This window comes from Pleurodeles waltl, chromosome 4_1, assembly GCF_031143425.1.
Source record: "Pleurodeles waltl isolate 20211129_DDA chromosome 4_1, aPleWal1.hap1.20221129, whole genome shotgun sequence".
Taxonomy (NCBI): domain Eukaryota; kingdom Metazoa; phylum Chordata; class Amphibia; order Caudata; family Salamandridae; genus Pleurodeles; species Pleurodeles waltl.
This window is the reverse complement of record NC_090442.1, coordinates 873,780,555-873,852,643: the sequence shown is the minus strand read 5'-3', so window position 1 is coordinate 873,852,643 and position 72,089 is coordinate 873,780,555.

Below are 72,089 nucleotides of genomic sequence, written 5' to 3'. Positions count from 1 at the left end.
TCACGGACCACTGGTCAGTCGGACACCCCAGCCCACTCCCAGGTTACCACGGAGCCTCCCCCATCAATATCCAACACCACAGCACCCACGCAACGTCTCCACACCTCTGTCCCCAGGACACGTCAATCATCAGTGTGCCCACCTGTACAGAGACCCCAGTCCACACCTCACACCCAAGACAATCAGGGACCTGGAGTCAGTGGCAGTGGGCACACCATTCAGGGGACAGAGGCACAGGGCTACAGGGACACTGGGAGGACTGCTGTGCGCCAGGGGGAGGACAGGCTCGGGGAACCGACTCTCCAGGAGGTACTCACTAATGTCCTAGGGGCTTACCAACAATCAACAATCCCAGAACAAGATGGGCCAGATCCTTACCAACATGCAGGAGAACAAGCGGCTGCAGGAGGAACATCATCAGGAGGTCGGGGAGGATTTGCAGGCCCTCAATACCACCATGATCTCCATAGCAGGGGTGCTGGCAGACATGGCCAATGTCATGAGGGAATGGACATTACACCAGCGGGCCCCTACCACTAGCCAGTCAGTGACCAGCCCACTACATCTGCTGCAGCTAGTGGACAGGAGGCCCTGCCAGAGGTCCCACAGGCCACCAGCACCCTTCCCCCTGCAGAAGGTCAACAACCCCACAAACGTTCTCAGCGACACAGACAGAAGCCAAAGACACTTGCCAAGACCAAGACCATCACCAGGAAATAAGACCTTCCTGAATATCCCTGGTGTCCCACCTTGTCACATTGTCCACTTTGAACTGCTTTTGCGCCCCTTCATATGGCCATTGAACACCGGACCTGTGCTACAAACAGAATTGAACCATACCCTGGACTTTCCTCTACCATCACCCCATTCCACTGCACTTTCCCATCAATAAGTTGCACTACAATAAACACCCTTAAACACAACTTGACTGATAGTGTTTAATGTGATGACAATGTGCACTTATGGAAACAGTCACATCATGTGCAAATGATCTGAAAACTGTGATAGCATACAATTAATGACCTGTAGCTGTCTGTAGTCATCACATCAGTACACTGCTGTAAAATCACCAGCATCTGCAAAATGAGAAGCCATTGGTGATAGTAAGTAGAGATGCAAAGGAAGTGAATGCCATCCTGCTACAGCCACACTGATTAAATAATAGTCATAGGAATGGTCAGTTCCACTTTCTCACCTGTGTGTCATTGGAAGTATTGACGTATAACTGATATTCTGTTGTCCACATCCTCATCCTCATCCTCATCCTCATCCTCTGCTCCCTCATCCTCTCTGTCCACAGGGTCCACTGCTGCCATAGGGGCATTTCCAGTCTCCTCCTCCTGCAGATAAGGCACATGTTGTCTGAGGGCCAGATTGTGCAACATGCAGCATGCCACTTCTATCTGGCAGACCTTCTGGGGTTAGTAGCACAGGAATCCACCTGTCAGATGCAGGCATCTGAACCTGGCCTTCAGGAGGCCGAAGGTCCTTTCAATGATTCTCCTAGTTTGCCCATGTGCATAATTTTAACGATTCTCAGCCCCTGTCCTGGCATTCCTCACAGGGGTTAGGAGCCACAATACGTTTTGGTAGCCTGAGTTACCTGCAAATATTGAGGGACAAACACTAGCCTTACCCAATGGTATGGGGTTAACAGCAGAAGGCATACACTGACATACATTGGGTGGGCACTCAGGCACAACTATTAGCCACACTCCGTGCCTCTGTAGTTGTGCCATCAGCTGTGGGATGCTGCTATTCCTCAGAACAAAGGCGTCATGCACTGACCCAGGATACTTGGCTGTGACGTGGGAGATGTACTGGTCCACCAGGCACACCATTTGCACATTGAGTGAGTGAAAACTCTTCTGATTCCTGAACACCTGTTCATTCTGGCAGGGGGCACAAACGCAATATGTGTTCCGTCAATCGCCCCAACAATAGTTGCTATATGTCCCATTGCATAGAACCCTGCCTTCACAGTGGCCAAATCTTCTACCTGGGGAAAGCGATGTAGCTGCACATGTATTTGACAAAGGCAGGCAGAACGTTTGCCAGCACGATCAAGATAATTGGCTGTGACATTCCTACTGCCAAGCCCACTATCAATCAATCAATCAATCAGTGCTTGTAAAGTGCAGCTACTCATCGGTTAGGGTTTCAAGGTGCTGGGCGGTGGAGAGTAGCGTAAACCGGTGAGGTGGTTATTTATAAAAGCCATGTCTTCAGTTCCTTAGTGAAGCTGAGGAGGGAGGTGGCTTGTCTGATGTGGAGAGGAAGGGGATTCCAAGCGGTGTCTGCGAGGTCAATTGGAAAGCACCAGTTGCCAGGAAATGGAGCACTGATAGGACTTGCACAACAGGGGGGATCCCAGTGGGATGACAGATAGCTGATATCAGATCAGGCTCCAATTGGGCACACAGCTCTGAGATTGTGGCCCTGTCCAGTCTATAGGCAAGTATTATGTGCCTCTCCTCCAGTGTAGCCAAGTCCACAAGGGGTCTGTACACGGGGGCTTGTCTCCTTCTCCATTTCATCCATAGTGGTAGGTATCTAAGGTACACAAGATTGAGTAGGCTGTCACAATTAGAATAATGGATCCACCAGCTCAGTGTACATAGAGCATTAATGTGATGGGACAGTGGGAATGGCAATGTACGTGCAATCATCAGCAATGACGGTTATGGAAAATCTGAATGTTGTCTACCGCCATTAAATGGCGACCACCTGTCCTGTATGTAGGGACAGATGAAAGTGAGGTAACTCCACGAAGTTGGGCGTTGTGGCGGAAGGCGGTCTCGCACCGTATGCAATTCTTCATTGACTAATATGGAGCTCTATGGAGTACAGTAGCCAATGGGGATCGGCGGTGACGGTGCACACCGCCGTGGATGTGATCACCATTTTCTATCTAAATCCTCACTTGATTCCTCACTTTCCACAGGACAACACCTACACTGCGTGTGCTGCTGTGACCTGTGTCTGGAACCTGTCATGGCCCATGTGACCGGGGAAATGGCCCCTGCCTTCACTACAGAGGAGTTGGAGGGTTTGGTGGAAGGGGTCCTACCCTAATATAGACTGCTGTATGAGCCTCCAGACCAACAGGTAAGTACAATTTGGGCAAAACGCATGTGCCAATGTTGCATGGAGATGTGTGTGTCATTTGGGGGGGGGGTGTTATGTCTCTTGACAGTGTATGTGGTGGACGCCAGGTGAGGTGTGTGCCAATAGAGATGGAAATGGGATATGTGGGCCATATGTGTGACAGGCTGGATTGTATGTGTACTGGTGTCCTTCCGTCTGTATTACCTCTGCATGTCAATGCCCATCAGAAGAAGGGATTCTGGCGTGCCATCGCCAAGGACTTCCGGACCCTGGGGGTCTACAACATCCAGAGAACCCACTGTTGGAAGAGGTGGGAGGACCTGCGACGCTGGGCACAGAAGACCGCGGAGGCCCAGCTGGGGATGGCCTCCCAACGAGGAAGGGGTGTCCGCCGGAACCTGACCCCCCATGATAGTCCCCATACTGGTGGTGGCCTACCCAGAGCTGGATGGGCGCATGAGGGCATCACAGCAGCCGCAAAGGGGTGAGTACCGTGGACGTAACTACAGTCATTGGTAGGTGGCATGGGATCCGGTTGGTGGTTGTGAGTCAGTGGGTGCCCCTTAATGCCAGGTCAGACATTGCAGCATGACCCACCTCAAGGGTAATCTGTGTATAGCAAATTCAGGAAACCTAGCTATGTTGTGTTCCATGTCAGACAGGGCTTAGTGGGTCCAAGGAGGGGTCTAGTTGGCAGTGTTTGGCACTCTTCATGCTGTGGCACGTAGCCAATTGATTGCCAGTGTGGTGCATAGTGCTCCATCCTCAACCCTGTGTGTTACGGTAATGTGTATGCCAACTGTGGTGTTGGTGCTGTAATTGACCCAGTGTTCTCTTTCTCTCCCCCACCCTTTTTTCTTCTGTCATCTTCTCCATGTGTGTATTAGCATCATCTGGTGGAGGAGCAAGGGCACCGGAAACTGAGGGAGCTGCATCCCACAAGACCCAGGAGGCAAAGTCCACCGATGCCGAGGGAACCAGTGGGAGAGAGTGCGAGGAGTGCACCACGGCAGAGACAGGAGGTGACAACACTGGCTCTGATTCCTCCTCCGATTGGAGCTCCCTGGTGGTGTCAGACACCACTGGGACCACCCCAGCTCCAGGTACAGCTGCCATCCCAGTACCAGCACCACCCTCCCAGTAGCCCCTCACCAAGTTGCCCATGCCTGCTCACCCAGGAGGGTGGGCATCTCCTTTGCCCCAGGCACCTCAGGCCCTGCCCCAGTCAGCCCTGCTGCCCTGAGTGAAGAGGCTATTGACCTCCTGAGAACCATCTCTTTAGGGCAGTCATCCATAGTGAATGCCATCCAGGGGCTGGCATCCCAGATGCAGCAAAGCAATGCATTCCTGGAGGGCATCCACTGTGGATTGGCGGCCCAACAGAGATTGTTCCAGGCTCTGGACTCCTCTCTGATGGCAGCCATTGACTCAGTTCCTACCGTCCCCCCTCAAACTACCACTTCCCACCCCCAGTCTCCTCAACCCCAACCCATCCCATGCACACATACACACAAGCATGCACACAAAACATCACACAAGAGTAGCACAGTCTAACACAGGCAGCACACTTCAGGCTACAAGCACTCACACAAACAGCAGACAGTTGCACACACACTATCATCCACTGCCTCCACTGTCTCCCCTCCTCCTCCTCCCTCACAGTCACATCCACTTTACACCTGCATGCACTGCTTGAACAGCCAGCACCGCCGTCACCACACCAGGCAGCACACCTCACTAGCAGACACCTCCACAACATCCACCCATGTGTCCACTGTGCCCTCTCCCATCCTATCTGTCCCCCCCCAAGGGACACAAACGCAGGCACTCAGATCTCCAACAGCCTTCCACCTCCCATCAGCACACTGCCCATGCATGTGCACGCAAGTCCAGCAGACGTACTCCTCCAACAATTACTCCCTCAACCTCCACTCCCATCCCTCCTCCCTCATCTCTCCCCACCATCCCTAAGAAGCTTTTCCTTGCCCAAATTGAACTCTTCAAATCCCCCTACCCCCCATCCTGCCAATAAGAGCAGGGTCACAACGACCCAGTGCAGCACCTCAGCCAAAGAGTCCACGGGGTTAGTGGAGGCACCTCCTAGTCGTGGAGGCAAGAAAGTGAAGGATCACACTGTACCAGCCAGGAATGGGAAGGATCCCACTTCACCAGCCAGGAAAGGGAAGATCAAACTCCACCAGCCAGGAAAGGAAAGGATCCCATGCCACCAGCTAGGAAAGGGAAAGATCCCACTCTACCAGCCAGGAAAGGGAAGGGTCCCGCTCCACCAGCCAGGAAAGAGAAGGACCCCACTCCACCATCCAGGAAAGGAAAGGATCCCACTCAACCACCAATGACAGTAATGGTTCACACTCAATCACCAATGACAGAAGAGGTTCCCACTCAACCACCAATGACTGTAATGGTTCCTCAATCAACCACAAATGACACAAGAGTTTCCCACTCAACCACCAATGACAGTAATGGTTCCCACTCAATCATCAATGACAGAATAGGTTCCCACTCAACCACCAATGAAAGGCAAGACGCCCTCACCTCCACCTGAGACACAGCAGCCCTCACCTCCAGCAGAGGCTGCCCAGGAGACACCTCCCCCAGCAGAGACAATGCAGCCCTCACCTCCAGCAGAGGCTGCCCAGGAGACACCTCCCCAGCTGAGACACAGAAGCCTTCATCTCCAGTAGAGGGAATGTAGGCCACCCTCCAGGAACTGTTGTACAAGGAGCCCCCACAGAGACTGTGACCTTGCACTCCCCAGCATTGGGAAATGGGCATGGAGCCCCCTCCAGAACCTGTGGGCGAGTTCACCACTTCAGAGACTGTGACCTTGCACTCCCCAGAATTGAGAAATGGACATGAAGCCCCCTCCAGAACCAGTGGGCAAGTTCACCACTTCAGCTGAGTTCCTCCACCACCGTCTCCCCCCTGAGGTGCCTGCCCACTTCCAATATGTTGGCCTTGCACAGTTTGGTGCTGTGAATGTCAGGATCAAGTTGGGGCTTGGATTCTGCCTTGTGGCCATGTGGTCCTTTTGTACTTTTGACTGGGCATTGGCCCTTTCTGGACAATGGTTCATGTATATTTGCCACTAATGGTGGTTGTTGTCATGCGAATACACTTTCAATTCTGCCTTATTGTTGTCCTTGCATTATTATGTTGTGTGTCCTGTGACAATGTTTTTCATCTGCAGCTGGTTGTGTGTATGGTGTGTGTGTGAATGGTTTGTGTTGTACGAGTGAGTGTCACTCTCCTTATCCTCCCTCCCTTGTGTGCTAGGTGGCTGTAGTCACCGTCGTCATCTTCGTCAGTGTTGGTGTTCCAGGTGGAGCATGACATAGAAAAGCATCGGGAAGACCTGCAGTTCCGGTTCCATGCCGGCATTGATCTTCTCTGTGTCTCGAATGGTGAGTCTCCAATCTTCTGTGTTGTGTTTCCACCAGGCTTTTGATGGCGTTGGTACCACCCTGGAAATCGTGCTGGTGTGCTGTGTCATAATATGGTGGGTGGTACCTTGTCTTCCACCTGGCTGTTGGTGGCTACCGCTGTAGTCAGTGGTGTTTACACCCTGGCAGTTTGTGTGGTACATTGGCTGTCTATGGGAGCTGTCACTGCCAATGTCATAATTTGGTGGTAATTACCACCTGCGTGTTGACGGTATTACCGCCACTTTATCACTTACCACCAATGTCATAATGACCACCTATATGTTTTGAAATGTATGTATGGGTCTATGTTTAATTTTCTTTATTTTCCTTTCTTCTAAACAGGTACACATGTGTGATTATTTGAAAGTTGTTTTGCATTAAACTATTTTGTTGAACTAAACCTACAAGATCATACTCAAAACATATATGAGCTTGTGATAACATTGAAAAAATCGTAGTACTGTAATACTCCCCACCAAAATATAATTATCTTCTGAATGTTTATAATACAACTAGTAATTGTGCTTTGTTTTGTACTGACATCCACTAGGTTACGTTGAATGTGTCTCTAAGCACACTCTTCACATTTCTCAGAATCTGAAGCTGCAAACTGGGATACCTGTTTATTTGGATCTACCGCTCAATGAAACATGCTACTGTTACCCACAAATATGAAATTTACCATAAAATGACTAACACTGAACAGAGAAAGGTGATACAAATAACACTGAAGTGCACAATATATTGCTGCTCCTACAATTATGTGCTACATATGGTTTAAAATGAAAGTATACATAATTGACAAATACCTCATAAAAATACAGAAAACAGATTAAAAGCCATTTTGAAGCACTTTGCGATGGCAGTTGTTGAAAAGGGCAGTAAGCTAATTCTAAGCATATTTTCTGGTATAAAGAGAGTAAAATGAAGCACAAATGTAGTAATGAGTCCTTTATTGAAAGGAACCATACATCAGTTGCAAGACATGTTTATTCACCACAGTCTTCCAGCTCCACAGTATATAATCGACTAGACCTCCTGGCAGAGCCTAAGGTAAACATTTGAACATAACTTTATGAATACCATGTTTAGACTACATTACAACAAAAATATAAGTCGTCAAATGCAGTCACCATTTTGAAATCATTTAGACTAATATTGCTTGTGTGCTTCAATAAATGTTATACAGCTGTTTAGAAATTAAACCATTTCATAGTCCACGACTAATTCCATTTTGCAGTGAAACTGGTCTGCTGTAAAGGAAGAGATGGTTGGTCCTGCTGTGGGCTGTGACAGTGGCATAACATTAGCCCCTGGTGGGCCCGAGTTCCGGGGACCCCCTCAGCACAGTACACTGTGCAGAGGTCCGCTGGGGGCAGGTTCCTGGCCTGAGAGCTCCTCACTGGTTCAGGATGGTTGGGGGCCCCCCTCCATGTACTTTGCAGGGGGGGGGCTCAAGGTTTGTTACACCACAGGGCTGTAGCTCAGCTCCTACAGTGTGTAAGCAGAAGCACCATAGGTAGCTATTGTTCTGTAAGGAGATACCTAACTCACCTTTTGTAAGTTGGTCTTAGCAAAGAAGTAAACTTGCAGTGAAATGTGAATATGCTATGTGTGCCTGCAATCAAACTAATCACACCATGATGCACTTAAAGATATTTAAAAAAATGTAAAGGTCTTTAAAAGATGCAACTTTTAAAAGCTAAATGCTACAACAGTATAGAAACCAAATAAGGATTTAATAAGTACCAAAATCTATTTATTAAAACTTTAGAAAGGTTGAAATAAAGATGAAAATGTCCCCTCATTGAATTTTAAGAGTGACTAGCATCCACACTAGGCTGAACTGTGAGTGAACAAGGAGTGAAGAAGGTTAAAAAGGTTAAACAGATACTGGTACTTGGCTGGGTCAGAAGGGGAACACAACGGTAAATTATGTTGGACAAGTTTTACATTTTTGAAAGGAGGACGCTGGGTCCCTTTTGTCCTCTCTTTAAATGTAAAACTCGAGATGTTCCAATAAAATCAAAGTTTACAGCACAGTGAAAAAATATGTTTTTCATGGGTGATGCCACTGAATCTGGTTCACCCCAGGAAAGCTGCCAGGGGAATCCCACACATGGAAACACGTCAAGTAAGTCTTAAAGTAATCCACCAGTTAACCTAGTAATTGAGAACACCCTACATGGGTTGTATGCTTTCTGAGGTCAATGATCTCCCAGCTCCAGGCCTGCTGGCCTTTACAAAAGAAAAAGATTCCAATGTTCCAGGAAGTCTCTACACAAGTCTATCTTCTACATTTTTCTTAACATTACGCTTAAGACTGAGATTCAGAATGAATATGACAATTCTCCTAGTATTTCCTCAAGCAAGTAAGGAGTAAACTTCCATCATGCAGCAAGAAGGTATCTTCCTTTTTTTCCCTCTTCCATCCTTTAACTGAGGAGCTTAGGCCTAGCATATGCAGATGAAAAGTGCCAGCAGGGACTAGTGCGGAAACCTAATCAGACATAGTTAGTTTCAATTCTATCTTAATCCCAAGGCTTTCCAGTGCTGTGGAAGCATCAGGGGTGGCCTAGTTTAGAGGGACAGAGGCTTTTGTCAAGTGATTTTAGATACTGGTGGGTAGTATCAAAGAAGATACCTATAAAGAAAGGGCTGCGACAAATTGCATTCTGGCCCCACTACTGTTTGCTATATTTTTGTCCGACTTGCCAAACATATTAAAGGGGGCTAGGGGTTTTTGCCCAAAAATGAATGGGGCCCAATTCTCTTGTTTATTATACGCAAATGACTTGGTGATAGATGATATGAGGGAGCTGGGATTGTAACGAAAATTAGATGCTGTTCATAATTATTGTCAAAGTAAAAAGCTTACTGTAAATTTGGACAAAAAAAAATAATGGTGTTGGGAAAAAGGAATCTGGTATTTTTCTGGTACCTGGGAGGTGACAAAGTAGAAATGGTTAATAAATATAAATACTTAGGTAAGTGATTTGACTCGGAATTAAGATGGAAAGAGCATATTGAGTCACTAAAAGCCACGACATTAACATCAGTTTGGGGATTAAAGCAGTTTATTGGGAAGGATGGAGGACCGTCTCTCCATCCTGTACTTTCCACCTTTAATGCCGTGGTGCATCCCCAATTTCAGTATGGGGTGGAAGTTTTAACTCTCGCTGGGATGTTGAATTGGGAAGCGGAAAAAAGTAAATGTGTGAAACATCTGCTTATGCTTCGCCCCTCAAGTACGAGCCAGGCTATGAGGACGGAATGCCAAATGACGTCATGGAGTTACCAGGGAATGCAAGCCACATTAAAATTTTGTCTGAAGAGGGTATTTCTAAATTGTGCGACTATGTAAAGGGATATAAGGACAAGTGAGAGGTCGACTAGAGAAGATTTGTGCTACCTTAGGTTTAGCAGCTAATCTGTGGTGAAGAGAACAAATTACAAAGCAGGAGCTGCGCGCCCTGGTAGATAAAAGTGCAAAGAAGAAGATTTAGGTTATCTGGAGGGGTAAAATCTACCCAGATTATGGTGCATGGGTGGAGAAATGAGGAAAGCTTTCTCTATATAGGGGCTCTGTCTGACCCCAAGTTAAGGGATGCGTTACTAAAATTTAGTCGGGTTAAACCATTTTATATGGATCCGAAAATAAGAGCCATATTGAGGGAATATTTGGGTTTATGTGCATGTGGTCTCAAACAAAAATGTAGTGCTCAACATATTTTATTGGATTCCTCGTGGTTTTTAGAGGTACAGAAAACGTTTTTAAAGCTAATTTTTAGGGAAAATAATGTTGTAAACCGGATCAAGCACTCAACCTACTGGTAGATATGAGATTTTTTAATGTGACATGTTCTTTAGGCCGATTTTTAAATGAAATAAAAAGGTTCCTTAATGGCGCTCCTTGGTGCTTTGTAAGGGATGAGAAAGTAAGTATGGAAGGTATAATTTATTAAAGATATTTTATAAGGTTTAAAGTATTTTAATAATTGACTATATGATAAGGAATGCATAAATGTAAACTAAAATGCATTTTGGGTTAGATAGGTCTACACCTCCAAGAAATACAATTAGTGGTACCTTGGAGATTTGCGAGAATTGTTGCTATATGATATAATGTTGCCTTGTATGATTTAACAACACTAAGAGATAATGATACTTTTACTTTATATTATGAGGATATTGTATTTTAAGTAGTGATGTAAATGTGAATTTATGCTCAAGATTTTCAGTTAATGTTCTTATTTTCTTAGATTAAAATTTTATATATGTTAAAGCTGCTCTCCATCCGAGGGACATAGAAAAACAAGTTATCCCCACATCATTGGAACTTGGTCTTAAAGTAAAGCACATGTCACTTTATCAAGATCTGCCCCTGATATTTAAAACCTAGATTGATGCTTTAAGCATCTTTACTGGGTCTGGTTGGTTTTGCTCCATGCAAGCCTGCAATGAGGCCTAAAAAGCATTTTGTGAATAGGGATTTGCTAGGTCATTCTGAATTTTATCAGGAGGGCATTACAATCTAGAATCGAAATGAAATAAGAACAACTATGAGGTTGTAAGCAATGTGTCAGATTAGTTTTATGAACAATTATATTATGTATTTATGTATTATGCTTTTATGGCTTTTTATGCTGAATAAAGAATTTATTGACTGACTGATTGACATATAAGGAGGCTTAGCCACCAGGAGAGCTTCCTTATCAGAAGTAAGTTTAAACCATCGAACACTTATCTAACTTTTAATGTCAAGTAGACATTGGTGGAGACCAAGCGAAGAATCGGATGGGTTGATAAGATGAAAAAGAAGCTGTTTCATCTGAGTAAATGTAACATTTCAGGTTTTAAAAATGAATTAGATAGGTTAATAGTTGCATACAGACATTAATTGGAAACATAGTCTGTGGAACCCTTCATGTCATGCTGAACTATTTAGAGCTGAACTGTCTAAGGAACACCATTTAGGAGCAATTAGTTAGAAAAGCTCGAAACCACTGGAGGAATTTCCCTTTGATACCAGCGTGTATGAGCCTTTGCATAACAATTGGATGGTCTAGAATGTTAAATGCTGCTGTTATGTCATTTAAAATCAGAGCACTGGCACTGCCATTATCAGCAGATCTTTTGAGGTTGTCAAGGGCACCAACTAAGTGCCTTCTCTGTGCCACAATATGGGACTTATCCGAAAGGTTTTTCCCAGAATGATTGAAGCAGTCTAATTACGAGTGTGTCCAAAGGTGGTTTCCAATTACAGCTTTTAAAGCTAATATGATTTGTTCCTTCAAGTGAATTACAAAATGATCCCAGTTGCAAGGGGAACAGATACTGTAATCACCACATTTTTGGGTCATTCAGGGGTAATGGCAATAGAATTATGTTTAAAAGTAATTTTATTAATGATGAAAGTATTTATCTTGTTTCAGAACTACTGCGAGGGTATATTTATAGGAGCCAGCTTGGTGGTATTGTTTAGATCCTCATTGACTTTGAATATCTATTTTTGTTTGCTTCATTTTTAAATAGTTTTTTTCTGTAAAATAAGGTAGCATGGACTGTTACATGGTTAGATTTGTATGCAGGCAGTGCAGTTGTATACTAAAGTACAAAACATAAAGGCCCTGATTTATACTTTATGGTGCAAAACTGCACTAACGCAGTTTTGCACCAAAATGTTTACCACCAGTTTGCACCATTTCTGTGCACCAGCCGGGCATCATATTAATGGAATGGTGCAAGCCGGTGCAAAGGGTAGTCTAGCATCAAAAACAAAATGACGTTAGTCAGGTGGGGCCGACGGTATGGAAGAAGGGGGTTTCGCACCAAAAAATTACGTTAGGCAGGTTAGAGTACAAACAAATGACTCTAACCTGCCTAGAGTCATTTTCTGACGCAAAACCATCCATACCACATGATTTCTGTCTTAAAAAAGACAAGAGTCATGCCCTCCACTCCAATGGCCAGCACAGGGTGTCATTTAGGCTCTCATTATTCTAATGAGACTACTGGATTTTGAGCGACAGGATCACCTGCGGTGTGGGAGACTGAGTCTGGCCCACTACAGGTGACACCTGTCACCCCAATCGGGGTTCTACTCCGGCTAACTAGCAGTGCCTCATCTCTACCCAAAGGCAGGGATGACTGGGCAGCTGAGCGCATTACATAATTGATTTCTCAGGGAAACTGTGGTCACTCAGGCCCCATCCGTTTCTCTCAGTTACATTAGTCTCACATACACAATGACAAAAAGAGGCAGTATATGTTTCAATAAGGTTTTAATAAAGCAACTGCACCTTAGATAGCAAAGTATGTACTGCAATAACCAGGAAGATACAGCATGACAAGATTAAAATTGTGATATGGAGAGCAAAGCATAGAAATAACTCTACCATATTGTCACAAGAACCAATAGACTAATTCCTACCTAGGCTATAATAGAGCACACCATGTCAAGCTCTAATTCTGCCCTTCAGGTTCCCCTGGGAAGAAATCATCCCCCATACTTGAGCAAAGGCCTGAAGTCTGCATAAGCAGCTGTAGCGAAGTGGATCAGCAATCAGTATACAGTTGTGGTTCTCTGACTGGAATCTCCCTCTAACAAGTAAGGGACAAGGACGTGTTTATACAATAAAACAGTTGATGTTCTGAGAAAATGTCCCTAAGTAGGGATGTGTGTTTTTCTATGAATGTCAGAGACAAAACTTGTACCACGTTCACCGGCAACCTATCTTACTGCAGCCTTGAAAGAAGCACAGAGTGAACAAGAATGCCTTTTTTGAGAACTGAGTGCTGGCCTGTTGCAATTCCTGTAAGACAGTGACATGTTCATTTATGTTAAAGGGTGTTTCTGCCGCCTCCACGCCAGGACCATCCAGATCTGGAACATACATTTGAGTTCCGAACAAGCACTCATATGAAGTACGATCCCCTAGGGACCTTCTAGGTAGATTGTTAAGTGCTCTCTGGAATCCATACAGGTGATTAAGCCAACTACGACCCGTACCTAAGACTCTGGCCGTTAAGGACTGCTTTAAATCATGGTTTAATCACTCCACAATACTATTTACCTCTGGATGAAATGGAGACGAGTACTGGATTCGGACCCCCATCAAAGCCATGGCATCCATGAATGCCCTTGAGGCGAAAGCAGGGTCCTGGTCCTAGTGTTAAGCCACAACTGCATATGAAACCGATAAAGACTCGCAAATCTTTATTAACAGTCCGAGCTTCAGCCGAGCGTTGTGGCCACACCCATAGAAATCTGGAGCAGGAGTCAACAGCGACTAAGATGTATTTGTATGCACTGTCCGGTGTTAGGGGACCACAATGGTCCAGGTAAACACATTGTAAATGTTTGTTGGAAATTAAGAGGGGTGACTGCGGTGAGCGCTTAGCAGTGGAAACTCTAATTTGTTGGCCGATGTCACAACAAAGGACCTACTGCTTGGCCTCTTTGTATAGGCTTTGCCACCAATAACGGGCTTGTAGGAATGATATTGTAGCCGTCACACAAGCATGGGCAGATGTTGCCCCCTCATGCGCTGCTTTAATCAACTCTGGTCTTATATCATTGTTGGGAATATCTCGAACCCTTATGTCTGGTATCTTAACCTCAGCGTTTAGGCAACCTCCCATTCGGTAGGAATATTTAGCAGGAAATGCTTTTGGGTAGGGTGTACCTTCAGTCGTAGCTTTCACAGCAGCCCATATGTCCTCGTCTGGTTTCGCACCTAAGCGGGTTACTGCAGCAACAGTGGCTGTAGCTACTGCTGACTTTGTGGCTTCATCAGCCAGTGTATTCCCAGCGACGTGTATTCCAACGTGCTGGTGTCCAAGTGTGTGTGTACAATATGGGAATTTGGTAGCGTTTCCTTCAGATCCGCTACTTTCCCCCACAGAAGTCTGTGTTTAATGGTGTTGCCTTTAGAATCTCTGAACCCATTCTGGCGCCAGTAATGCAAGTATTCATTGAAGGACTGGACACAGTAGTACAAATCACAAACAAGCAGTGTTAACTGTGCAGGATCCGTATATTCCAGTGCCATCACCAGAGCCTTTAGCTCTGCTAATTATGCTGTGAAATCCCCTAGGGTTTGCGTGAATGTATGCTGGGTACAGCATTTTTTATCATCCATGTAGCCACTTATGACTGCCCAATTGCAGGCTGCGCTGAGCCATCGGTGTACATGACTCTTTGATACTTATCAATAGGCAATGTGCTTGCTGGAACTAGGTATTCTAGTTCATATTGCAAAAATTCTTGAGTTTTTAATTTTGGGTAAAAAATGTAGTCTACATCAGTGGCTGTCAAAGACATGGCCCATTGTATCCAACGTGGATGCAATGCTTTAGCATTTGGAACGCTGGCTTTGGTGACAGCCTCAAGGACTGGAATTGGAGAGACGAGAAAATTGCGGTTGCCCTGGGCTAGAGGTCTTTCTTTAATGACAGCCATCTGAACAGCAGTGAGAATTTTCTCAGAGGAGCAAAGCGTTGTTCTGCTGCTGAGTACAAATGTGATTTGTATGCAATTGGGACTGTCTCACCCTCATTGAAAGTTACATAGGTGAAACCAATGGCACCAGCAATTACTCTGATAACCAAAAGTATTTTGTTGTCCCTTGTGTGTGAATGTTGTGCTGCAAGCCTGTCTGATTGCAGGTCTCTGAGAATGCGTGTATATTCGACTGTCCGAAATTTACTTGAAACGTCAGGACGTATTAAGTCATAAAAAGGTTTTATGCATGTTGCATAATCAGGAATGTAAGTTCTGCCAAAATGTTGGAATCCCAATAGAGATTAGAATGTTTTAATGGTATTTGGAGGTTGTAAGTGTGCACAGTTTTCCAAGAATTGTGGTGCAAGCTCTTTCCTTCACTCAATAGCTCATATTCCAGAAACAGGACGCTGAGGAAGGCTATTTTTGTTTTTTTTAAATTAAATTTGTAGCCAAATTCAGCAAATCCCACAATAATGCGGGCTACCCGTCTTAAATGTTGCAGCAATTCATCATCCGTGAGATAGATATCATCTACATAGGACAATGCTTCAGGGTCAATGTCTTGCAAAATTGAAGTCACACGAGCTGCGAACAATCCTGGACTGTTCTAGTACCCCTTGGTAAATGACAGAATTTTTTCTGGGAGCCTAGTGCGCTGAAACTTTTTAAGTCTCTACTCTCAGGCTCTATATTTTGGCAGAAGAAACAATTGGAAATGTCCAGTGTTGTTTTGTATTTTTTACGCACTATGTTGTTCATCAGTGCTGTGCTTCGTAAGTTTTGTATAGCATATGTGTGTATATGACTATTTAAATGTCTGTAGTCAAAGACTATTCTGTATGAATGGCCTGGTTTAGCTACTGGAAATAAATGATTATTCATTGGGGAGATGCAGGGTTCAATTACATCCCGGTACTCCAGTTGTGTGAGCATTTCTTTCACGGGTGCTTTAGCATCATGTTTTATTGGATATTGTAGTTGAGGTTGGGGTTGATTTTTAATAGGAATTACATGGTAGGGGGAATCCTTGCCCCATCCTACGTGGTTGCGATATAACGCAGGTGCCTGTGCTAATGCCCAATCAATGGCTTAGGATTCTGTGAGCCCTTCGGGAACAAGAGGCGAGAAAGAAGGTTTGATAACGTCTTCACCATATGGGCAGGTACGGACAAATTCAGGTGGCCAGTCTTGTTCGGCCAACAAGATATCATAAATGTTTACTATGCGATCTCAAAAGATTGCGTCTTTTGTGCATTCAATGTCTTCTTCTAACTGTAGCATTAGTTTGTACACCCTATCAGGCGTGGAAACACGTATGTCCGCAGTTTCTACTGTTCAGTTGCTTTCACCTCCAGATGCTTAAGAAGACTCCGGCAAACTATTGTGACCTCTGCCGCGCTGTCTAGCAGTGCTAGTGCTCACTTCCTGTTCTTCAATAGAGCCCTCTTCTTGAGTGGCTTGTTGAACTGCAACTGCTGCCACTTTTTTCTTTTTAAATTGGGGTTTTTGTTGGGGAGGTTTCTATTCCTTTTTAATAGAAACCTCTGTTCAGCGTTGTGATTCCTGTCTCAGTTTCACGTATTCTGTTCTTTACTCTGACTGCCCATCTCTCTCACTGCTTTTTTCCGATGAGTCCTGAAAGGAACAAGATTGGCGTGTATCAGTATATTGATATCTGTCAGGCGTTTTTATATTATCTCTATTTCTGATATTATATCTATTCTGTGGGGTCTCCGTGCACGGAGATTCTCCCCTTTCTTTTTTAGGAGTTTGTTGTTTTTTATCCCAGCGTTTCTTATTACCCTCAGGAGCTTGCTTGGTAAAATCTTCATTAGATTTACCCTGAAGTTATTGTTTTGTTGGTCTGGCCCCCAGACTATCTCAACCAATACTTTTGATACACACAAGCTTTATTCGGCCAACAGACCATCAAAGCAATACAATACAAAGTAGAAAATCATCATAAATAGAACAATAAAAATCAACCATAAACAAAATTTACGAAACCAGAAAAGTCCATTCTGCCCGAGCTAAAACCAGTTAAAATCATTATAGATAAAGGTTACGTATACGCCATGCCTCTACAAAAAATTTGCTTACAGCATAAATTAACACACTTGAATTATGACTTTTTAGAATCCTCAAAGCTAAAGCACATTTTCTTAACTTCATTTCCCAACAGATGTCACGGATCCATTTAGACCTTGGAGTAAAATAAGCGGGACAGAAAAACATAAAATGCTCTACAGTTTCCGGGAAATTACCACACACAGGACATATATCAGACATTAAATCGGATCCCCATCTACTCATCAGGGCCATTAATGGTAATGTTCTGAAATGGAATCTGGCATACAGTCCTTTACCTAATAGGTCAGGTATTATATCTAGATATAATTCAAATTCCGGATACCATTTAAAATCAATAAAAAGGTTAGTTAGATGACCACTAGATTTGCGGGCAATATAATTGTTCCGTACATAGGACCAGTAGGCTCCCTTCAATACTTTAACATGGGATTTCTCAAGTTGATAAGGGTTCTCCCATAAGTCTCTCAGTCCCAATGTACAGAGCCAACTGGATACATGTTTGATCCATGGGATGGAGGTAGAATTAGTACATTTTAGCAATTCTAAAAGTGAGGACTTATATACAATCAATTCAGGGACTATCCAAAGCCTCACCCAATACAACAAGGGTCGTAAAATAATTAGATCAGCCATTCGTGTTAACCCTAAGTCTAAAAATAATGGGATTAATGGAGTGCTAATGGGGCATGCACATAGAGCCCGAGCAAAGCTATTCTCAATTTTAGTCAATCTACTGCTGTCTGACATGCCCCAAATCTCTGCACCATAGATAGCAGCGTCCTGCGCCTTAGCCACATAAATCTTTAATGCTGTGGATAAAGCTTTGGCAATCGTGCTCCTATAGAGGTGCAATATGGATGCTGCCCGGTGTTGTAAATGCCCGACACTCTTGCTAACCTGTTCCTCCCAGTGAAGTAAATCTGTGAGCTCACACCCAGGTAATCAATGGAGCTAACCTGGTCCAAAATAACACCATCTAGCCTTATGGTGCATTTCTTCCGAGGTCCGGAACGGAGCACCATCAATTTGGTCTTCTTCAAGTTCAGCTCTAGGCCAGAATTCCAGCAAAATGAATTAAATTTGTTCACAAGAGTTTGTACACCCATAGGAGTTTTTGAAATAAGTAAAGAATCGTCAGCAAAAAGAAGAATAGGAATTTTCTGATTGACTAAAGTGGGAGCATCATTCAGACATGCCCTAAGTTCTTGTACTACCTCATTAATAAATAGGGAGAACAAGAGTGGTGCCAACACACATCCCTGTCGGACACCTCTATTAATAGGGAATTTATTAGTCAACTCCCCTTGTTTGCCAAACCTCACTTGAGCATATGTGTCTTCATGCATGCGTTTCAATAGGAATATTATCTGAACTGGTATCCCTATTTTATATAACACTTCCCAAAGCTTTTCCCTTGGAACCAAATCAAAGGCAGAACACAAGTCAATGAAGGCAACATATAAGGGTTGCTTTGCCAGGGCTACATATTTCCAATGTAACACAGCCAGCCTAACGGCCTGATCTACCGTACTCACTTTAGGCCGGAACCCCGCCTGTAGCGGAGAAAGAATCTGTTGCTCCGTAACCCACCTCAATAGTCTACCTAGAAGCTGTTTGTCAAAGGTTTTTGCAGATTGTCAATTAAACTAACCGGTCTATAGTTGGATGGAAGATTTGGGATACCCTTTTTGTAAATGGGGATGATTTCGGCACCCTTCCATGTCTCGGGAATCTGCCCTCCTTTTATAATTTTATTTGACTATAAGTTGATGTACCAGGTCCATATAAGTGGCTCAGATTTATATAGATTGCCTGGGATTTTATCTGGTCCTGGGGCTTTACCAGATTTCAAGGAATTAATACCATCAGCAGTTTCCTCCAAAGAGAAACAAATATAACTCTCAGGGTCATTTGGAGAAGTGTGGGAGTCTAAGCACACGTTGTCACAATCAGAGGCCACAAAGGAGGTAGTTTCTTCATAGAGAAGAGAGAAATGTTCCACCCAACATTCAGGTTGAATATGATTCCTTACATTAGATCTACCCCCTCTCTCATGTTTGGTTAACAGTTCCCAAAAAAGTTTGTTATTATTTGTTTTTGAAGCAACCAACAACTCCTTCCAAATTGAGTCTTCCCAAGATTTCTTTGAATGTTAAATTGTCTTTTTGTACATACATCTTGCTTGTTTAATCACCCCCGGAGTCCCAACCCTAATGGCCTTTTTTAAACTAGACTTAGCCCTCATACATGTGTCATTAAACCATCTACTTTTGTTCAGAGCCCTGCCTCTCGAGCTTGCCATAACCTTTTTGTAAAAAATACTTTGAAGTTTAACCGTCATGTCTGCATGAATGCCAAGGAGTGGGATATCCTTAGGGTCAGAATCTTCATAAGCTGACAAGTTGTCAGAAAACATTAGGTAGATCTTGCGTAACAAGTAAGGGTTCGACATCACTTTTGGCCACCCTACCTTTGAAGAAGCATTGTTAAAAATAGGGGGAGGGACCGTTGTAAATTGCATGTTCGAGGTTCTACCAAAGATATTCCCAGTGAGGGTGAGTAGCAGGGGATTGTGATCACTCTCACACCTGGAATCCACCCTGATATCCTGCAATAGCGGCCAAAGTCGCACATCCACTAGGAAATAATCGATAATACTAGTCAGAGAACCTCGTTGGAATGTAGGGGCAAGGTTTAAATCAGAAGGGGTTAGCCCATTACAAGCCCTAAGGCCAAATTATAAACATAGAGTGGCTAGCTGATTTGCAACACGAGAACGTGGACAGGGACTATCACCATTCAATTGTGCAATCCCCCATAATTCATCCTCCTCCATGGTTAAATCACTAAAAAAACTCAGAGGGTTCAAAGGTACAATTTAAATCCCCAGCAATAATTAAATAGGAGATAGTTTGTATAGTATCTAAAAAATCTGTAAGTAGAGTTAAAATATGTGATTCTGATCCACGTGAGACTGATCGTGCATATACATTAATAAAAATTATATTAAAATTCTGCTGAAAGGAAATTTGTAAGCCCATCAGGTCAGGACAATTGAATTTTAAAACCTTGTAATCACATTGCAGTTTTGAATTTAGAAGAATTAAAAGTCCCCCTTTTGCTCGACCTGTTGCTTTCTCAGATGGTTGAGCAGGGACATTAAAAGAAAGGAACCCATCTATACTAGTTCGACCCTCAACCCATTTTCTTGAAAAAGACACACATCTTGGGACTTTATGTAAGTAACCCAATCAATATCGTCCAGTTTCCTGGCAAGGCCAGCAAGATTCCAAGTCATTATGGATAAACCAGTAGTGTCTGTTTTAGTGTCAACGATTGTAGGAAAAACATCCTTGTAGCTCAGCTCATCAATGGTCTTATCCTATCTGATTATTTGAGCTTCCTCTAAAGTGTCCCTATTAAGGGCTTCCTGGGCGGATGACAGTCATACAGAACCATGAAGCATAAGATCGCTTTCCTCCTGGGGGTCTCTCCTATTAGTATGGGTGTTATGACCAGTTACATGAGTCTGTTTTAAATCCACCAATTTGGGAACTAACATAATGCCTTCTCCTTTTGGCCCCTTGAACTGACGCATGCGTGCAACAAAATCGATAAGTTGGTCTGCCATGATTTTGTCCAAGAACACAATTGCAATTACATCGAAGCTTGACCCAGAGGGACTCCATCTTTCAGTTTTTAGGATGTCTGAGCGTATAACTGAAAGGCATTCCTGTTGATGTCGCAACCAGTGGATCACCTTATTAAGCCTAGACTCTTGGTCCTCAGCAGACCTGTATGACAGCTTTGGAACATTAGTTAAAAAAAGAGTATTGCCTCCATACCTAGAGCCTATGCTTGCTAAAGGCATGTCTAATGCACTATGAGCTCTTTGGGAGGGAATAATACAGGTTGAGCCCTTAGTCAGAGAGTTGGTAGGATGTCTATCAATATTAGGAAGAGGGCAGTCCATAGTCTCTAAAACACTGGTGGTGGCATAATGCCTCGTGGTAAGATGATGATTCAGTGGAGCAAGGGAGCTGCCGACAGTGTCAACATCGCTCACCGCCATAGTACCACCAGAAATGGAACCCTTGCACCCTGTATATTTGTTTTTGTGATTGACTATATAGGGATTTAAATTAGGCTCTGTGGCACCCAGAAAGAACCCAGAGCTTTGAGAATAGTCGGCAGGGCCCTTGCTCGCATTAATATTGGATGAAACTAATTTGGGTGCCACAATTCCATCTTCCTCAACTATCTCTAACTTTTGGCACTTACATCTCGGTTGCTGGACCATTTTCCCCTGTAGGAGTTTAGTTAACTGTAGTACTAGATTCCTGACCTCTTCTACTCTATGTAGAATTAGAGGCAAGTTAACTTTACTAGGAGATGGTTCAGAGCACATAACAGTAATAGGGGAGGAGATGGCAGCCTCGATATCTGTCTTGACCGAGGGGAGGTCATGGATCTCAGTCAGATCGCCCTCCTCGGTCAAGAACTCAAAGCGATTTCTGCATGGTATATTAGGGACAATCCTTATCTCGGGACTCAAGGGTAGGGGAATATGTTCAATTTCCTCTACTTGAGATGCCCCCTGGATGTGTGTAGGATTGGGGATACTACTATAGGCCACCAAACCCTGCTGCATAGAGGGTATAGTGGCATTAACAATGGGCATTTCCCCTGCGCCATCAGTTGATTCCCCAGAGAAAACTATTTGACTCTTCTTCTTCTTTTTAAAGAACTCCTGGATCTTTTTGGGATGGAGTGATGGCTTCCTCTGAGGCAAAGTTGCGCGGGTACCTAATTCACTATTAAGTATAGCCTCCACCTCCTCAAATAATAGGTCAATCTCGTCCAGTGATTTCGAGCCACCATATACAGACTTGTTAGTTAGTTTCCTGGGACGCTTTTTCTGTTTTTTTATATCATCCAGTAGTGCTGGCGGGTCAACAGCTTTCCTTTTCCCCATAGTTTAAACTACCGAAAGGCCAAAAAGGGAAAATAATAGTCTTTCTTGAGTGCTCCCGTTGAGAAGTCAGTCCTGTCCCAGTCTCGATCAGGCAATGACGGGCGAGGGCTGGTCCGTTTCCTGAAAAACAGAGCCGCTCAGATTAAGCTGAGCAGTATGCTTTAATTATCAACTTGACTCTTTACCGCAGATGAAAGAGGGGGGGCCCAGCCCAGCCTCCTCCGGTCTCCGAGGGGCACAGGACGGGGCCTCCCTTGGCCCGAGCTTTGCCCGGGCGCCGCCGGCGATCAGTAAATTTAAAGGGCTCCTGCCCTGGACTCTAGTTCTGGCTCCTTCTGTGGCCCCCGGCAGTCTTTAGTGCGCGTCCCGCGAGCGGGAGCACAATCAGTAAATTTAAAGGGATCCTGCCCTGGACTCTGGTGCTGGCTCCTCCCGCGGCCCCCGGCAGTCTTTAGTGCACGTCCCGCGAGCGGGAGCGCAATCAGTAAATTTAAAGGGCTCCTGCCCTGGACTCTAGTGCTGGCTCCTCCTGCGGTCCCCGGCAGTCTTTAGTGCGCGTCCCCCAATACTAGAGTAGGTCTTCGCGATAATCTTTGGCAGCTCACGTTCTTGATCCTGTTGATGCACACCGGTAATGCAACCGCTTCCCCTTTAAGGTTACTCAAAAAAATTGAGGATACTGTGATAAATTTGCCCATTAATTGCATCCTCAAATCTAGGGCTGGGGCAGCCCCATATTCCTCTTGAATCTGTTTCAACACTTCCGGTAAGTTGGCAAGTGTGGGTGTACCATGTGTGGGAGTATAGAGGGTAGCAAATACCGTGCCTTATGTATTACAGTTATCTATTGTGGGAACCATCCCAAATGGCAAGTACATTGTTATATTCTATGATAATCCTGATGTCCTGTATGTATGTAAATCAATATATAAGCGACGGACTTCAGCTACTGTTAGGTTTGCTACAGCAGAGTGAGGTGTATAAGTGGCCAATAAAGGCCAGGTGGGACCATCATTACTTAGAGGACCTAACCTAACAGGTAGAATTGTGTGGGGTACGGCACCATCAAGCCAATTATTACGTTCTTGATAAGATAAAGGTATTTCTAAATATGAGTATGCTCTGTACAGTCCAAGTATGTTTGCAGGTGTATAGTGATGTATTTGTGTTCCCATCAACTGCTGGACATGTGACCCAAGAATAGAAGAGTTCTGTTCTATAAGCTGCATGTGCGTCCACCACAAATGTGACTGGACCCCCCTGGGCCGCTAGACCATTTGCCAATAAATGTGCAGTCAGGGGTTGTCTCATATTAACTGCAACTGCTACCTGTTGCAGGTTTGCCATGTTGAATGGTCAGTTTGTTCAGAGATAAGCACACCAAATGGGGATTTTCCTTTTAGAGTTCAAGCTTGAAAAACCTCCAGCATCAGATAGGTGTTCTCTACTTAGCTGAGGAGGAAATCTTCAATACCAGGGACGTCTCTGTATATAGTACTGAGGTGTCTTTGTATATAGTGAGACAGAGATTCTCAGGAGTACCCGAAAATTAGAGCCTGACCAAAAGTTGGTGATGCCATGTCGCGTAGGCTCTCATTATTCTAATGAGACTACTGGATTTTGAGTGGCAGAATCGCCTGCGGTGTGGGAGACTGAGTCTGGCCTACTACAGGTGACACCTGTCTCCCCAAACTGGGTTCTACTCTGGCTAACTAGCAGTGCCTCATCTCTACCCAAAGGCTGGGATGACTGGGCAGCCGAGCTCATGATATGATTGATTGTTCAGTTAAACCGTGGTCACTCAGGTCCCATCCATTTCTCTCATTTACATTAGTCTCGCATAATGACAAACAGAGGCAGTTTATGTTTCAATAAGGTTCTAATGAAGCAACTGCATCTTAGATAGCAAAACATGTACTGCAATAACCAGGACGATACAGCATGACAAGATTAAAATTGTGACAAGGAGAGTAAAGCATAGAAATAATGCTACCATATTGTCACTAGAACCAATAGACTAATTCGAACCTAGGCTATAATAGAGCACAGCATGTTAAGCTCTAATTCTGGCCTTCAGGGTTCCCTGGGAAGACATCATTCCCCATACCTGAGCAAAGGCCTGAAGTCTGCATGAGCAGCTGTGGTGAAGCATTACAGCAATCAGCATACAGTGAGTGGTTCTCTGGCTGGAATGTCCCTCTAACGTGTAAGGGACAAGGAAGTGTTTATATAATAAAGCAGCTGATGTTCTGAGACAATGTCCCTATGTAAGGATGTGTGTCTTTCTATGAATGTCAGAGACAAAACTTGTACCACATTCACCGCCAACCTTTCTCACTGCAGCCTTGAAAGAAGTACAGAGTGAACAAGAATGTCTTGCTTGAGAACATTATGCTGGCCTAGGCAAAAACAGCTAGATAGAAATAAATAAAACAAGACCGCAAAAGTGGCCATTGTAAAATTAATAAAATAAAGTTGAATAAAATATATCTAGGTTAAAGTGCACAGCAGCTGGCCTAATATGCTAAAATAGCGTGCATGGAGCTATAAGTAAAATGGCTACACAAAAAGGGAATCAGGGTCCCCTGGGCATGGCCATTGCACCCAGTGCCATGTTGGGAGGCCATTTCAGGGCCCTCAATGGCACTCTAAAAACAAAAAAAATACTTTCCTCTACTTTACTGTACTTAACTGGGATGGGGTCCCCCATCCTCCGCTGTCCCTCTAGTGTGGGTGGGGGTGTCCCTGGGGCCTGGGGAGGGCACCTGTGGGCTTATTCCATGGAGTTCCACAATGGAAATAGCCCCACAGGTCCCCTAATGCCTGCCCTGACCCAGGCATTAAAAAATGGTGCAAAGTGAGCTTTGCACCATTTTCGACCCCTCCCCCCCCCGTGCGTATGATTTTTTCATGGGAGGATAAATAAGGCGTTAGCGCCTTAGAGTTATTTGTTGCCCGAGAACACCTACCTTGCATCGCATTGACATGTCTAGCGCCAAAATATAAATATGGAGCTAAGTTTGCGCTGGATCTACAAAAAAAATATGATGCAAATCCGGCGCAAACAGAGTATACATATGCCCCAAAATCTCTTACAACTTCAAAATAGTACGGGATTGTCAAAATTGACCCAAATTACATAAACCAGTGGAATATTATCTTAATTAATTGGGAGTAGGTGACTACCATTTCTTTAATCTATGGAAAGCAGACGTATAACTTCAAGCAACTGCACCCATTTCAGCTGGTTTTACATCTGCCTGCCTGGAATTTAAAAAGAAGCCAAAATGCAGGTAGAATGCTAAAGAGTTCCTTGTTCTATGCAGTGAGGAATGCATGGAACAAGGAATTCTGGTGCTGTCTAACTCTGTCAGAATGTGGACAAAGAATTTACCTTATTAGTAACTGCATTGAGGTAATTACATTGCCCCTTTCTTGACAATTCGTCAAAGCAAACTTTGAACAGGGAACCTATGAATTGCACCTGCCTTGTAAAGTGCCAGTAGGACCATGCAGACATGCACTGCATGCAGGCTTTTTTGCTGGAGTAGTTGTTTTTAAGGTTGCTGTTAGAGGTCTTGGAAATGTAATGACTTTGATGCAATTTTCAATAAGGCAAATGCAGTACCCAGCCCCTTGCAGTGTTCCTAAAAGCAACTGCATTGGGTGGAACAACCCTTGTTTTAATGTCTAGGCAGAAAAAAACAGCCACCTTCTGTACACCCCAAATGTTTGCTGAAATAGCTTGTCTAACCCTAGTAGACCCACAATAGTAGGTTCATCAGTCTGAGCGAGGAGTGGGAGCATTTTAATCAGGGCATATGTGACAGAGACTTGATCAGCAGATTCTAGACCACAGCAGTTATAAATCCAAAGGTTCAGAAAGTAAAAGAAATAAAGGTAGATCAGAGACATTTAAAATTATTTGATACTTTGTCCAAGAAAACCTAAGTAGACATGCAAGTTTTAAGTTGTATGCATATTATATATATATATTTCTTGGTAGACTAATTTGAGTATTTGTAATAATATTGAAATCCAACAATGTCTTTGGGATTTTCGCATTGGTGTGAATCTCCTGAGGGTACTAGACATTCATTTTTTGCAAGTTATCTTGGTCGACTGGATGATACTATATCATGATTTCCTGTGAGATGAAGATTAGTGTCTGCAGTAATATTAAAGTCTAACAATGTCTTTGGGATTCTCCCAGGGGGCTGGACCTCTTAAAGGGACTAGACTATCACTTCTTGTAAGATCCGTAATGTGGCTACAGGAATGTTGAATTGGAATGAAACAGCTCAAAGTAAAAATAAAATGTGTATTATCTTTGCATTAGCCGGTCTAACAAAATACTGATACTAGAAAAGAGGATTATTGACTTTAAGCAAGAAAAGGTCAAGCAACATAAAATATTGTGGTTGTATTTTTTGTTTTAATTTTGTTTTTGTGTTAAAAGGCATTTTGTGAGGTATTGTGCTTTAATTCACTATTTGGTGGAATATTTATGAGGTTTGGACTACATATCCCATAATGCCCCATTAAGGTTTGAGATGGGCGAGAGTATATACTGCGGGTAAATGGATCACTCATTTGCCGAGATCAAGACCTTGTTGGTTGAAACGTGTTGGTGTTGGGGAATTCATCATTGAATAAACAAAGAAATTTAAGAAACTCAAGAATCCTGAGTGCTGGGTTTGACTTTTGTCAATTTGTGGAAAATATTATACATGGATTGGCCCTTCCCTAAACACGAGCACCGACTTTATGGAGCGTGCTGAGAGAGGGCTATTTGGAAAACATTGGATTATACTAGGCAGCGCCGTGAAAACGTGTGGTGAGGTCGTTCATGCCGAGAGGAATACAATGAACTGTATGCCGAAGAACAGAAGCTGTAGTAATAACATTTAAAAAGCTGAGTGTGGAAGACAACGGCCGAATACAAAGAGGGGACCTTTAGTGAAATGTGGAATTATGACTCAGTAGAAGGGAGAAAAACCACAGTGTAAGGAGAAACAGCTGATTTACACTGTGTAAAGTAATGCGGGAAAGTTAACACTCGCCGCAAGCGATGTGCGGCAACTTTAAAGAGCACGCTGGAATGTGGAAAAAGTTCTAGTGTTGCATTCAAAACAACGAGCGGCTTGAGAGTAATGAAAAAGACACACCAATAACCCAGTATATAGAATAGATACACTGGGAATATAAAAGTTGACAAGTGTGATGTACGCTAACAGAGACATGCGTGTAGCTTGACAACAACATCGCTTGTTTCTACGGAATATTTTGGAGCAACGGCGGATCACTGTTGGTAAAAGTAAAAACGAGAAAATAAGTATTCGGCGACGGCCTCTGGCCTTACATCTTAAGTACGAACTTTTTGGGAAAAAGAAGTCACAGTGTCATACCGAAAGGAAGCACCGAACTTGTGGGGTCGGAGGACACCATAATGGATGGATGGATTTCTTTTCAGGTAAAGGACACAACTAGCTTATGAATTATTATGATTATGTTATTTATTATAAACCCAGGATTCTTTAACTTTCTAAGTACAGAGTTAAAATAACTAATGATTTAAAATACCCACTAGAGTGATTTAAAGGAAACAACTGTGGATTGGTGCTTTTTTTTAACCTTTTTTGCAGATTTTTTTTTTTTGTCACTTTAAGTCAAGTGCAATTTATCTGTGAACATGAAAGAAAGGACTGCAAGGAGAATACAGCAAGCTGAATTAACTTTCTGTAAGACAAATGGACTACAAAATGAGAATGTGTCCGGAGGAGATGCAACAATATTACCAAAAGACTATGCCAAACAATTGTATATACAGTTAGAACACTTAATGAAAAAGGAGATTTCTAAAAGTTGGGAAATTATTACATTGGAGAAATATATACAAATGGGAAGAGTACCAAGGGGACTAAGAATATTTACTCTTCCAAATCATCCAGATACATGTCCTGAATTGCTAGAAAAGTGGGGAGCAAACAGTATAGAATGTTCCAAACACATGATGGAGATTATCATCAAGTATGCTAAAAAGGATAATGATAAGATAAGAGTGAGTATTAAAGAGTTAGAGGTGAGGATTCAGTTGTTAGATCAAGGAGAGGAACATGAAAAGTATAAGAAGGCAATGAATAAGTCTCTAGATAAAATTGAGAATCAAATAGAAGATCAGAAGGGGAGCAAATTCTTAAGGGATAAGAAGGATTATGAAGCAGGTTGTAGCCTGACCTTTGACAAAAGATTTGATATCCTCAAACAACAATTACATACACGGGCAATAAATTTGAAAGAAATTGAAGTTACGGAAAACAGTGGATCAGAGACAGATCAGAGTGAAGGGGAAGGGGCAAATGTCAGTGTAAAGAAAGCTACCTTTTTAGACAAAATGAAGTTAGTGTACCTAGATCAAGCCACACCGAGACACAGAGGAAGGGGCAGAGGCCGAGGATGGGAAAGAATAAAAGAAAAAAGAGATGCAGGAAAATGAGAAAAGGAACAAGGAAGAGGAAAGGATTACATGTTACACAGCAGGAAAAAATAAAGGATATAATGGGAAATTCTGAAAAGATTGAAAATTTGATTGTATAATTTGTCAGGTTATCAACTAACTAGTGTGGAAGAAAGTGTTCTGCAGAAAGGTCTTATGTTTTGCCCAGAAAAACATAAGATTTCATACAAACGAGAATTGATTTATATATATTTGTGCGCAAGCTAAAATTGGCAAAACATTTTTCGAAAGTAGAAAATATTAGAACAACTAGGGGAATGAAAACTAGTTGGGAGTTAAACTTGACAATAGATCAAAAATCGGATTTAAAGACAGTATATGATCTAACACATGATTTGGATGATGATACAGTGACAGAAACACAAATATTATCATCATTAAGAATTGAAACTGAACAGCGAGAGCATACTAAATTTAAACCAAAATCGAAGTCCTGTCCAATACTTACACCAGGGAATAAGATTGATATATTTAATGATCTGGTTGTTACTGATTTGGAGAAAATACAGTCTCAAGTGGATAAAAAGGGGAAAGAAAATTTAACAAAAGATCAATGTAAAGCACTCAAAAAATTAATGGACAATCAAAATATAGAGATAAAACCTTCAGATAAAGGAGGAAATATTGTGATTTGGGAGAAAAGTGATTACCTGGCTGAGGTCTATAGACAATTGGAGGTGAAGTCAAATTATTGTAAACTAAATAGGAATCCAATGAATGATCTGGTACAAGATTTAAAAAACAAATTGGGAAAGTGGTATTCGGATAGTTTGATTAATATGGATGAACTGAAATTCATGACAAATGACAATCTAATTTTGCCTACCCTGTATTTTTTACCACAGATTCATACGGCTTTAAAAAAGCCTCCTGGTAGACCTAGTATTTCCAGATGTGTATCTCTATATGAAAAGGTATCCCACTATGTGGATTCTTTCTTGGCACCTATGGTGAAAGTTCTTAATTCGCAAATTAAAGACTCAGGAGACTTTTTGAGACTTCTAGAAGGGGTTACATGGCAGTCAGATTATATATTGATCACTATAGATGTGGTTTTCCTGTATACATCAATCTCTCATGATTTGGGAATGAAAACGGTTAAATATTTCCTACAGCAGAGGAGTATCCATTTTCTGAAACATTCAGAAATGTTGTTAAAAATGACAGAATTATGCTTAAGGAATAATGTATTCATCTTCAATCATCAGATTTCCAAACAAGTCTGTGGTACTGCCATGGGAGATTCATTTTCTCAAAGCTATGCGAATCTGAACATGGGTTGGTGGGAGAATCACATAGCTTGGGGAGAAGAGAATGATTACTATATGGAGAAAGTAATGGTTTGCCTAAGAGACATTGATGATCTATTTATAATTTGGAATGGTACTGAGAGGATGTTTGAGGACTTCTTTAAGAAATTGAATGTCAATGATGTAGGCCTTCAAATTACATATAAAATGAGTATGATCTCTATCGAGTTTTTGGATGTGATTGCATTACAAATGACACTATATCGGAAACCAACATCCACTAATAGTATCCTACATGGATCAAGCTTTCATCTGAAATCTCTTCTAAAAAGTATTCCTTATGGAGAATTCATTAAGATCAGAAGAAATTGTTCAAATGAGGAAGAGATGAACAGGAAATTTGAAGGGATGGAACAAAGATTTTTGATGAGAGGATATAAAGCTAGAGATGTAAAACAAGGTGAACAAAAAGCAAGATAAAAAACTTGAACACAGATTTTGGCTAAAGTGGCAGAACATAGACCAGTGGGAGAAGATGATAAGATATGATTGATTTTGAATTACAGTAAGGAAAATTCACAAACATTGAATATTCTTAATGGACATTGGCATTTGATTAAAAAAGATATGAATGTTGGACCACGAGTGGCCGTACGACCATATGTAACATACAAAAAAGTACCATCTCTGAAAGACATGTTAGTAAGGAGCCATTTTGAATTACTAACAATTTCTAATTGGCTAACAGATTCAAAAAAAGATTTCTTCTGTTGTAATAAATGCAAAGCATGTAATATAGGGTGCAATAAGAAAAATATAGTAGACTCCTACGGGAGAGATATTTTGATTGTAGAGAGGATCACATGTGAAACTACTTTTGTAGTATATGTTATAGAATGTCTCTGTGGTCTAAAATATACAGGCAGTACTATCTGTCCATTGAAAAAAAGAATATTAGAACACATTAGTGCAGTACAAAATGGTGACATGAATTATGCAATGACAAAAAAAATTGAAAAATCAGGATAAAGCCGACTGGTTACATATGAGGTTTTATGGTGTGGCCACAATTAAAAGACAGGAAAAAGGGGGATAGAGTTCAACTGTTGAGACATTTAGAATCCAGATTCATCATTAGATTGAAAACTAAGATCCCGTATGGGATCAATGGGGATGAAGAACTATATTGCCATCTTTGAATATCTATCTCCCGTAGTTGCAGTGGACACATGCATGTCTGTCCTTGAGAGTGATGGTTCTTGTTCAACTGAATGATACTTTATCATTATTTCTTGGTAGACTAAGATGAGTATTTGCAATAATATTGAAATCGAACAATGTCTTTGGGATTTTCGCATGGGTGTGAATCTCCTAAGGGTACTAGACCTTCATTCTTTTCAAAATATCTTGGTCAACTGAATGATACTATATCATGATTTCCTGTGAGATGAAGATTAGTGTTTGCAATAATATTAAAGTCTAACAACGTCTCTGGGATTCTCCCGGGGGGGGTGAACCTCTCAAAGGGACTAGACCATCACTTCTTGTAAGATCTGTAAAGTGGCTACAGGAAGGTTGAATTGGAATGAAACAGCTCAAAGTAAAAATAAAATGTGTATTATCTTTGCGTTAGCCAGTCTAACAAAATATTGATACTTAAAAAGAGGATTATTGATTTTAAGCAAGAAAAGGTCAAGCAACATAATATGTTGTGGTTGTATTTTTTGTTTTAATTTTGTTTTTGTGTTAAAAGGCATTTTGTGGGGTATTGTGTTTTAATTCACTATTTGGTGGAATATTTATGAGGTTTGGGCTACATATCCCATAATGCCCCATTAAGGTTTGAGAAGGGAGAGAGTATATATTGCGGGTAAATGGATCACTCATTTCCCGTGATCAAGACCTTGTTGGTTGAAACGCGTTAGTGTTGGGGAATTCATCACTGAATAAACAAGACATTTAAGAAACTCTAGAATCCTGTGAGTGCTGTGTTTGACTTTTGTCAATTTGTGGAAAATATAAATGCAGGGATTGGCCCTTCCCTAAACATGTATACCGACTTTATGGTGTGTGCCGAGAGAGGGCTATTTGAGAAATATATATATATATATATATATATATATATATATATATATATATATATATAAAAAATAATATATTAATTAGAGTTAGGACCATCTTTCCATAAAAAAAGTGTTTTTTCACTTGCCTATATCTTTGCCACCATTTGATGAATCTTCAAGACATTTAAAAAAAAAAAAAGTGCCCCAGTGATTCTTGTTGCGCACAGAAAGTTTCAGGTTGATTCGTCAAGCGGGGGCTGAGAAAAAGGGGGTCAAAAAAGTTGCATTTCCCATGTTAATTTCCAATGGACCCACTGTATGGAATTACACCAAATTTGACAGAAAGCTAGGTTTCGGTACGCAGATTGTGCTTTCGCTTATTTGGTGTAGATCCATTTGGTAGTTTTTAAGATATTAAAGGGAAAACAAATTTGTATATCTGAGGTGACTTCATGCTGCCACTTCACAGCCCTGGGGACCACCACCTCCCCAGGTCAAACTGTAAAAAAAATAGGAAGGGGTCCATTTCGGCCCCTGCAGCTCCAGGGACCACCACTTCCCCGGAGCTATTCTATGATGTGGGGGGCTGTGCGACCCCCCCCCTGAAAAGCCTATGATGGCCCTGGGTACAGCCATCACCCAGGACCTGGTCCTGCAATGTCCCAGGTTTCCCACTCCGAGACATAAATGTTTGCTCTGGCTTGGTGGCAACTTTGAAGATGCCTCCAAGCCACAGCAAACACTCAGGTGCAATATAGGGAGAGCTGTCAAACAGCTCTACCTTCTTTGGATCAGAGGTTTCCTCTGTCTGCCTGCCCACAGAGATACAGACAGGCAGACAGAGGAAATTGTTCTTTAGTAGCTCCCTCTCTGTGACAGCAATGCTGGCTCTTGTAGGATGTGGGGAACCAGCTGGAACTGGGGGGGCCTTCAGGCTCCCCCCACGGTCCCCGACATTGTGACTGGGTGGTCTGGGGGCACCCAGGTCACATGACCGTGGGAGCAGTCCCAAAGACAAGAGCAGCCCTGGGGAGAGGGGCATACGGCCCCCTCCCCAAAATAAAAAAATAATTAGGCTGGGCATCGGAGGATGGGGATCCCGGAGCTTAGATCAGCCTGGGGAGGGGGGAAGCATGGTCCCCCCTGACTTCCAAATAACATAAAATAATTAGGCAACACCCAGGAACATAGTGTCCCCGGGCTGAAATTGGCCTGGGAGAGGGGAAGCCCAGCCCCTCCCCACCAAAAAAATTATAATATTTACACTGTGCCCCTATAGATGGGGTCCCAGGGGCCGATATCAGCCTGAGGAGGGGGCCATGTGGGGTTGAGTTATTATAGGGTTTGGCTGCAGGGACTGGCCACAAGGTCTCTGCTCACTGCTTCTTACCCCACAAGTTACAGCACTCATGATATCATTGATAACATCACTGATTTATCAATCTAATATCTGCACTAAAAGTATTTATGAAAAATCTGTGGATGGCGGAGTCGTGACTTATAGTTACCTTAGGACCACAGTTAGAGTTACTTTACATAATTCTAACTATAACAGGTGAATGTCTATGGTTTGTATGTTTGGAATGGGAGTCTACCTATACTGTGCCTACAACCATTGTAATATATCTATTCACGCCCCGCCATGCATAGTTTTCTCTTGAATAATTTGACTGCTAAATTTTCTGTGACATTTTAAATGATGTTATAAAACTTGTCATGAGTGCTGTAATATCTCGGGTAATTAGCAGTCCATGGCAAGAGCTTGAGTTATAGTTACCTTATCACACGAGTTATAGTTTCTTGAAATAACTCTAACTATAACTGCTGAGTTACTATAGTATTGTGCGAGTAAATACAGAACCTAACTATAACGTCCCTGTAACCTTTGTTTTTTTCAGTTAATTTCTAAGACTTGTTTAATGTAAAGTAATTTTAATTGCAATACACCTCCGCTGTGCATGGCAGAGGTTGGCCACAGGGTCTGGCCTGTGGCCAGGACCTCCAAACAATGCCCTATAACCACCCAACATCACACCATGCATAGATTTTGGCCTATAACCACCCAACCCTGAGCCACACACTGCCTTCAGCCCTGTGTGGGAAAGGTTGGCCACACAGGCTCTGGCCTGCGGCCAGGCCAAGCAGCCAACCTCCAATAACCACCCAACCCCGCGCCAATTAGAATGGGAAATGTTCTGACAAATTGAAAAAAAAATGTATTTGAGAAGTACCTTTCTGTACCTACCTTGAGTATTTGAAGTTCAAAATAATTTAAAGCTGAGAAATGACAACTGACACACCTAGACTGAATCCCTCAACCTTCTGGTTGAGAGTCTGAGAATTTTATGGTGCAGTGTCCAGACATCTCTATCACATTCAATCCAAAGATGGTGATGTGAAAAATACGTAACTGTTCCATCACAAGGAATGTTTAACATTCAAAATACAAGCTTATAAACAGACACACTGTCATGAGATACCAGGATTTGAACATTCAGCTTACTTAGTGGCAGTCTAAGAGCTTTTCCAGTAGGCCGGAGGTGACTCTATTTTGCTGTGCATTAAAATGTGATGATAACATTTGTAGCAAACATCTTGCTAGTGTAGTGCATTGTAGTCATTGTATGGAAAGAGCGTTGAAATAGCAATCTCTCTCTCTCCTCTCAGTCCTGCCATTTTCTGTCTCTCTATCTCTTCCATCCCACAATGGGATGGAAGAGATAGAGACATAGAAAGTGGCAGGACTATGGGGGGAGCCTCAAGGACCTCGCAGTCCTAGCTGGCTCCACACATCCAGCGGAAGCCAGCATTGCTCCCACACACAGGGAGCTGCTGCAAACAGCAATACCATACGTGTGTGAGCAATGTTTTCATCTCTCTCCCTAAATGCATGTTAGCATGCATTGAAAGAGATGAAAACTCTGTTTTCAGCAAGCAGGAGCCATTTGACAGCTCCTGCTTGCTCAAAGTGGAGTTATATTTGCTTTTGCTTGGCGGCACCATGGGAGGTAGCAGGAGCCGGCCCTGGGGGGAATGGCGTGGCAGTCCCCAGGGCCATCTATGGCTCCAAGAGGGGGGCCACGTGGCCCCTCCATATTTTAAAATTTACCCTGGGGAGGTGGTGCTCCCCGGGACTGGGGATCTATGACCGACCCCCTCTTTATCTCATTTTGTAGCCCTGGGGAGGTGGCAATTTCCAGGGCACGGGGAGGTGCTCTGGGTACCCCATATATTTGTATTCTATGTTTCCCCAGGGAGGTAGCAGTCCCCAGGGCATGTGGGGGGCTGCACAGCTTCCTCTGTATACTGTCTAAAGATAGGCCCCGGGGTGGTGATCCCCAGGGCACAAGGTGTTCATAGGACCCCCCCCTTATATTTTTATTATATGTTGCCCTAGAGAAGTGGTCATCCCCAGAGCACAGGGCACTGCATTGTCTCACCGCATACTTTCTAAAAGTAGTCCCGGGGAGGTGGATGTCTCCTGGGTGCAGGAAGTCCACAGGTCCCCCCTTATGTATTGTATTGCATGTTGCCCAAGGGAAGTGATGGTCATGGGATAGGGGGGCCACAGGATCTCACCACATACTTTTTCAAAAAAGCCCCAGGGAGGTGGTCCCTGGGCTTGTAAAAGCCTTTGGAGGGAGGCCCCGTGTGCCCCCCTGCTTTTTTTAATCGCATAATGCCCCTCTAACCTGCCTACTTGGGGGCCAAACCATTTTTAAATGAAGGAGACCTTTTTCTCTAAATTCAGTTTCATTTTCAAATTTGCTGTGAATTTTAGAAAAACAATGCATTTTTCCCATGGTGGGGTACCAGGGACTATCCCTGCCCCAAGCCTAGGGTTTAGGGTAAAGGTACACTTGCCCTTTTCTTTTTTTCAGATTTTTGTTATACTCGGCTGAAGCCGAGTCTCAAGATGGCTCCCAACACTACCTAGTTGAAGTGTTGGCAGCCAATCAGATCTCTGCAAGTGATCAAGAGGATTCACGAAGCCCTTGTGCCTCTAGATATAGACATTTGTGTTTCCTTTAATTTCTTTTAAACTACTGAACAGATTTAGACCACATAACAAAAATCGTACTCTATGTACCTAATGCTACCTTTCTGCCAAAGCTGGTGTGATTCCATCCAGCAGTTCGGGCTTTTTTTTTTTACCCTCCCCCCTTTTTCTCGGCCTCCATTTGATGGATCACCCTGAAACTTCCCATGCAGAGCAAAATTCTGGGGAACACTATTTTAGGAAAATTTTGTAAAGATTTGCCAAGCAGTGCCAAAGATATAAGCAAGTCAAAAACACTTTTTCTATGGAAACTAGGTCTTAACTATATGTGATATATGTGTGTGTGTATGTGAATATATATATATATATATATATATAAATATAGGGGTTGACACTAGGTAGTTATAGTTAGGACCTAGTTTCCATAGGAAGAGCGTTCTTTGTTTTGCCTCTAACTTTGGTGACGCTTGACGAATTTTCACAAAATTGTTGAAACTTATACTTTGCTTAGTTCAGCTTCTGTCTTGAAAATTTCAGGGTGATCTGTGAAGTGGGGGCTGATAAAAAGGGGGGTCCCAAAATGTGTTTTCCCTATTCATTTTTCCATAGGACCTTTAGACAGGCCTACTGCCCGAACCACTGAACAGAATTACACCAAAACTGCCCTAGGCCCTGTCTTCTACCTGAGGCTTTAATATAATATAATGCAGGGAGCTGCCCTTTCCACTGCAGCCTCGGGAACTGCCAACTCCCAGGGCACTAATAAAGTAATAAAGTAGAAAGGGGGGCAGCATGTTCCCCCCACAGCCCTGGGTACTGCAACCGCCCCAGGCTTCGATAAAATAGAATAGGGAGACACCTACCCTCTCCTCGCAGCCCTGGGGACCTCCCCCTCCCCGTGGTTTGAAGTAAACAAAATGTGGTGTAGCCAATGGCCTCCTTTCAGCTCAGGGGACCGCCACCTCCCCGGGTCATTATTAAAATTAAATGGGGGGGCTGTTTCCCACCCCCACATGCCCAGGGACCGGCACCTCCCCAGGGCTATTATATAAAGAACCGGGACCGCAACCTCCCCGGGGGCTTAAAGAAAACAAAATGTGGTGAAGCGGCCTGATCACCTACAGCTCCGGGGACGGCCACCTCCCTGGGGAATTATTAAAATAGAATGCGGGGGCGTGTAACCGCCCGACAGACCCGGGGATCACCACATCCCAGGGCTTCAATAAAAGAATTAAGGGGTTTCATTGCAGTTTGTTTTTTATTTGAATTTCTATGTTTTTTTTATTTCTATTTCCTAACTATAATGTCCCTGCAACCTTTGGTTTTATATATATATATATATATATATATATATATATATATATATATATATATACCGACACACACAAGTAAGTCCTGTGTCACATCCAACACAAGGAAAGCCCTCATTCCAAGATGTCTAATTTATATAACTGCCTGATGCTTTTTGACCCAGCGGTCTTTGTCAAAGCCACATAACAAAGTGAAAGTCCCCAAACCCCCTGAAAGAACAAACATCATAATAAACATAATGAAAGGACTGCAAGAAGAAGTCACCCACCACATTGAGTACCAATAACTATTGCCAGTTTGCTCATATATAAACACAAATAAAGACAGAACATCGGTCACATTCACACAAGACTTGTTATGATCTCTTCAAACAAATGTAATTACAACAAATAATACATATTTCTTTTATTACCAATATCCAAAATCAACATATATATGCCATGCATCTGCCTAGTGGCTAAACTCACACATAGCAATAACAGCAAGATAAAGAAAAATAGTTAGCACATCATAAATGCAACGGCAATACCATAATCAATCATGGCCCACTAAATCACTACCAAGTGGCTAATGCAAATCGGAACATGTCAAAGCCTAGTGGCATTGTCCAGCGCAAATATTCAAGTGACAAATACAATATTGTAGTGACTATGCTGTGAACATATCCGTTCTACCTGAAAACATATAAATATAAATATTTAAAAAAGCAAAGCACACATATATATTGAATATGGGCACTTTCTGTAGCAAGTATATCCCTCTTCATTTAGCATAAACATATTTGCATAATCAATATATACGGTTGTGCTACTACATATTTACTTCTCATGAGATCCCTGTTGGCTTATTAGATTTTAAATCAACAGTGAAAAAAACTTGTACCCACACTGCCATAAGTCAGTCAAAACCTTCTGCGTGTGTGTGTGCACAATTATGCTAAAAGACCCTAATAGTCTTATTACTGAAAAATATTTCAAAAGATTAAAACAATATATATATAATCAAAATTTTAGCCAATATGTACATGAAGCTCTTCATCCTGATTCAAGCCACCTGGGTGTCTGCTATTGAACATTATAGTATATTCTTTTTTTTTTATTTATGAATGCTTTATTATATGAAAGTATGAGCAAAAAGGAAAAATAACATATAATTAAAAAAAATGATCAGACTTATTCCAAAAATCAATACACAAAAATGTAATATATACAGACTTTAAGAATAAAGCATGAATATAGAACTGGCTGTAAGTACTGAATTCTGAGCTAAAAGAAAAGAATGAACCACTTCAATTTATGTTTTTTTGTTTCAGAAAAGAAAAGAGAGGATATAATATAGATACAGCAAAGAGAAGAAGCAGGAAAAAGATATAGAAAGAAGAAAAGGAAAAAGAGAGAAATGAAAAGATAATAAAATGAAAATATATGACCAGAACCAGTAATTATCATAAAACATCAAACAATAAGAACAGTCATTAAATAGTATCTTAAACATGTATTGAAACTATAATTTCATGCATGCTGGAATACGAAAGTGTTATTACGAAATTGAGATGGTGGGAGACATAAATAAGTCGTAAGAGGTGACCAAAATGAGCCTTTTTGAAGAAGTTGTTTTGTAGAGATAGCAGATGCTCTGTCTAATCTGTGATGATGACGAAGCAAGTTCCACCACCCCTTAAAAGTGATCCTAGTAGCATCCTTCCAGTTTGACATTATAACTTGTAATGCTAGGGCAATGAGCAAATCCACAAAACCGCCCACATTACGGGCACCAATCCAAATAGGAGAGGAACTTCCCAAAAAGATGTTGACAATGTAAAAAGGAAAATTAACATTGCATATCTGTGCGATTTTATTACAAATGTTTAGCCAAAAAGAAGCAATAGCTGGGTATTGGAAGAAAGAGAGTAGGTAGGTGCCTGGTGTATCAGAGCAGGTCCAACAAAAATCCAGAATGCTTGGGTTATACTTAGAGAGAGAGAGAGGAGTTAAAAAAAGTCTATGATAAAAATAATAAATGGTCTGTGTAGTACTAGCATTACAGGATGTATGATGGATTTTTGACCAAATGCAATTCCATGTTTGAACAGAGAGAGAGCAATTGAGTTCTGATTCCAAAATAAGCTCTATTTTATTTTTAACATGGCTTGGGAAGTGATAATATAAGTATTTATATATGTGAGAGGCTTTGGTAGGGGTGCAGGGAGAAAGCTGCATAGGAACTAAAGTTGGAGTGGGGGTTGGATCTAGCAATAAGATATTTAGTTGTTGTGCCAGAAGGGTTATTAACCTTTGATATTTTGGCATGTGGGTGGCTGATAAATGAAATTAAATTTGGAGTTCAGAAAAAGAGAGAGGTAGCATATGCTCAAACAATTGTTTGACATGTAAAATACCTTAAATTACCCACTCTCTCCAAAAGAGAGTACAATTAAGTAACTTGATATTTCTATTATGTCAAATAGAGGAGTCCAGGAATGTTTATAAGGATGATAATGGTTTAATAAAGAGTGGATAAACAATCAAAATGGATTGCTTAAGACAAGTAGATGAGAACCCTCTAGAAGAGTACGAAAAATATGATATTGATTAAAATGGGAAAGGAAAAATTATTGCCTCCTCCAATTTATACCAAATCGATGGAGACATTTCTTGAGGAGAATAGATATAAAGTAAAACTTGTTTCAATATAAAGGAGTAATGATATTGACGAAGATTCAGAAAATTAACTCCACCTACATCCTTAAGTATGCACAGTGAGGAAAGAGATATGCGTGCTTTGCGTCCATTCCATAGAAATGTATCAAATTGCATAAAAGCAATTAAAATAATTTCAAAGGTATTTTGACCAGTAACATAGATAAAAACTGATCACTGGGAGCATCATAATTTAGATGGATTCCAACCTACCCCACCAGGATAAATACTGAAGAGACCACTTATCCGACATGCTACAAATGTTTTGAACAAGATCTGCCAAATTAAGCTGAATAGTAGCCAGAATTGAAGGAGTGTACTTAATTCCTAGACATTTTACATGTTTGGGGGTTCATTTAAAATCCGTTTCTTCAAAAATATGTTTTAAACAAAATTTATTTAAAGGAAGAACTTCAGATTTATTTAAGTTTAATTTATATCCTAAGGGGCTAGAGTTCAGTAGTTCAATAAATACAGGTAACGATATCTACGGATTAGAAACATACAAGGTAACATCATCAGCATAAGCAGTAAATTTGATTTGCAAATGTTTATGCACAAACCCGGTAAACAAATTAGATTGCTTCAAGGAATATAAGAAAGGTTCCAAAGATAAAATGAATAGCAAGGGGGATTATGTACACCCTTGCCTAGTACCTCGATAAAGGGAAAAATAAGAAGATTGAACTCCATTTAAAAAGATAGATGTGGATGGGGAAGAATATAATATATTAATATATTTTAAAAATACAGGTCCAAAACTGTGCCATTTCAGGGCTCGCATCATAGAAAGCCAATTAATACAATCAAAAGCTTTCTCTGCATCCAAAATAATGGCAGCCATTAGAATAGTACTTGTAGAAGCAAGATGTAAGATATCTAATAAGGCTCTGGTCTTATCAGTTATATATTTGCCTTTAACAAAGCCAGTTTGTTCAAAACCAATTAAATACTGTATAATCTGATTTACATGAAGAGCTAATATATTAGCAAATATCTTACAGTCTAAATTAATGAGAGAAATTGGCTGATAATTAGCACACAGAGAAAGGTCCTTATTTTTCTTAGGGATGAGTCAAAGCATTGCTTGAGAAAACATACCTTGAGCCCTGTCATTCTGAATAAATTGATAATAAAGAGAATGCAAATGCAGAAGAAGAACGTGTGAAAAACAAAGGTCACATTTTAGCTGTAAAGCCATCCAGGCCCGAGGCTTTATCGTTTAGTAATTTTGCTAAAGCGGTCTTATTATCCTGCACAGATATTTCTTTATCCAGGGAAGAAAGGTCTTGAGACTGATTTGGTCGGGATGGGAGGGATTTAAAAAAGGATTCAAGATCTGCCTCAGAGGGGGATGAATCAGGCGTATAGAGATTTTGATAAAAATCTGAAAAAGATTGCAAAATATCCTCATTTCTAAAATTATTATTCCCCTTGTCATATATGATATGTGAGATCTTGGATTTTTGGGATTAACTTTAAGATAATTTGCAAGCATCTTTCCAGCGTTATTACTCCCACCATAAAATTGAGAATGAATTTTTAAAAGCGTGCCTGAGGCTTGTTCAGTGGACTTCTCATTAAAATCCAGTTTTGATCGAATAAGGAGTTTAAGAGTATCATTATCATTTGATGTAAAGTATTTATGCTCCAGAGTTTTAATAAATGATAATAGAGAGCCAACTCTGTGAGAAACGTTTTCTTCTTTCTAGCCACATAGTCAATAATGAAGCCTCTGGCCGAGGCTTTAAAAGGGTCCCAGACAGTATGGAATTGCAAGGAAGGCATCAGATTGAGATAAAAAATGTCCTCAAGAAATACTTCAAATTTATCTACAAAGACCTGATCCTTCAGCATATAGTTATTAAAGCGCCATCTCCTTGACCTACAAGATTCAGTTGTTATGTCAATATCTATAAACATAGGTGCATGATCCGATATTAGTATAGCTCCTATTTCAGCGTGCACTTGACCAGTAAGCAAGTGAGGTGTCAAAAAAATATAATCAATTCTAGATTTTGAATGGTGCATGGAAGAATGAAAGGTGAATTTTAAACTATCTGGATTGTATATCCTCCAAGCATCTTTCAAGCCTCTGGAATGAATGGCATTCTTGAATGTTTTTTGCATTGTATTAGGGATATATCTGGAAAGGGAGTGCCTGTCGTAAAGGGGTACATAACTTGATTACAGTCTCCGCCCAATATAACATTATCATTCGGACAGGAGCGTAAAACCTGTGAAATATTTTCCCAAAATTTTAGATCAATGCCTGTAGGGCCATACATGTTGAGTAAGGTGTAAGGGACATTATTGATAGTGAGGTGAAGAAGAAGCCACCTCCCTTCATCATCTCTCTCCTCTCTCTCTATCTGTATGGAAAGTGATTTATGATATAAATTAAGAACCCCATTTTTATTATGGAGTGCCGGAGAACAACAAATATGACCCACCCACTGCCGCCTCAAAGAATTAATATCCATATCAGAGGTATGGGTTTCTTGCACCATGGCAACCTTGCAATTTAACTTGGAAAGATGTGAAAGGACTCTGTGCTTCTTAATGGGATTATGTAAACCTTTCACATTCCAAGAAACAACACGCATGACTTTAACCATTTTACAGAACAACAAAAAGATATATCTGTAGCAACATTAACAACATAAAATAATTTATATAACAGTAAGTTAGAAACCACTGGATATTATGATACCAAAAGGTATGTAGAATGAACAACCAAATCTCAGTCGAATAAGAAAGAAGGAAGGAAGAAAAGAGGAAAGAAAGAAGAAAAAGAGAGCAAAAGGTGATAAAAACAGAGTATATGGCAAGGAGCCTAATGACATGAGCCATAGCAAGACAAAGTAAAAACAATTCAGTGTCAATAAATTGGGAGAGTGGGGAAGCACAGAAAAAGCTAAGATGGTCCACAACCGGAACTACACACAAGAGGAGACAGAAGGCCACAAAGACAATATTATCAGAAGAAATAAATAATACGGCATAAATATGAACAATAATGACTTATACAAAACACTTATTGACAACTGAGAACAAAAGAAGCCAATGGGTCTGGAACATGACACAGGAAAGGGACACATATCAGATTTAGGGAAACAAATGAAGCGTGAGGTATCTGTAAAAAGAATAAAAATAATAAACAAAAAATAAATAAAAATAAAAGTGATCAGTAACGTAGGACAACCAACAATGAGTAATCAAGATTTGACACATTCCATTTCTTCACCCTTGCATTGGCTAATAAACTTTTTCAGAACAGCAGGAGAGGCAAATGAAAAAGTGTAATCTTTGTTAAAAAAGGAAGGATGAACCAGTCCATAACGAGCGTTTAGTGATCTCAACCCTGGACGCAGTGCAAGAAACTCTTTGCGACGAGCAGCCGTAGCACGTGCCACATCCTGGGAGAGGAACATCTTATGACCAGAGCACAGAATCCATTTCCTTTGCTTGGCTGCTTCCAAAACCATGAGTAACTCAGTATACTGCAAAAAAAGAACAATTATGCCTCTCGGACGATCAGGTGATGAGGCACCGGAAGATCTGGGCCCCACATGATGTGCTCGTTGTATATTAAGAGCAGTACCATCCTTGAGCAAAATTATTGGTGGAATATTAGTTTTCAGGAAAAGAGATTATGTCATTGCCTTCCGCCTCCTCAGGAATGCCATAAATTCTAAGATTGTTACGCTGGTTACGATTTTCCAAGTCCTCAGTTTGCTGCTTCAGGAGCAAAATTTATTGAAACATGGCATCAATGTTAGTAACCTCATCTTGCATATTACTGATCCTTTGGTCAGCCTCTGAAACCCTGGATTCCAGATTTGACTTTTCTTCAGTCCTTTGAAGGGTAGCATTAGTTTCCATCACAAAGGGCTTCAAGTGTTGTATTTCGTCCATAAGGTCTTCCAGGGTTAGAGGAAAAGGAGGATTTGTCGGAGAGGAAGGATCCTTCTTTTGTCGTTTAGAGGTATTATTATAGTCCTTCCGTGACGAGGACATGGTTCCAGAATCCGCTGCAACCATTGAAGAAGAAGAGGAGGGAGGATCCATAGAAAATAAGTATGCAGAGAATAAATTCAGAGTGGATAGATAGTGTAAAAATTATCTTAAATGCAGCACTGCAGTCTGAAAAAGGCGCATTACATAAAATCTCTTGACCGGCAAAATTATTAATGACACAAATAGCCCCTGATGCTGTAGATGCTGACCATATCCCAATTGTAGAGAAAAATGGCTAGATAAGAGTAATCCAATTTTAAAGAAGAAAAAATAAGCTTTATAGAGTACCTGCGTTTTACAACAATAAAGTATGCAGTCGTATTTTTCTTTTTTCCCTTCCCTAAAAAAATTCAAAAAATCAAAATGGCAGCCACCAAAGCTGAGGAGGGGCCAAAAAAGCCAAAAAAACACTCAATACACGCTCCAAAATTATTCCAGCAGTAATATGCCTGTTGCCCTCATGTTCCCATCTCTGTGTCTCAGATGCTTTGCCCACCTTTCGGTCTCATCTGTCCAGATGTACTGTGCCTCCCACAACCCCATAAAGACATCTGGGTAAATGGGAGCAAAGCAGCTTCCCATCACCATCCCAGTCAATTGCTTAAACTATTGATCTTCAAATAGGAAAAAGTTATGTTCCAAGCAGAATTGAAAGATGTCATATATACATGTACCTGTTCATCCCTCTTTTGCGTTGATCAGAAGTGTTTCGCGTTGGTGTTAAAAAATGTTTGATTGTCAGTTTCCCCCAATGCGTGTTGGGTGAAACGCTTTGCAGGAGCTGGTGTTTGTGCCAATAAAACACCATTAATTTTCCTTCTGAGTGTGTGTACCTCCTTTATATATGTTTTGGACTAAGATGGTTGGAAAACATGCCCAACACTAGGCACCACCCCCTCCTGGAAGCACGGAATGCAGCGGACTCGCTAACTCATTATTGATTGGCTTCTTGCAAGCCTACTCTCTTCAGGACGTTTCCAATACGTGAAGGACTCGGTTTTGGCTGTGAACAACAGTGAGCCCGGTGGATGCGCTCTATCACCATGGGAGCAGCAGTGTGGTGCCAATGCAAGGATTGAGTCGGAGGATGCAATGCAAGCGCTGATGCAGTAAGTCTTCTTGTGGTATGGGATGCACGTTTCATGGACCAGCTCTTCATGGTGATTGATCTAAAACCTGAAGTGAACTGTTTAAGAGAGAGCAGGGGGAACCTGTGGTTTACACATATGAAAGACAGTGATATTTATAGATTGTTCTGGCTATCTATTTGCACCTAGAATCTTACCAGTACAGGGGATAGCATCTGAGAGAGACGCACAGAGAATCTTGCCAACAAAAGTGCTGTTCTTTGCAGCTGTAATTAACCCAAACTCATGCAATGATGGGGGAGCCATTAGGATGACCTTGCCCAGTCAACTTGGGAGATTAAAGAAGCTATCCAAATTGGAACTCACCAAATGGTGGGAAGTCACCCCCTCCAAAACTATTTGGACAATGATATGGGCCCTCATTACAACCCTGGCAGTCGGTGTTAAAGCAGAAGTAACACCTCCAACAGGCCGGCAGAAAAAAAATTGGAATCACGACCACGGTGGAAACCGCTAACATAGACCGCCACGGCGGTACAAACAAACAGCGCAGCGGTAACCGGCAACAAACAGGCGGAAGACAATGTACCGCCTATCCTATCACAACCCGGCAATCCACCAACTTTTCCGGAGCAGAACCAACGCGAATAAATACAGAGTGGAAACAGTACACAGAAGGGAAAATCACTCACCTCTCCACACCCCACGAGGAACCAGGACACCATGGAGCCAGAACTGCAGATCCTTCCGGCGATGGTCTTCCTGCTCCTCTATCAGGAGCTCCAAAGACGGCGGCAGTGACCACGGTGAGTACTGCACCTACAGCACAGGGGAGGGGGGAGAGAAAAGATAGTGACACACACACGCAACACGCAACACCCCCACCCCCACCCTCACCCACAACACCATACACACAAATACATGCTGCAACATTACATTTACACCCCCCCTAGAAGAACGCAAGGACAAAAGGAAATGATTTGAGCAATTGTAATCAATAAAAATCCATTAGTCAAATCTCCAAATCCAGTATACACAATTATGTACACCAACTACACAAGTCCGGATAGTGCACCACTACAGACACAGCAGCCCTCTGCACTACGCCATGCACTTAATGTTCACATGCCCATGGGGTACAAGGCCTAAGCCCGATTGTGCACACATAGAAGTCACAGGAGCCTGACTAGGTGTAGATTGCTCTAACCGCTAGTGGGATTGGGGTTCCACTGAACCTGCCCCCCAAGAGACCTTGCCTACTAAGCTCGCCCTGGCCTAGGGGAACCCACTGCCCACCTCCCCCACCCAGCCACATCGTAATGCGCTCAGAGTCAGATGAATGTGACTGTACTCACCCCCTTGTGGCTGCTGAGATGCCCTCAAGTGCCCATCCAACTCCGGATACGCCACCGCCAGGATCCGGAACATCAGGGGGTCATGGTGTGACAGGCACACCTCCCACATTGGGAAGCCATCCCCAGCTGGGACTCTGCCGTCTTCCTGCTCCAGCATCGAATGTCCTCCCATCTTTTCCGGCAGTGGGTGCTCTGCCTGTGGTGGACCCCCAGGGTCCGGACGTCCTTGGCGATCGCACGCCAAATATCCTTCTTCTGGTGGGCACTGACCTAGAGGAATAGTACAAGGGAAAAGGAAGATCTTTACCCGTCCAGACCGTCATACTCATTGGCCCACGTTCCCACCCTTGCCCTGAAGCACATACACTCACCGTCCGCTCATGCAGGCCTCAGTCCCCCCCCATGTATTTTCCATCCACACCACTCCAAACAGGCATTGCCCATGCAGCATGGTCACAGTGTTCTCACCTGTTTGTCTGGAGCCAACGCCATCATGCCCTCACAAGACTTCTGCAACTCCCTCGCCACCTTCTTCCATCGTAAGATCACCGACCTACACGACAGCTTCAGACACCAGACCCAGCCAACCACCACAGAACCTACAACCCCAGCCAACACCCTCAACGCCTGGACTCACATGAGCATGGAAGAGACCAAAGCTACCATGAACTCAATCCACTCCGGTGCCCCCTCGGACCCCTGCCCACACTTCATCTTCAACAAAGCCGACAACATCATCGCCCTGCATCTCCAGACCATCATCAACAGCTCGTTTGCTTCTGCCACCTTCCCCGAGAGCTGGAAACACACAGAAGTCAACGCCCTACTGAAGAAACCTACGCCCCATCTCGCTCCTCCCCTTCCCTGCCAAAGTCATAGAGAAGACCGTAAACAAGCAACTTACCAACTTCCTTGAAGACAACAACCTATTCGACCCCTCTCAGTCCGGATTCCGAGCCAATCACAGCACAGAAACCGCCCTCATCTCAGTCACAGACGACATCAGAACTCTGATGGACAACGGAGAAACAGTCACCCTCATCCTCCTCGACCTCTCGGCTGCCTTCGACACCGTCTGCCACTGAACCCTAATATCCCGCCTCCGCTCCACCGGTATCCAAGGACAGGCCCTGGACTGGATCACCTCCTTCCTCTCCAACCGCTCCCAACGAGTCTACCTCCCACTGTTCCGCTCAGACCCCACCGAGATCATCTGCGGCGTCCCACAAGGCTCCTCGCTCAGCCCGACTCTCTTCAATGTCTACATGAGCCCCCTCGCCGGCATCGTACGCAAACACAACATCAACATCACCTCCTACGCCAATGACACTCAGCTGATACTTTCCCTCACCAAGGACCCCCACCAGCACCAAGACCAACCTGCAAGATGGAATGAAAGACGCCGCAGAATGGATGAAACTCAGCCGTCTGAAACTGAACTCAGACAAAATGGAAGTCCTCATCCTCGGAAACACCCCGTCCGCCTGGGACGACTCCTGGTGGCCCACGGCCCTTGGCACCGCACCAACCCCCTCAGACCACGCACGCAACCTCGGATTCATCCTGGACCCACTTCTCACCATGACCAAACAAGTCAACGCTGTTTCATCTTCCTGCTTCCTCACCCTCCACATGCTCCGAAAGATCTTCTGTTGGATCCCCGCCAACACCAGAAAGACTGTGACCCACGCCCTCGTCACGAGCCGCCTGGACTACGGTAACTCCCTATACGCAGGAACCACCGCTAAACTCCAGAAACGTCTGCAGCAAATACAAAACGGCTCTGCCTGCATCGTCCTCGACATACCCTGCAACAGCCACACCTCTGCCCACCTGAGACACCTGCACTGGCTTCCCGTCAACAAAAGGATCACCTTTCGGCTCCTCACCCACGCACACAAAGCCCTCCACAACAAGGGACCCGAATACCTCAACCGTCGCCTCAGTTTCTACACGCCCACCCGTCATCTTCGCTCTGCCAACCTCGCACTCACCGTCGTCCCTCGCATCCGCTGCACCACGGCAGGTGGGAAATCCTTCTCCTACCTGGCGGCCAAGACATGGAATTCCCTCCCCACCAACCTCAGGACCACCAGGACCACCTCGCATTCCGGAGGCAACTCAAGACCTGGCTCTTCGAGCAGCAATAACCCCCTCCCCCTAGCGCCTTGAGACCCTCACGGGTGAGTAGCGCGCTTTATAAATGTTTTTGATTTGATTTGATTTGATTTGGAGGACTGTACAGTTGTGTGTACTGGGGGAGGACCCCATCCACTAATTTCTCCAACTCCACAGAAGTGAAGGCAGGGGCCCCAGACACATGAGCCATCGTCGCTTCCAGACTGAGGTCACAGCAACACTTGCAGTGTAGGTGCTCTTCTGTTGAAGGTCAGGTATCAAGTGAGTGAACAGGCAGAAAAATAGCAGTCACGTCGGTGGCGGTGCGTACCGTCACCGCCGGCGTACATCGTCATTGGCTCCTGGGGCCCATAGGGTCCAATGTTAAGCAATGCAGGATTGCGCCGCGGTCTGTGACCGCCTACCGCGATGGTGTACAACGCCAGTGCAGTTACCTCATATCCCCTTGTTCCACCTTACAGGTCAGGCAGCTGCCATTTCAGGGGGCCACATCGCATTAATAATAACGGCGTCACACCTATCTAGGCCTTGCATACACACAGTAACAGGCACATTGCGGATAAATAAATGTGTGAAAATTACATTTTGTGATACCTCACTGTATGCTGACTCTCTGCTCGCTGTTCCCCTCCATAGGGCACGTCCGCTGGGGCAGGTGATGAGATGGCGGCATCCTCAGGTTTACAGACCGCTGGTAGACCTGTCGACAATGGAAGAGAGACACGTAACAGTCATCTACAGACTTGATCGTGCAACAATCCATGAACTGTGTGCCCAGTTGGAACCAGACCTCATGTCAGCTAACCTCGATCCCACAGGGATATCCCCTCTAATGCAGGTCCTGTCAGTACTCCATTTCATGGCAAGTGGGTCTTTTCAAACAACAGTGGCCATTGCATCAGGGATGTGCCAGGCAATGTTCTCTAATGTGCTGTCCAGAGTGTTGTCTGCCCTGCTGAAACACATGAGCAGCTACATCGTTTTCCCTCAGGGTGGAGTATTTGCCCATAGTGAAAGGTGACTTTTATGCCCTGGGACATATCCCCAACATCATAGGTGCCATTGATGGGACACATGTGGCCTTGGTACCCCCCCACAGGAATGTGCAGATGGTGTGTTTGGCTGACCAGTACATCTCCAGTGTGAATGCCAAATTTCCTGGCTCAGTGCATGGCGCTTACATTCTGAGGAATAGCAGCATCCCTTATGTGATGGGGCAACTCCAGAGGCACCGTGTGTGGCTAATAGGTGAGGACAAGGACCCTATACAGTGTGAATAGGCGTCTGGGTGTGGGGTTGTCCCTACGGGTTAGTGTGTGCCTAACAGTTGTCCCTCAAAATTTTCAGGTGACTCTGGTTACCCCAACCTCTCATGGCTACTGACCCCATGAGGCACATGGGCGAACAAGAAGAATCATATAGAGGACATTCGGCCTCCTGAAGGCCAGGTTTCGTTGCCTCCCTCTAACAGGTGGATCCCTGTACTACTCACCCAAGAAGGTCTGCCAGATCATCATGGCATGCTGTATGTTGCACAACCTTGCCTTACGTCGCCAGGTGCCTTTTCTGCAGGAGGATGAGGCTGGAGATGAGCGTGTGGCAGCTGTGGACCCTGGGGACAGTAAAGATGAGGAGGCAGAGGATGAGGATGAGGACAACAGAAGTGCAATAATACGACAATACTTCCAATGACACACAGGTAAGATACTGTAACTTCACTTTTCATTGACAGTTTTGTGTTTGACATTGTTACTGGCAGGATGATTTTCCCACTTCTATGGCCAGTTACTATAATCTTTGGCATCTCTATTTTCAGATATTTGTGCCGCACTATCGCTCCTGGTGTGTTGACTTCCGCCAACTACAGGTGATTCCAATCTATACATTACTGTACAGTTGTATTGCAGTGTTTAAAGCTTATTAAACAAATACATTGTTCAATCATTTGACAGACTCCATACTTGTATTTATTCAAATGGTGTTTATTTAAGTGCCAATAAGTAGAGGGGATGTGGAGTTGGCTGGGATGATGATGGAGGAATGTCCAGGATACAGTCCAGTCTATGTTGATCACAGGTGCATTGTCCAAGGGGGCAGAGGAAGTGGAGCAATGGCAGTTTAAGGTGGACAGGGTGACTGAGTGGGACACAAGGGTGACAATCAGGAGAGTCTTATTTCCTGGCGGGGGTCTTGGCAATAGTCTCTGGCTTCTGCCTGGATCACAGGGACCCTTTGTGGGGTGGTTCTCCTTCTGCAGGGGGTGGGGTGCAGGTGTCCTGTTGGTCCTGTGGCGGGCCTCCTGTCCACTAGCGGCAGCAGAGGTGGAAGGCTGTTCAGTGGTTTGGCTAGTGTCAGGGGCCCGCTGGTGTGCCACTGCCTCCCTCATGGTGTTGGCTATGTCTGCCAGCACGCCTGCAATGGTGACCAGGGTGGTGTTTATGTCCTTCAAGTCCTCCCTGATCCCCAGGTACTGCCCCTCCTGCAGCTGCTTTGTCTCCTGCAACTTGTCCAGTATCTGGCCCATCGTCTCTTGGGAATGGTGGTATGCTCCCAGGATGTTGGTGAGTGCCTCCTGGAGAGTCGGTTCCCTGGGCCTGTCCTCCCCCTGTCGCACAGCAGTCCTCCCAGCTTCCCTGTTGTCCTGTGGCTCTGTCCCCTGAACCGTGTGCCCACTGCCACTGACCCCAGGTCCCTGATCGTCCTATGTTTGTGGGATTGCCTGGGGTCCCTGTAGTGGTGGACACACTGCTGACTGACGTGTCCTGGGGACAGAGGTATTGACCCGCTGGGTGGGTACTGTGGTGGTATTTCCTGATGGGGAGGTTCTGTGGCGGTATGCAACTGTGCCTCGGTAACCAACTGTCCGGAGGTCCCTGATGGGCCAGGTTGGCCACCCAGATCCAGGCATCCAGAGGTGATGTCATCACTGTGGGCCTCTTCTGGGGGGGACTGAATGTTGCTGGCACCTCCTCTCTGGTGACATTGGGTGTGGGACATGTGGGGATGTAAATGCAGTATTATTATTTCTGCGTGTGAGATCTTGTGCATGGTGTGTTTTTCTGTATGGTTGTTATTGCCCTGGCAGCCTTGCCTTGTGTGAGTGGTTATTTGGTGGGCTAGGTGATTCCCTCTAGTGTGCATTCTTTAGTGATGGCTGTCCATGCAGGTCTATGATGGGGACCCATGCATTGGTGTTACATGTGGGGCTTGGTATTGGGAGGGGTGGGTTATAATGGTGGGGTTTGTGTGAGGTGGTGGAGAGATTGGAGTGAGGGTGGGGGGTTAGGGTGCTGGTGGGGGGTGATAGTAATAGAGATTTGACTTACCAGAGACCAGTCCTCTTCCTACTCCTGGCATGCCCTCAGGATGCATGATTGCCAAGACTTGCTCCTCCCATGTTGTTAGTTGTGGGGGATGAGGTGGGGGTCCACCGCCAGTCCTCTGTACAGCGAGTTGGTGTCTTGCTGCTGTGGAATGCACCTTCCCCCGTAGGTCGTTCCACCTTTTCCTGATGTCCGCAGAACTACAAACGGCAGTAGATCATTTTCACACCTCACCGCCAAAAACGTGGAACACTCTTCCCACCCAACTGCGCCAGACCTAAGACCTCCTTACCTTCAGGAAACTTCTCAAGACCTGGCTGTTTGAGCAGTAGCAGGCCCTCCCCCCACCTTCTCCCTCTCCCCTCCTCAGCGCCCTGAGACACTCACGGGTGAGTAGTGCACTTTACAAATCCCCGATTGATCCCTTGTTCTGTGGTGCTGTCCCACGGCGTTGACCCTGTCCACGATTCTCCACCATAGCTCCATCTTCCTTGCAATGGATGTCTGCTGCACCTGTGATCCAAATAGCCGGATGATTTCCTCCACCATGACCCTTAGCTCCTCCTCTGATAATCTGGGGTGTTGTTGTGGTGCCATGGGTGTAGTGTGAGTGATGTGGGTGAGGGTGTGCGGGGTGATGTGTTGGGTTGTGTGATGTAAGGTGCGTGGATGTTTATAGGTGATGGTGGTGTGTGGCTGTGGTCTTGTCTGTGGTCTTGCTATCTCTCTTGTGGCGATTGTTTTTAGTCGTAAAGGGTTGTAGGTAATGTGGGTGTGTGTTTTATAGTGGTGTGGGTGTGGGGTGTGTATGAGTGTCAGGTGTCCAATTTAGTGTTGTTTTGTTAATGTTTGTGTATTTTGAGCGCAGCGGTATGTAGCGCCAATGGTTTACCCCCATTGAATGTTCGCCATGGTGATTCGTGGGTCATAATGTTGTGGGCGTAGTTCTGTTGGCGTAACGGTGAGGGTTTTGCTACTGCCAGTTTATCACCGACCTCTTGGCTGGTAGACTTGTGTGTTTGGCTGTATAGTGACGGATTGCTATGTATGTGTCATAATATGGGTAGCGGAAATCCTCTGCGGCGGCGGTATGTTGGTGGCAGTCAGCATGGGGGTAAGCGGTACTTACCGCCAATGTCATAATGACGGCCCATGTTTGTTAAATATTGGGAGGTTTGGAAGTTGGATTCTCTCTGAGAAGCGATCTCCTTACTGTCCAAGAGATATAGGCACAGATTTAAAAGGATTTTCCACCACCGTTGCGCCACATTTTTTGGCGCAATGGTGGCAATATTGCAGTGCCATATTTACAAAGTGGCACTAGACCTGACTAGTGCCACTTTTCCCATGCTTGCGCCATTTTAGGAGTGCCGCCTAACCCTGCACCATCTAACGATTATGATATGCAGGGTAGGCATTCCCTCCTAAAAAATTATACTAGCTGGCTAATTCCATATTAACAAGCCTGCCGAAAAAAGACATGTGCATTGCAAAAACTGCAAATTCCAAATAGTGGCAAAATCTTAATGCCTGATCAGAACAGACGTTAAAATGATGCTCAGGCATAGGTATATAAGGAAAACAGACATAAAGCACTTTGGCAACCACCAGGGCAACATGGACCTGCTACTGCTCCACCTTGACTATCATAGATGGTGACAGCAATGACCCCAAACACCACCAGCACCACCGCAGCACCCTCAATCACTACAACACCAACTAAAAAGGCAGTGCAGGAGGAAAGAGTGGATATATCATCAATAGACATCCATCCTTGGGCAAAGAGAGGAGACCATCATCGTATTTTAGCATCTGAAGCCAAAGTCAATTGACCAGTTGCTCCACAACATTGTACCAGCAATCACACCCAGAGTTGACAGGTCAACAAACATTCCACCCATAATCAAGCTCCTAGATTTGCTGCACATGCTGGCCTCTGGATCATTTCAGTCAACTGTGGCACAAATGGGTGGAATTTTCCAGAAAACCCTCTCTACCTTACTGCTTACTGTCTTGGATGCCATCATCTACTTCACTCCTCACCATATCCTGTTCCCCAACATCCAGCAACTGCAGCAGGAGAACAAACAAGGATTTTATGCAGCTTTTGGGTTCCCACATGTGCTGGGTGCCATGGACTATACGTAAGTGTTACTTGCCCAACCAGCTAAAACTGAACATCTATATAGGAACAGGAACCACACGCATTCCATCAATGTGCAGGCCATTGAGAACCATGAGGGAATATTCACCAATGTGCTAGGTAAATATCCTGGAAGCGTGCATGATGCCTCTATCCATCATTCAACCATCAACCAACGCTTCCAGGATGGACAATATAGCAATGGCCTACTTGTAGGTAAGCATGCAGCAAGTAGGTAACACATTCAACACACAAGACACATGGCAAACAATACACATACCGCAGACATGGATAGGGACACATGGCTGAATAATGAGCAACACTTATGCAAAATTTAATGCTGCTCCGGTAGAGCAGTGCCTGCTCCGCATTCACAAAGTGGTGTTTGGCAAATTTTTGTGTCTTAATTGTCAATACTGTAATTCGCATGCATCATTTAGTGTGGAAGGAGTTATGTTGTGTTATGATGTGTGTGTGCCACCGTAAACCACAATGCATTTTGCATTTTGGTATTGCCCTACATGTACAGTAATATGTACACCTGAGACATCATGAAAAAATAAGGCCACCCTAGGGGTACCATCACATTGGTGCAACAAGGAGAAATATTCCTAACTCTCATTGTTTTTGCTCTTGCAGTCTACAGCACAGATAGAAAGAGCAAACTGTCATCACTGATTTGTCATATGTAGGAAAGGACACGGTCCTGAACACAATCAATCACCTCTGTAAATCAGGTGTCATTGCACCATGGTGCTAGGGTGCCTATGTTGGAGCTTGGCAGCTGAGTAAGGGTCAGTGCACAGGGTGAGGACAGAAACTCACTGTATCTAGTAGATACTGCACATTGCTGGCTTTTCCAAGTGATGCAGGGTGATGCAAGAAGAGAATTACTGCCCCATCCTGTGCCACAGGGGCTTGTAAATTATCCACATACATGACAATACAACCTAAGATACAATGCCAAACTTTGAATGATGCCTACACATACACACACATTCATGCAAGTCATGAAATATGGGAAACAGTACTGTGTGCAAGGAAGGAGTATCATGACCAAGGAAGCGGGGGTTACAGGCAGCACACAGGACACAAGACCTGTCTCATGGCACAGAACACACAAAAAAGGTTCAACAACATGGCTCATTGGCAGGTCATATGTAACAAGAAAAATCCTCCACAACATCACACAGTTTCCACACAAGTGAACTGTAATGTCATTCAAATCACACAATCACCATGCTCGTGAGGCTGCACACTTGACTGAAATGTGCGCCACAACAGACTTATATAATCATGTATGCAAACAGGAACCCACACAACACAAAATGAAAGCCTGATTCCCTATTTCATAGACAAATACTGTGCCAGGCCAGTTGAAAAGACACACAAGGGCAAGTCTAACACTGCCCCTCCTCTTCCACTGCAGTGAACCAAGGATATGGCATCCAGTAGTGGGTGATGACACCAATTAAGAACCCACAGACTGTCGCCAAGAAGACGTATGTGGCACTGAAAAGGACAAGGAATGTGGTCTAGAGGACATTCGGAATACTCAAGGTCTGTTTCCAATGCCTTGATGCATCAGGGGGAAAACATCTCTACTCCCTACCCCTTGTATGCAAATGTGTACTGGTCTTTGCAATGTTGCATAACATTTGTGTTAGGACTAATGTCCCCTTGGATGAACAGGTGCAGAAGCCCAGGGAGGAGGATGAGGAGAATGATGCCCGACCACATGACAGAGGACTGATAAATACTGCTGCTGGTGCATGCTGAAGGGCAAATATTGTAAAATGTTTTCCATGAACCTTGTATTGTATTCCCCACTGTGCACCATTTTAGAAAATAAATCACTTGATCACACATCTGTCTTGGAGTATTTGTCACATTCCAGTGTAACAGCAAATCACCCAAATCTCTGAAAACATGACTAAGCCACAGCAGTTGGAAAACAAGTATTTATACATTCTAGAAGTCTAAACAACTACACACAATGCACTGATGAAGGAATGTGCTGGTCAAATGTATGTATTGCCAATTGCATATACATCTCACATAGCAACACTTATATCACACAAGTCTGTCTAATTGAAATTTGACAGCATACAAAATAAATATTCATATTATGAATGCTGTCCATATGTAAGGCAGAGGAAGGACAAACGGAGGCAGTGGCATCAACATTGGGTCAGTGTGAGCTATGTGACAAGTCAATGTCTGAATGTCACAATCCCAGGTGAAAACATCCAACATACCCCTCAGTAGCACTCATATGTATGACTAATAGTGAGTGAAATACACAGGGCACTGCATCTTCCTGTCTAGGCCTTCCTCACTCAAATCACTTGCCATCTAGCATATATGTCAAACAATGACATAGCATCTCTCAAAGCCTTGGAAAAATGAATGTGCAATCAAGACACAGACATATTACCACAGGCATGTTGTACTCATAGCTGTTAAGACTAATTATACAATCCACCCACACTCATTGTGCATCTGAAAAAGAATGTTGGCTACAGCTGTGAGTACTCATGTGAAACACATGTTTTGAAGGACAGCTGAGACACTCCTGTACTTAACTGGTCTATCCACTTTGTCTAGGTGACTCACAGACTACACCGGTGATGTGGCTGGAGTCTGTAAATGTGTGGGTGTCAGTCACTCATTCTGCATACAATGGATATGATACAGCAAATAGGTATAGTCCGGTAAATGAATCAAATTATATATGCAATTAACATATGGACCAAATACTGTAATGTGCATGAAGGACTGGACAGTGAGGATGAGGAAGATGTGGAGAAGGACCAAAGGGGCCAAATAGCTCTAGCAGTGTGACACTTGAAGCCTACAGTACACAAGCTGGCTTCAAGGTGTGGAAATCACTACACAGTGTAAACAAACTTGTTTACAATGCAACACTGTATCTATGTTAGGCCACACACATTAGTACACACATTGTGTAGGCTACTTTACATCCCAGTCACATTGTCAGCAAGTCCCCCTGTGTGCTTGCCCAGGACAAACAAGTATGAGTGAAGCATGTGGGAACTGACACTCTCTGCAACTCAGGTGTGCATACTTGTGCAGACTTGTCCCTGTCTCAATATTTACACATGAAGAATCAATGCACTAAATTCACAAATTTCTCCCAAAATCACAGTCTCATGTAAATCCCCAGTAGATAATAGGGCAAGGCTAACATGAACGACCTGTAAGTTCCTAGTAATAATAGGGCAAGGTTGGCATAAATGATCTGCAAGCTCCTTGTAGATGATAGAGCAAGGCTGGCATAAATGACCTGTAAGTCCCTAATCGATTAAAGGGCAAGACTGACATAAATTACCTGTAAGTACCTAGTAGATAATAGAGCAGGGGAGGTTTTCAACAGTCAAAGTGTATGTGCAAGGAACATTGTCACAATTGTCAACCTTAATGTCCCCCCAGGTGTCCCCTGCATTGTGTGGTCCATAGCTTTGAACATGGACAAATAATAAGATGCATCATAGGGCCTGGTGTGTGGGGAAACCACCTCTGCACACTTAGGTACAGGAGAGATGTATCAACAGAGGACAACATGCCATTTACCAGTATGAGAAAAGATAGTGCTCTGAAGGAGTGCTATAACCCATGCATGAGTACAAGGACTGTAGAAGTGATATCCAAGGACACACCACTTTAGTTGGCAAAAGATATGACACACGGAGAGCACATACCACTCACTTGCCATGTTAAAAAATAACAATTACAAATGTCTGTCCACCACAGTACCTAAATTTGTCTGCACCACAAAATGACCCACCCAAACTTGCATGACAGCCTGCTCTGTGTATTTTGGTATGTAGCACATATTGGACAACATGTGTGCAGTCCTCTTAGAAATGGGGTCTCTTGTTGACAGTCAGGTTACCCCCTGTCCAAGCAAGGACCCTCACTGTAGTCAGGGCAAAAGAGGATCACCCTCAGCTAACCCCTGCTTACCCCTTTGGTAGCGTGGCACGAGCAGTAGGCTTAACTTCAGAGTGCTAGGTGTAAAGTATTTGTACTAACACACACAGTAACTTAATGAAAACACTACAAAATGACACAACACTGGTTTAAGAAAATGGAGAATATTTATCTAAACAAAGCAAGACCTAAATGACAAAAATCCACAATACACAAGCCATCAATCAATTATCAATTAAAAAGCAAAAAGAGTCTTTATGTAGTTTAAAACACACACTAATACTGTTAGTGTGAAATTGTACCTTGGGTGCATCAAAAATAACCCCGCAAGGGCGAGTGTGCGTCAAAAAGGGCTTGCGATGTGTCCTTTTCACTCACGACCGAGACCTTGCGTTGTTTCCCGTTTCATTGAGTCGTAGCGCATCATTTCTTCTCTCTGCAGGAGAGCGATGCGTCGATCTGGTCAGCACTCTCGGGTCAGGGCAGGCCTTGTGTTGTTTTTACACGCCCAGCGGTATTTGCGTTGGAAATCCAGCTGCACGATGATCCCAAAACCACGCAGCGCGGGTTGCGATCTCACCAGCCACCGTCAGCAATGCTGCAAGTCATTTCTCCAGCTCCGTGCGTTGATTCTTCAGTCGCGTTGCAGGTGAGCATCGATTTTCAGCTGTGAAGCTAGCAGTGTGTCGATTTTACAGCCGCAGATCAGAGTTACGTCGATCTTTTCCCAGCATGGCGCTCAGTGCGTGGATTTCCTCCTCTTAGGCTGCCAGCTTCTCCTTTCAGGGTCCCCAGGAACTGGATGGGCACCACAGGGCAGAGTAGGAGTCTCTCCAGAGACTCCAGGTGCTGGGGGAGAGAGAAGTCTTTGCTGTCCCTGAGACTTGAAACAACAGGAGGCAAGCTCTAAATCAAGCTCTTGGAGATCTTCACAAGATGGAAGGCACACCAAGGCCAGTCTTTGCCCTCTTACTCTGGCAGAAGCAGCAACTGCAGGATACCTCCACAAAGCACAGTCACAGGCAGGGCAGCTCTTCTTCCTCAGATCTTCAGCTCTTCTCTCTCCAGGCAGAGGTTCCTGATGGTTTCCAGAAGTTTTCTAAAGTCTGTGGTTTTGGGTGCCCTTCTTATACCCAATTTCTCCTTTGAAGTAGGCCTACTTTAAAGCAAAGTCTCTCTTGATTGTGAAATCCTGCCTTGCCCAGGCCAGACCCCAGACACTCACCAGGGGTTTGGAGACTGCATTGTGTGAGGGCAGGCACAGCTCTTTCAGGTGTGAGTGACCACTCCTCCCCTCCCTTCTAGCACAGATGGCTCATCGGGAAATGCAGACTACACCCAACTCCCTTTGTGTCACTGTCTACTGTGAGGTGCAACCATCCTAACTGTCAAACTGACCCAGACAGGGAATCCACAAATAGGCAGAGTCATAGAAATGGTATAAGCATGAAAATGCTCACTTTCTAAAAGTGGCATTTTCAAACACACAATCTTAAAATCAACTTTACTAAAATATGTATTTTTAAATTATGAGTTCAGAGACCCCAAACTTCAAATGTCTATCCACTCCCAAAGGGAATCTACTCTTTAATCATATTTAAAGGTAGCCCCCATGATAACCTATGAGAGGGGCAGGCCTTGCAACAGTGAAAAATGAATTAAGCAATATTTCACAGTCAGGAAATATAAAACACATTACTATACACTGCACCCTGCCCTTGGGGATACGTAGGGCCTACCTTAGGGGTGCCTTACATGTAAGAAAAGGGAAAGTTTAGCCTGGCAAGTGGGTACACTTGCCAAGTCGAATTTACAGTTAACAACTGCACACACAGGCACTGCAGTGGCTGGTCTGAGACATGATTACAGAGCCACTTATGTAGGTGGCACAACCAGTGCTGCAGGCCCACTAGTAGCATTTGATTCACAGGCACTGGCACCTCTGGTGCACTTTACTAGGGACTTACTAATAAATCAAATATGCCAATTATGGATAAGCCAATTACATACACATTTTGTAAAGGAGCACTTGAACTTTAGCACTGGTTAGCAGCGGTAAAGTGCCCAGAGTAACAAAAACAGCAAAATCAGTGTCCATCACACATCAACAACCTGGGAAACATAGGCAAAAAGTCAGCGGTGACCACGCCAAGGATGAAAAGTTGAACAAGTCCTACATGTGGACCTACAGGCCACATTCCATGTCAAGTCCATGGCATCCCTGGGGTTAATATGGACATTGTAATGAGCTGCCAACACAAAATTGGCACATGAGAAAAACCTCTGAAGTTGTCATGTCTATGAATAATTTAAAATGTGGCCTTTGCATTGTCAAATCCTTGTAAGGCATGTACCATCACCCCTGTAAACTTAAAACACATTCATTGGACACATGTATAGAGAACAGTATGTGCCACACAAATATTCATAAGCAAAACAACAATCCACATACCTGTCAAAATGTGAAAATGTTTAGAACATGACACCATACATCTTCAAACACACATTACAGTCTTTGCTTTAAAAAAAGAATCATAGTAAAAAAAGATGCATTTCCACGTAGCGTAAAAAACAACGACACATTGTGAAACACGTGCCACATTTGCACAGTAGGTGAGGTAATGGATCTGTTATGCTGCAAACCAGGAACTACAAAGTTAGTTTCACTTTCTTCCTCACTCACATTCTTTTTGTCTGTCTTGGAGGGAGGTTGCGTAGGTGTTGAGCTGTGATTTAGAGTGCTGGTGGAGTGGTGTTTTGAGCTGTCTTGTGTTTTCTGTACTGTCCACTGTGTCTATTTTGTGTTGTGTATTTGTTCATTGAACTGTTTTGTAATTGTATTGTGAGGTATCTGTCATTGGAGTAGTTTGTTAGTTGGGTTAGTTGAAAGTAGTTCTCAGTGTTAATTTTCTTGGGTAGGGTGCAGTGGGTTCGGGTCTTATGATGTTGTGGAAGGAAAGGGCCAGTTGCCTTGGTCCAAAGGAGGTTTAGTGCTTCATCTGGTTAGTAATGCATTACCTCCCCCACATGGTGGTGATGCGTGACAGAGTCATCCAAGGCTACTGGACAGAGGCAAGGAAGCTGCTCTGGGGCAAGGTACTGTCCCATATGAACCGTGTGTACCAGGGAGACGACCGTCCAGCAACTGAAGCATCACTGGGCAGACCTGATGGCATGGGAGAGAGGCCGGTTGGATTTCCTCAGCATTGAGGTCGGAGGAACTGTTGGCGAGTACAAACTCTTTGTGGGTGACACCTGTTGTGTAAATGCTATTGGACATAGGCCCTCATTTACAAAGTTAAGCCAAAGGGCAGGGCAGGGCAGTAGGTAGTGTGTCTTTGCAAATACATCCAGGACAAGGCAAATAAAGCACCAAAAAAAACGATGAAGTGCAGCAATGTTGTCACAACTGTGTCATGGTTGACATGGGAATGTTTACCAGGATGAAGTGTCCATGTCCACTAAGGGATTGACTGATGTTGTATGTTACATAGTCATGTACATGTGATGATTTAAGAGATGCAGGAATAAAGTAAATCATGTCTGTGTGTCCTTTGAGTCATGCATGTGCAGAGTGACATTACTATTAACTATGCTCTAAATATTGTGCAGGAGGAAGTAATTTGCAATATGTGAACAATGTAACTGAGACATGAACATATGTGTACACCAACGTATGTCACATCTCTATTTGCCTTTTTGAGTAATCACTAACCTAAGACTCCTATGCACATTAGCAAATTATGTGTGATGTGCAATATGTGCAATATGTGTCCATGGTGTTCATTGTTCAACATTCACAATGCTACTTCTCATGTTTTCTCTTGCTTGTGGACCCCAGCCGTACACCATCGGTGAGGTGGCCAGCTTTGCAGACCCCAACACTACCAGGAAGTATTAATCTATATATGTAATGTATGGTGCCATGTATGATATTACAAAATTCATATGCAATATATGGATGTAGACTGTATGGTTGCAGTTGTGTGTATGATGTGGATCCCAAGTAAACAATGCACTGATGCCAACATGCACTGTAAGGGCCTTGTAAATATTGGACATGGTCTGGCAGATTAGGTTTATCATACCTAGCTCTTATTAGGTTAGGGATTAGGTTATCTTTTTAGGGATTTTACATCTCATGTTTATTGCTAAATGGTGGGGGTCTTTGTATTCACAAATCTCATCTTCACAATTATGCTTCTTTTATGGTTCATTATCCTTATCATTGCAGCTCATGCATCTTACCATAGATTTCAGTCTTTTCAATAAACCTATTGAAAACTTTCCTGCTTCTCTTTCATTGCCTGTGTTTGACTGGGACTTATTGCTAACGTAAGAAAAGGGCAACTTCCATTCCACCACGACTACCCTGAGACGTTCCAATCTAGAGTCCTGGAGTAAGGCTGCCAGAATTCACCTTTTACTGTGTGGGTTTTTGGTGAGGTACTGCTTGTGAGCTGGAAGGGTTGGGCCAACAGTTGTAAATTGTTGGAGGAATGGCTTAGTTGTCTACAAATAAAAGTACTGTCATCCCTAAACCAGCGGTCTCACCTAGGAGCAAGAGTCCAACTATGACATGGCACCACCAACAATGGTGTTTTGGCACTAATGTTTTATATCCTGAGTACTTCTGTCTCACACATAGCAGGTACCCTAAGTACTATTATACGGAGAGATCCATGGTCTTAGGGATAATCCTCCTCAGCTGAACAGGGGGCACGTAACTAGGCTTCAGGTTGTTCAAGCTTGAACTCTTAAAAGGACCCCTCCCCATTTGGTGTTCCATTTCTGCATTCATTTCAGAAAATGTCAGACATGCATTAAGACAACATCTCATAACCTATGGCTTAACAGATGAGGATGGGGATGTCACATTTATAGTGGAAGCTCATGAAGCTTACCAAACAGAAACATAATATTTCTGGCTCACCTTTCCTGAGGAAGATGAGACAACATACACATTTCACAGATACTAAAAAGCAAACATACCACAGCAGTACTGAGCATACCAGCATCTAGAGATACCCGTTCCCTAAATATGTTACTGCACTGTGTGCCACATGTAGAACACATCAACTCTGCTCATGGTGGGATTTATCACCATGTGATTACTTCCCTAAGATTTGCAGTACAGTGGGCAACCTACCACACTTGAGAAATGCCAAAGTATTAAACACTATGGAGGTGTAATGTCCCATACTCAGGGCCTCATTATGACCCTGGTGGTCACCAGACTGCCAGGGTCATGGTTGCGGTCGGACCACATCCAAATTGGCAACCGCCGCCACCGCCACGTTGCAACCAGTTGACAGTCTCAGCGGTTGTCTGCCAGGGAAGCGTTGCTTGCAGCACTGCCCTGGGGATTGCGAGTCCCCTTTCCCCTTTCCAGCCTTTGCATGGCAGTAGCCCCGCCATGCAAAGGCTGGTGGAAAGGGGGTGCCGGGCCCCATGGGGCCCCTGCACTGCCAATGCACTCAGCATGGGCAGTGCAGGGGCCCCCATGGACAGCCCATCACGCTTTCCACTGCCTAAATTACGGGCAGTGGAAAGCACGATGGGTGCTGCTGCACCCGTTGCACTGTCACATTGGCGCCGGCTTGATTATGAGCCGGTGTCAATGTTAAGGTCTTGTTCACCACACTGCCAGCAGACAGAAAAGATGTTTCCGCCCGCTGTCCCTGCGGCGAACTCCTAATAGAGCTGGAGGTGTGGTGGCCGCACAGGTGGCCTGATGGCGGTACGAGTTTGGCGGGCTGCCTCTGCCGCCTGCCAAACTCTTAATGAGGGCCTCAGTGTTGTGTGTTGCTACAAAGCCAAGCCATGTTAACCTCAGAGATCTTAACATGTGTCTTTGGGCTGAGGGATGTCCATACAACATTGCATATAACATGCCATCATTCAAAACATTCTCAGATAGTGGTGGTCCTGATAGTGCCCATGATGTCATGCAAGCAGCTTCACACCATGCACAGCATTAGCCAGTGCTGTTCAAAAATCCCTGTGCAGATAATGTGTAGGGCATGTATGCACCCAAATATGAAATGGCGGTGCTGAGTGCTGTAGTGCAACATGTTGCACAGGTTTTTTGACATACATACAGACAATGAGCAGCATAGTGCAACACATCAAGGAACTCTGGGGCTATGCATTAAGTGATGGCACAATTCACCTGGTACTGAGCTGTGTGGATGTGAGAATTGTGTCAGGCTCCTCTGTGTGACATAGGTGACTGATCTACCCTCCATTTTACACATATGAAAGCTGTCACATTCATTTTCCATGTAGCAATGTTTTCGGAAATCTGTCTTTCACTAGCAGTCCTTGCTCTGATGAGTTTAGTACATGCAATCAGATCAATGGTCAATGGAGCATACATGAGGGACATTTATGAGCAATCCAACATGATGATTGTGATATACCATGGTCACATGGATGATATGTATGACAATACTAATCAAGGGTGTCATGATCCTTATAAGATTTCCAAATATGGTTAAATGGTATTGTGCAACAGTGGCTACCCTTGAAACCTTGGTCATGAGCATTTTTGATGTGTTTTTGGTATGTAGATGTGTATTTGCCTTGCCCATCAAGGGGATATTGTGATTTGTGCTTTTCAACATATGGGGACTGCAGTTGGTGTTTTCATTGCATGCCTGTTGCTCTTTTGCCTTATAGATATTTGGCTGTCACATCCTATTTTTGTTGCAGCTGCCAACATGACCCCGTCCAAGAAGTGGGAGCTCGCCAGGTGTGCTGAACACTTCCAGCACATCAAACTAGTCAGGAAGGGGTACATGAGGATGGATCACTTAGACAATGGAGAAAAGGCATCAGGGCCTTCCCTGAGGGGGGAGGAGGTGCTACCAAGGGATGACTTGTCATCCATTACCCAGGCAGCAGGTATGTCTAGAACTTCAGACAGGGCAGGACCGACCATCTGGGGCAGGACCCTCTAGAGCACCTATGCCACCTTTGTCACACACTGCACCTGGTCCATCCCAGCCAGTCCAGCATATTGTAGAGCCACTGTATGTGCAGGAGTTTCGCACAGAACTGGCACACCAAACATAGTGCATTGCTTTGGTGGAGTAGAGGACTGAACAGATCCTAAAGGTACTACGGCACCAGGCCCAACTCAGCAGGTGTTGAATTAGACATTTTGATCTGGACATTGCTTCCCTTCCTCATGTATCTAGTTTGTTTTCATACTTAGGGCATTTAGATTGTTAGGGTAAGATTAGATAGCATAGTGTTGTTAGTTTTCGGACACAATAGTTCTATTGTTGGGTGGTGGGTTTTTTGATGACTCATTTTATATTGTTTGGGAGTTTGAGGGGTGATGTGCTTGGTATGTGTTATGTTTATTTTAAAAATATATTAAAACAAGAAAATTTCATAAAATATAAAAAAATATATATTTGTTTAGCCTATATGTATAGTTAGTTAATGTTTAGCTGTAGTCAGTCCCGGCTCGCGACGGTCAAATGGGGCGTGGATGGCGTGTGGCGGGGAGAAGGGAATGACAAACAATAAATAAATAAATAAAAAACATACCTGACGCGCTGCCGCCTCACGTAATGTGTTGTAAATCAGGATACCACCTCTTTTGCAGCATTAGTGACATTTTTTGCAGCATTTTTTGTGGTGCTAAGAATTCCCTACCACCATGGTGCGTCATATATTAAATAAGGCACAAACATGGAATCCAGAAATTTCTTAGAGGGGAGTTAACATTTTTGGTGCAAAACTGCGCTAACACATTTTTGCGCCATCTCTGTGTCTTAGTTTTCCTGCTTTTCAGAGATGTTTACACTAGCGACTGACTGCTATTTTTTGGTTTCACTGTGCAATCACAAGCAAAATGCCCTGGCTTGCCACAGTGCAGGCGGAGGTTAACCTTGCGACATCTTTCCTTTTCTTCAATGGGTAGAGGGCATTGAATTCCCCCTAACTACATGGATTCTGCCTCAGGTGTTTTCTCATCAGGAACATTTTTGTCTGTTTCTAGTACTACCACTCTGGTTTCACTTTGGGATTGCTCAGTTTTCCATACACCTAATCTGTGATCAATTCTTAACAACTAAATTGATTAATTCTGCACAACATTCAGGTAAATCTACTATGTGTGATAAACTATCTTTCAGATTATCTCTTGAACCTCTATAAAACAGGGATGTGTGCTTTTACTTTGGCCAATTAGTTTCTGTTATAAGATGTTTGGCGCTATGATAGGTTCACAGGATTTGACATACCAACTAATACATTTTTTTCATTACTCCCTTTTAGTAAGTCTTCCTACATACTTCTACTGTATTTTGTCTTTAAATGCTAGAATTACCAATGATTTGTACAATAGTTTGATGCGTCAGCAAAAGTCAACACAATAATGTAAATAATCAGCAAAAGTCAATGGTGGTACAAGTGATTTCACCCCCTTCAAATGGTTGCCTTTCAATGATCAGTTTTACTTCTTGTGTTATTACAGGAAATGCCGGTTTCCTGAGAATACAAACAATCTGAATTTTTGTTTGCTGTCTAGTTCCGAAATAGACCTTCAGATGTATGTTTAATGTTATTTGAATTTCTTAATCATCAGCAATCTTGTGTGCGCCTTATTAAGCTTGTTTTACATTTAAGGTTGATTGTCCTGCAGAGCATGATGCGCATTCTGTCTGTATTGATCTGACCTTTAAACTGAACTTCTATTTCAGGATACGCGGTAGTTCTGCAGGGGAGGGCACAGTAAAAGTGAAACGAAGAACTTCTGCTGAAGAGGAGGCGTCTGAAAACAGCCACCAATGGTCCAGGAGCCCAGAGACGGCAATTGGGAGTCAGGTAAGGCCAACAAGGCCAGGCTAGGATTTGTAGTGTGGCATGGTTTAAATAACTGCGGCTGCAAAGTGTGGATGCACGGGGCACGTGTCCTTCAGTGGTGATTGCTAAAGCACATTGTTAATGACTTTCACTGTTTGCACGTGATCAAGTGTAAGTCGTTTTCAGCGGATGAGCTCACATGGCTTATTTGCATATTGTAACCTTTAGATCTTCTGTACACCACATGCATGAGTTCCTACAACAGCCACCAGGGCTTTTAACATGAAGTCATAACAGAGAACATAAAACAGTGACTACCACTGCCACCAGGGATTCCACAGAAATACCTAACGAAGAACGTAATTTTGTTTCTACCAGTGCCTCCAGGGTTACAATGAGAGTCCTTATAATGCATTTTACATAATGACTTTGGAATACATGATAAAGAATTACCACCTAAAGATGCTGTGCGTATGTAAGTCAAGAAATGGTTAAACGTTCCATGGCTCGGGGAATGTGGTGGGACTGGGATTATGAGATTGTCAGGATCATAACATCAACTTCATTACTTGCTTTACCACCTTGTGTCGGAGTGCCCATGTGGGCACTGGTGCATGGGAAGCACCCTACACCCTGTACGTAAGTAAGTCTTGAGGGATTACCAATAAAGACAAACATTTTCCGGTTGCTAGGCATTTCGAGTCACATCACTTTAGCAACAGGAAGTACCTGAAGTTCTTTGGGGTAGAACATGTCACCCTTGATGTCAGAGGGGAAACAGACTGGACAAGTTGAAGAAGTTGGAAACTAGGTTGATAATTGAGCTTAACACCAAGTTCCCCAATGGTTTAACAGCGGTTCTCTGTTAATATTGTGACAACTATTTTCTGTTTTATTTTCAGGGCGAATAAGGAGGGACTCTCGTCTAGCTACTCTGGTTCAGAGAGGACGCCCAGGCTGGGGCACCTACTCTAGTCTTCTGTTTCATCAGAGATGGTGATACAGGATGACGATCACGGGTTTGCTCTTTATTTCTAAATATTTGCCCATGTTATGTTTCGTTTCTTTTAAAGGTTTTTGTTGCCCACTTTTGCAAAATCTTGCCGTTGCCTACTTGGCCAGGATTTTTATGTACAGTTTCTTTAATATTTACGTCTTGACGTTTGGGTCCTTAACCGTGTCTTCATATCAATGCGAGAGGTAGCCCACTTGGGCCTTACTGTGTATGTTTCTTTAGGGGGGCCCTCCTTGCATCATTAGTTTCAACCAAATATATGGTTAATTTATTTACGTTTATTCATATTATGTATTTTGTACTAATGAAGGAAGGAAACAGAGGTCTATAAATTTTCATTATTTTGTATAGATTATTGGGTGATGCCTCTGTTTCTGTGAAATGCATTGTCCTTATTATAACGACATTTTGTTTACGCCTTTTCGCACTGACTTCATGACAATTTTATGATGATTGACCCACGGCAGTTGGGTGGCCTGCATTCAATGAGTATCTCATGCACATGTTAATTACAACATTCTGTACGGAACCTTTTGGGGAATCAGCACAATCCTTTTAGGGAGTCAGCGCAGTCCACTTTCTCTTGCTGCTGGTTTATGTTGTATTAAGATGTATGTGCAACACCTTTATATTTTTTTCCCTTTCTTGATGGCCAACGACAGATTTGCTTTTTCATTCTACCTGTTAGTCCCTCTCTTATTTTAACCACAAGCGTTTACTGTTAGTGTTAAAAAGTAACTATAACTCGTGCTCTAACTCGCACCCCCGCCGTATAGTTTTTTCATCAAAACTTTAACTGCAAATATTACATTGATATTATCAATGATGTTATCAAAGATGTCATGAGTGCCATAATTTGTTGGGTAATTAGCAATGCGTTGCAAGGGTGTGAGTTATAGTTACCTTAGGACATGAGTTATAGTTACTTGAGATAACTATAACAGGTGACTTTATATGTTTTTGTACAACTAAATTCTGAACCTAACTATAACGTCCCTGTAACCTTTGTTTTTTCAGTGAATTTCTATGTTTAAAAAAAATGTAAAGTAATTTTCCTTACTATATGTTAATCCCACCACTGCCGCACAAGGCCTTCGGCATGCGTGTCGGTGGTTGGCAGCAGGGCGTGTCCAGCAGCCAGGCCTTGTGGCATCCCTGTATAACCACCCAACCTTGCGCTGTGCACAGTACCACCCAACCCTTAGAGAGAGAGAAAGAGACAGAGAGTAATTGAAAGATTTCAGAGGTAGAGAGATATTTAGGCTTTGATTAATTATATCCGTAGAATGAGATATGTTAGTATAAATTAACAAGAAATGTGCATTTATCATTTAAAATGAGTGAGATCACCTTTCAGTATGAACTTTTAACTTTTTAAATTTAAATTAAATTAAAAAAGGGAAAAGACCACTGACATAACTGGAGTAGAATGCTAAACTTTCAGTGCAAGGCTCTGTGACCTTATCCATTACACTACAAGTGGTTCCCTACTCAGCTATTTCCAGACATATCTAGGAAGGTTTAACAGTTCAAACACTAGTGAATAAAAAAATATACTGCCAAATGATACTAAGATTTGAACCTTCAGCCTACTGAGTGACAACACAAGACCATGATCATTAGGCCAGAAGTGACTCTCTTCTGCTCTGCATCCAAATGTATCTATAACTTTCATATCAAAAACCTTGCTAGTTTCATTGCATGGACAGACCACTCTAATAACAATCTCTCTCTCTCTTCCATCCCATTATGGTTTGGAAGAGAGAGAGAGAGAGAGAGAGAGAGAGAGAGAGAGAGAGAGTGACAGGACCGTGGAGGGAGCATCAAGTCTCCCACATTCCTAGCCAGCTCCCACGTCCTGTGGAAGCTGGCATTACTCCCATAAGCAGGGGGCTGCTTTAAATAACAGCTCTCTGGCACTGGAGCAATCAGTTTCTCGTCACACATATTTGTGTGCAAGGAAACAGATGAAAACTTAATTTTCTACAAGTGAGAGCTGATTTGAAAGCTCTCACTTGCAGAAACTGAAGTGTTTGCTCTGACTTGGTGGGAGCTGTAAAGCCCCAGGGAGGTTACAGTCGCTGGGGCTGCAGTGGGGGGAATGCATGCCCCTGCCACTTTGTTGGGCTTTGTTTAAAGCCCCTTGAAGGTGACCAGGACGGCCCCCTGTGTTTCATTTGATCAAAGCCCCAGTGAGGTGGCGGTTGGCTGGGCTGCTTGGAGCTGGGTGCCCCCGTGTGACATTGTATATTCGTCCGAGGGTGTAGGCAGTCCCCTGGGTTGCAGGGGGGCTTGGTGGACCCCCACATTCCATTAAATATTAGCCCCAAGGAGGTGGCACAGGGGGGCGAGTGGGCCCCTGCATTAAAATGGTAATGACCCTGGGACTTGGCCCACCAGGGGGCTTCAGAATTAACAAGCGCAGGAGCAAGAACTTGTTTTTTAAAAACAAAAGTCACCAGATCCGCTGTGACTCACAGTGAAAATTTTAAAATAAAAAAAAATGCTTTTATAGTTCTGGGGGGAGTCCCTCTAAGGGTCAGGGAGTCCCTACCCTGGCTCCTTTTGGTTTTTTACATCTTTTTTTTCAGGGACTCAGCTGAACCTGAACCCAACATAGCTGCCAACACTTCCTTGTTGAAGTGTTGGCACCCAATCTGATCTCAGCACGAGATCAGGAGGGTTCATTGAGCCTTTGCATCCATATATGCATAAATATGGATTTTCTTTAATTTCTCAAAAACTATTGAATGGATTTTCACCAAATACGGCGCTTTCTGGACCAAGAGCTACCTTTCTACCAAATTTGGGGTAATTCCGTCTAGTGGTTCATGTGCTACCACTGTTCAAAATCTCTATGGGAATTAACATGAGAAATGCTCCTTTTTTGACCACCCCCCCACTTTTCTCAACCCTGCTTGATGGATCATCCCAAAACTTTCCAGACAGCAGCTGACGTGAAAGTCAAATTTTTTGGGAAAATGTTGTGAAGTTTCATCAAGCAGTGCCAAAAGTATAGGTAAGCAAACATCTGCTTTTTCTATATGTCCTAAATATCACTATATCACTACCTAGTGGCGACCGCCACTAGCTAATATATATATATATATATATATATATATATATATATATATGTATATATTACGCAATGGCGGTGGCCAGTAGGTAGTTATAGTTAGGACCATGTTTCCATAGAAAAGGCATTTTTTGACTTGCCTATATTTTGGGCACCATTTGACAAATCTTCACACATTTTTCCAAAAAAAGTGTTCCTGAGAATCCTGTTGTAAATGGGAAGTTTCGGGATGATCCTTCAAGTGGGGCCAAGAAAAAGTGTGGGGGGAGGGCGGGGGTAAAAAAAAGCATGTTTCCGATTATAATTCCCCTTGGAATTTTGAACACGACTACAGCTGGAACTGCTGGAAGTAATAATTACACCAAATTTGGCAGAAAGGTAGCTTTTGGTCCAGAAAGAAGCCTTTTTGTTGTTTTGGTGTAAATCTGTTTACTTGTTTTTCTGATATTAAAAGAAAGAAAATATAGATATCTTTAGATATCTAGAGGCAAGAAAGATTTGCAAATAATAATGAGCTGATGCAGAGATCTGCAGAGCTCCGATTGGCTGCCAGCACTTTAACCGGGAAGTGTTGGCAGCCATCTTGGGACTTGGCTTCAGCTGAGTCTCAGAAAAAACAAGAGTAAAAAGATTTTAAAAAAAGATAAGGGGCCAGGATGGGGATACCCTGACCCCTTAGCTCTGGTGCTGTGGTCCCAGAGGGACTCCGACAAGGCAAAAAAAACATTCTAAAAAAATGTTTTAATTTGTGAATTCACAGCAACAATTTAAAGAAAACAACTGTGCGCTCCCTCGCTTGTTTCACTAAAGACCATGGGTGGGCCAGGTCCTGGAGGCATGGTAAAATGAAAGAGAGAGGCTCACAGGTCTCCCCTTCTAGGGCAATTTTTCTATACCCAAGGTACCATCACCTCCCTGACGCTTAACCATTTTATAAGGATTGGCCTGCTAGGCCCACCCTGCTCCCTGGAGCCTGATAATTGTATAACTAGCCCTGGGGACTGCCACCTGCCCGGGGCTAAACAAAATATGTGTGTGGGGGTCAAAGATTGAATTGCATAGGGGGGCCATACAACCCACCTGCAGCCCCGGGGACAACGACCTCCCCAGGTCTGATAAAAAATAAAGGAATGAAGGGGGTCCACCACCTCCCTGGGGCAAATACAATTTTGGAAGGGGGGCAAGCG